At 40.8% G+C, this 68,228-nt stretch overlaps 2 protein-coding genes across 6 annotated transcripts; one reads left to right on the top strand and one right to left on the bottom strand.

Annotated features, from left to right (window-relative positions):
• Positions 1 to 19,805: 19,805 nt before the first annotated feature.
• On the bottom strand, positions 19,806 to 44,167 carry UCHL5 (ubiquitin C-terminal hydrolase L5). Of its 3 annotated transcripts, XM_005533501.3 has the most exons (11): positions 43,669 to 44,167; positions 42,202 to 42,265; positions 40,358 to 40,463; positions 25,128 to 25,253; positions 24,982 to 25,043; positions 24,775 to 24,905; positions 23,350 to 23,413; positions 22,154 to 22,256; positions 21,624 to 21,737; positions 21,239 to 21,337; positions 19,806 to 19,926 (listed from the first exon to the last, which is right to left on the bottom strand). In XM_005533501.3, exons 1-11 carry the CDS (start codon positions 44,054 to 44,056, stop codon positions 19,882 to 19,884), a joined length of 1,302 nt encoding a protein of 433 aa, XP_005533558.2. In that variant the 5' UTR covers positions 44,057 to 44,167; the 3' UTR covers positions 19,806 to 19,881. The 3 variants fall into 3 exon arrangements, with proteins under 3 accessions (XP_005533558.2, XP_087916462.1, XP_087916463.1); XM_088060336.1 differs by lacking the exons at positions 40,358 to 40,463; positions 42,202 to 42,265; positions 43,669 to 44,167 and adding exons at positions 29,120 to 29,203; positions 30,057 to 30,554; XM_088060337.1 differs by lacking the exons at positions 40,358 to 40,463; positions 42,202 to 42,265; positions 43,669 to 44,167 and adding an exon at positions 30,057 to 30,554.
• RO60 (Ro60, Y RNA binding protein) lies at positions 43,278 to 59,295 on the top strand. 3 transcript variants are annotated; one of them, XM_088060335.1, is made up of 9 exons: positions 43,278 to 43,494; positions 51,539 to 52,137; positions 52,817 to 53,037; positions 53,304 to 53,450; positions 54,711 to 54,848; positions 56,527 to 56,643; positions 57,413 to 57,526; positions 57,950 to 58,096; positions 58,985 to 59,295. In XM_088060335.1, exons 2-9 carry the CDS (start codon positions 51,558 to 51,560, stop codon positions 59,135 to 59,137), a joined length of 1,617 nt encoding a protein of 538 aa, XP_087916461.1. In that variant the 5' UTR covers positions 43,278 to 43,494; positions 51,539 to 51,557; the 3' UTR covers positions 59,138 to 59,295. The 3 variants fall into 3 exon arrangements, 2 of the variants coding, with proteins under 2 accessions (XP_087916461.1, XP_005533560.1); XR_015773336.1 differs by lacking the exon at positions 43,278 to 43,494 and adding an exon at positions 44,114 to 44,252 and having other exon boundaries at positions 57,413 to 57,519; positions 58,985 to 59,115; XM_005533503.3 differs by lacking the exon at positions 43,278 to 43,494 and adding an exon at positions 44,114 to 44,252.
• The last annotated feature ends 8,933 nt before the right edge of the window (positions 59,296 to 68,228 follow it).

Genomic DNA, 68,228 nt, shown 5'->3' with positions numbered 1-68,228 from the left:
TGACCCATGAATACACCTCAGAGTGGTGTGAAATGGAAAGAAAGAACTGATGGAAGAGTTTTCTGGGCAGCTGGCATCAGAGAAATAGAAAGCCATGAAGAAATGGTTTTCTTGTGAAAAACTCCATAGATTGACAGAAAACTTCTTTTTCTCTGCAAAGACTGATGAAAAGACCATAGCAAAGTTGGGACTGTTTTAACCACCAACGTTTTTTGTCTCTATGTTGTCATGTGAACAAGGGGAATGGTTGGGTAGTGGGGAAAAAGGGTTTCTGGAAGTTTTATTCTGGTCTTATTCTTGTACTTTTGTTAATAAACTTTCTTTATTCCTTTAAGTTTTAATCCTATTTTGCTCTTCTTCTAATCCATATCTCACAGCAAGAAATTAGTAAGTTTTCTAGTGATTTTTTAGCTAATGCTTTGAAACCACAATACTGATAAAGGATCTTCCAGGTAATGTTATCTACAGAAGATATGCACAGTTGAAAAAATAATTAGCTAGGAAAACTTTACTGGACAGGAAGACAAAGTTAAGTTAACCATATGTTACCCGTTTGCTTGTTTTTTACACAATTTTAATAAGGTAATTTCATTGTCAATCTTTTTGCTATAAAAAACACGTGACAGCATATATACCTATTTGGACTTTGGATTTTAATGAAAAATTGGACTTGATGTTTCTGCAAAGTGAAATGGCAATTTGCCAAACCCTGCATTGTTGTGTTTTTTCTCTAGTAAAATTACTTTAAAAGTCCTAACAAACTTAAGCCAGGCAAATTCCTACTATGAATGAGTATTTTCAGTAACATCTGCAGTTATTATGAGTTATTCTTAAGGTCAAATTACATGAAATCATAATGTATTTGTCACATCTTTATAATCTCTAGAGTAAATCCATGTTATATTATGTTTAAAAGTAATTACAGAATGTGATAAATGTAACCTTGGATAAAAATTCGTGAAAGAATAAATAAGTATATAACTAGATTTATAACAATGTAAAAAGTATATAAAATATAGTGTGGCCGAAGAATTTCCCCAAACCCAGCAGTAACTACCCATTCAGGCGGTAACGACCCTAGGCGACGTTCATCAGCCTGAAAGAAAAAGCAGGACACGAATGATTAAGCTAAACAAAGAAAGGAGCCAGGCCAAGATGGCCGTCGACTCCACACCGCACCTGGGCACCCCTCCCTGCAAACCCCAACTGAAGATGCAAACAGGCCGGACAATAAGTGGAAGCCCAGCCGAGATATCTGTCGACTCCACACCGGACTTGGATACTTCACTCTGAAAGCCCAAACCGAAAATGAAATCAAGGAACACTCAGAACTTCTTTACATATGAGGAGACTCTGACCGGACGTCTATTTGACTCTATTCTCCAACGCCAGGAAATCAATTCATCCAACAATCAAGGACCCTTGGTGAATGGTGCCTGCCTGGAATTTGGCCTCAGGACACAAAATCCCTATAAAAACCCCAGACAGTCTACCCTCCTTCGTGGATTTGGGAACACCTATACCTTTGGGTATAGACCCCTGTCCACCCAGCGCTGCGCTGTTTGTTTTATTGTGGTTTTTCCTCATTGTTTATTATAAAAATTGTTTTATAATAAATTGTTTTTTATTTAACCCAAATTTGCCTTTGCATTTATAACAGATTGGTGCCGTGACTCGGATCGGAGAAACTGCGGGGAATCTCGCTGCCCAGGACGGGTACCCCCGCTGATTTTGGCGGCCTGGTGAGTTGAGAGCCCCCGTAGTTCATTCCGATATCCGAACCAAATTTAGGCTGAGATAAAAACCACAATAAAAAGGAAAAGGATCCGGATCGGAGAGCTCGGGAAGGCACGGAGCCTTCGGGAAGCCGCGGCTTGCTTTGCTCGTAAAACGTCTATTGTGCACAAAGACACCCACGCAGGAAAATAGCTGTAAGTACTGCTGGTTGAGTGGGCGATCGGGCGAGTGTGTGATACGTGATCTGATCACGAGGCGAGTGTGGACTTCAAGGCCGCGTTTCCATCCTCCCGCGAGGGAATTGGCCGGCCGCGAAGGAAGCGATACAGAGTGAAAGTTTTTTTTTCTCTCGACACACACTCGTAAAACCTGAGGCCAAAGGGTGTCTCGGGAACTGATCGCAAGGAACTAAAAGGGGAAGGATACGTCTTGTCGAGCTCGAGAATTGGTAAACCCTTTTAGTTAACGGACCCCAGTAGAGGTCCAGGAGAGGATCAAAAAGTACCGATTACAAGAGACCTCAGCTCAGCTCGCTGAAAGGTGAGTATCGGCAAATTTTGATTCCTAGAGTAAGTACACAACGCAGAAACAGATATCGACTCCCGGAGAAGTCGAAGAAAGGTAAGAATATATATTTGCGAAGTATGGGGCAGAAAAAGAGTAAGCTTCAAAGAAGAAGCACAGGGAAAGATTCCTCCGATCAGGGGGAGGAATCACCAGACATCCCACTGGAAAGTCCCTTGGGGTGGATGCTAAAACACTGGGAAGATTGTCCCCAGAGGAAGGGGAAATCAAAGGAGAAATTAATACATTATTGTATGGAGGTTTGGGGAGGACAGGAGTTGAGAAGTCACCTCACTTGGCCAGTGTTAGGCACATTTGAAAAATGGACGTGTAATAAGTTATTCTCCTATGTGGAGAACAAGGTCCCCTCAGATCCTGAGGAGAGGGAATATGCTAAGCTCTGGGTAAATGTCAGAGTAGGGCTATTTCCAATAAAACAAAAAGAAAAACGTGAGTCGAGAGCTGAGTCCTGGGAACCCCTCGATCACTTACCACCCCCATATCGTGGACCGGCGGGACCTTCCTCTGCAGATCAAGTGGTGCCTTCAGCACCCTTGGGCCCCCGAGACCAACCCACTGAGATATGTGTGTCTCAAGCGGGAGACTCGGGGCCAGCAGCGATGCCGGCAGCCCTTCCCCTTTCCCCGCCTGTAAACACTGTAACCACAGCAACCTCCTCGGAGGTTTTTCCTGCACAAGGCTGGGGATCACCCTATCCGTCCCTGCCGGTCCAGCCGCCACAACCGGGACCCTCCCATACAACGGAGGGGATTCCTCCCTTCAGCCGGGTGGCGGCAGAATTCCCACAATTGATAACAGGGAGGCAACCCACAATCACCAATTCCCCTCCCGCAAGTAGAACCCGTTTGAGAGCGAGAATGACGGATAATGAATGGGGAGAGAGTGAAGAGGGGCACCGGTTGTTCCCTCTTAGGGAAGTACCGACGGCCCCGGGAGTGATCGGTTTTGTGAATGTACCCCTTAACTCTGGAGATGTAAGGGCATTTAAAAAAGAGATGGGGCGGTTGTTGGATGACCCTTTTGGGGTGGCTGAGAGGTTAGATGAATTTTTAGGGAGTAGTATTTATACCTTTGACGATCTTATGGCAATCCTGAGATCATTGTTTAATCAGGAGGAAAGAGAGATGATTAAACAAGCCGGTATCAGAGACTGGGACAGACGCAATCCACAGGGGACACCAGGTAACCAGAAATGGCCTAGCGTAAGCCCGAGCTGGAATGCACAGACGGAGGAAGGCAGATGGAACATGATGGATTTAAGGAGCATGATTGTACAAGGTATAAGAGAAGCGGTCCCTAGGGGCCAGAATATTAGCAAAGTTTTTAGAGAGTGTCAAGGAAAAGAGGAACCACCCACTGAATGGATCGAGAGATTACGGCGAAGTTTACAGATTTACTCTGGGACTGACCCGAACTCTCCTGTGGGGGAGGTTCTGTTAAAAACACAATTTGTTGCTAAATCTTGGGAAGACATTAGGAGAAAATTAGAAAAGATCAAGGGGTGGCAAGATAAAAGCCTCCAGGAGCTCCTAAGGGAAACTCAAAAAGTATACATGAGGAGAGAAGATGAGAAGCAGAAATTGCAAGCTAAAATTTTAGTAACTGCAGTAAAAGAGGTCCAGAAACAAGAACAGATGCAGGGTAAGTTTAAAACACTACCCGGGAAAGGTCGAGGTTCTCACCGGGCAGCCCCGGCCCCAAGGAGAGAGCCCCCTGAATGCTACTACTGTAAACAGGTAGGACACGTTCAGTGGAATTGTAAACAAAAAATAAAAGATGAGAAAATTTTTCAGGAAGATTAGGGGTGTCAGGGGCTCTTTAATTTGGGGACCAGAACATCCAAGGAGCCCTTGATAAAGTTAAAAGTGGGACCCCAACGACAGGAGGTAAGTTTTCTTGTGGATACTGGGGCAGAGAGAAGTACCCTGCAGAAATTGCCATACGGATGTGTGGCTAGCAGAGAAAAAGTTTTTGTAGTCGGTGCAAAGGGAGACCCCTTTGAAGTACCTGTAATAAAAGATGTGGAAATAGAATCTGAAAATAAAATTTGCTTAGGGAATTTACTATTAGTAGAAGAAGCAGATTACAATTTGTTGGGAAGGGACATGATTATCGCTTTAAGAATTAATATCATGATTAAAAACTCTGAATTGGTGGTGAAAATATTTAAGTTGACTCCTAAAGATGAGGAGAAAATAAACCCTGAAGTATGGCATTCAAAAGGAGAGGTAGGAAAGCTAGATATCAAACCTATCAAAATAGAAATCGAGAACTCTGAGGACCCCATAAGGGTTAAACAATATCCCATCCCGATGGAAGGGAGAAGGGGGTTGAAACAAATAATTGATGACCTCCTAAAAGGGGGTACTTTAGAACCTTGCATGTCTCAACACAACACCCCCATCCTGGCTGTAAAAAAGACGGATGGCAGCTTCCGATTGGTCCAGGACCTACGAGCGGTAAACGCTAGGACCCGGACTAGATTCCCGGTGGTGGCCAACCCCTATACTTTACTAAATAGACTCACACCAGAAGATGTGTGGTATAGTGTGATTGATTTGAAAGATGCTTTTTGGACTTGCCCTCTGGATGAAAGGAGTAGAGATTATTTTGCATTTTAGTGGGAGGACCCAGATACAAACCGTAAGCAACAGCTAAGGTGGACGGTCCTCCCCCAGGGGTTTGTGGAGTCTCCGAACCTTTTCGGACAAGCTTTAGAACAAATGTTAACCCAATTTGCTCTTGAGGACAGGACAAAGCTTTTGCAGTATGTAGATGACTTGCTAATAGCTGGACCTACTGAAGAGAGTGTGAGGAAAAGCACGATTGCCTTGTTAAACTTTCTAAGAAAGAAAGGTTTGAAAGTATCAAAATCCAAGCTGCAATTCACAGAGCCTGAAATAAAAAATAAAATACCTCGGACATTGGATATCTCAAGGGAAAAAATTAGAGCTGGAGAGGGTAGCAGGCATCCTTGCATTGCCTGCACCAAAAACAAAAAGGCAAATTAGACAAATTCTAGGGCTCTTGGGATATTGCAGGCAGTGGATTGAGGGTTTCAGTGAAAAAGTGAAGTTTTTGTATGAAAGATTAAACACTGACAGGCTGAAGTGGACTGAACAGGATGAGTCTAATTTCCAGAAATTAAAAACTGTTCTTATGACTACCCCGGTACTAACTCTACCAGATACGAATAAAGAATTCCAGTTGTTTGTGAATGTGAGTAAACAAACAGCACAGGGAGTCCTGACTCAGGAATGGGCAGACAAAAGGAAGCCTATAGGCTTCAAAGATCTTAGATCCAATCAGTCGGGGTTGGCCTACGTGTTTACAAGCAATTGTAGCAGTGGCTCTGTTAGTGGGAGAAGCAAAGAAAATAACTTTTCCTCCCCTGGTAGTTTACACTCCCCACGACGTGAGAAACATATTGCAGCAAAAAGCAGAGAAGTGGCTGACTGATTCCAGGCTTCTAAAATATGAAGCCATCTTAATCAGCTCACCCGGTTTGGAATTGAAAACCACTGCACAAAAATCCTGCTCAGTTTCTATTCAGAAAAATTAGTACATGATTGTTCTAAAATCGTAGAGCTGCAGACCAGATAAGTTACATCAACGCAAACTGTGATTGTTTTCCATTTATACATTTTAAATGTGCTTATTGTAAACAAATTTGAGTAACCCACTGTTGGGGAGAGTACAAACCTAAGGGATTGTGTACCGATTGTCTGACTAAAGAACAGGAGCTGACTAGCCGTTTCTTAATACTTGTCACCCGGGTGGGGTTTTTAGAACTTGACTCTCCTGAGTGGTACCTGCTTTTTCAAAAGGGGATTAGAGGTAAACTAGACTCCAAAGCAGAAACTTTAGAAATTGAGTGCCAAAAGACGGTCAAAGTACCGTGCAGGACAGACACAATTAAGTCGTCTCGGTGGGCTACTTTCAAGAGAAAGTACGCCATTAGGACTACAAGGGCCCCTGAAGAATATCCTTGCTGCCGAGAAGATGGTAATCCCCGCCGTATATTTCTATACGGGCGAAGGGCAAGGCAGAGGGATACACCGGTGGGGAATCCTGACTGTCCTGAGTCTAGCCGTGTGCTTAGCCGAGGGAATGATTCCCGAGGTACCTCCGGGGGAGCGTCTCCTGGGGAAGTGTGAGCAGTGTCAGACTGCCACAGATACCAGACGAATAATTAACTGTCCTCCGGAACGTTGTTTGTCTAACAGCACTCAGTATAATCTTTGTGAATTAAAGGGGGAGGTCTGGTGTTACCACTCAGGGGCAAGTTTTAAGGACGAGCAGTCTAAAACTCCTATGAGAAAAAAAAACTAAAGCTACCCACTTCAGGTATAAGAGAGAATTGGGAATGCTCCCTCCAATTCCAATCTGCAGCCAATGTAACAAAACTGTCTGGATAGGAGGAAAAAGACAATCCACCTTTTTAGCATATTATAAGGTTAACCATTTATGTTACAATAAAGCAAACTTAAAAATGTGTACCATGGGGGGAAAGTGTATTGAGAAGGTAAAAATTTAAAACATGAAGAAAAAGCCTCTTTTAATAATGAACCGATAATTCTTGATTTGTTAAAAAGTGATGATGACCGAGTATGTTTGCAATTCGACCAAGTGTTCTGCTTCTCCAGAGATGAGGAAGGGATGGACCCTGAAAACAAAATAAACATAACCTGTCACAAGAATATTGTGAGAATTCGTTAACGGACTGGGAAGAAAATGAATGTAAGTGAAAATTATAGTCCTTCCCCCATAAAATTGAATAAAATAACACGAATTTTTAATGTGATGGATTATTAGGCGGGGGACTGTGATAAATGTAACCTTGGATAAAAATTCGTGAAAGAATAAATAAGTATATAACTAGATTTATAACAATGTAAAAAGTATATAAAATATAGTGTGGCCGAAGAATTTCCCCAAACCCAGCAGTAACTACCCATTCAGGCGGTAACGACCCTAGGCGACGTTCATCAGCCTGAAAGAAAAAGCAGGACACGAATGATTAAGCTAAACAAAGAAAGGAGCCAGGCCAAGATGGCCGTCGACTCCACACCGCACCTGGGCACCCCTCCCTGCAAACCCCAACTGAAGATGCAAACAGGCCGGACAATAAGTGGAAGCCCAGCCGAGATATCTGTCGACTCCACACCGGACTTGGATACTTCACTCTGAAAGCCCAAACCGAAAATGAAATCAAGGAACACTCAGAACTTCTTTACATATGAGGAGACTCTGACCGGACGTCTATTTGACTCTATTCTCCAACGCCAGGAAATCAATTCATCCAACAATCAAGGACCCTTGGTGAATGGTGCCTGCCTGGAATTTGGCCTCAGGACACAAAATCCCTATAAAAACCCCAGACAGTCTACCCTCCTTCGTGGATTTGGGAACACCTATACCTTTGGGTATAGACCCCTGTCCACCCAGCGCTGCGCTGTTTGTTTTATTGTGGTTTTTCCTCATTGTTTATTATAAAAATTGTTTTATAATAAATTGGTTTTTATTTAACCCAAATTTGCCTTTGCATTTATAACAAGAATAACATCTATAACATGATATACAGAACATTATACACTATATAGAAATCTATAACATATAATGTAACATGTAGTGTATATTTATATTATATTCAAATTTATAGAAACATATTATGTAATAATATGTTTAAAAGGTATATACCAAACTTTCAGTTGCCTTTTTGTAGTGGTTTTAAAGCGGTAACTAAAAAATCACTAGAAAACTTACTTATTTCTTGCTATGAGATATGGATTAGAACAAGAGCAAAACAGGCTTAAAACTTAAAAGGAATAAAAAAAGTTTATTAACAAAAACTATAAGAATAAGAAAACCAGAATAAAACTTCCAGAAAACCCTTTTCTCCCCCACTACCCAACTATTTCCTTGTTCACATGACAACATAGAGACAAAAAAGCTTTGGTGTTGTCTTGGTTCTAGAAGACAGGTGTCTGCTAGGGAGAGCAGGAGCCTCCCTTGGGATGAAAGAATGTAGACCCCCTCCCTCTGAATTATTATAATTTTGAAATCAAGGAGCTTTCAGGCAGAGATCTGGGGATAGGAATAACAGTTCTTTACTAGTATAACCAGGCAAACAAACAACAATAACTACAGCATTAACAAGAAAACAGAACCAGGGGCCCCGTGACAGCTTTCTCGGCTGAGAGGGATGGAGGAGAGGCTTTGTTTTCACAAACCCCCCTCGGGCGGGCAGTCCCGGTGCTCCTGCAGGGCTCTGTGGAACTGTCGGCTGGAACAGCAAGGATGAGCTGAGATCCTGGGCCGGTGGCTGAGGTGTATCAGCAAACTCCACGGCGGTGCCTGGCACTGCCACACGTTCCAGCAGAACAGGGGGGTGTGAGGCCACCAATGAAGAAGGAAGAAGGAGAAGAAGCAGCAGCTCCGTCTGGGTGATGGCGAAAATTCCCTTCTCCCCACCGCAGCAGCTCCACCACCCAGCAAAAACGAAATGTCTTTTTCCCAAAGCCGAAGAAAGCCAGCCAAAAGCTGTCCCCACCCTCCTTTCCTGCCCCCTTCCCCCCCTGGGCCCGACCACTCTTTGTCCTTTATCAATCACCCACTAAATACCCACAGTTAGGTTGTAAAAATGGGTAAAAATTCCACGGGCAGGCCAGAATGACAAAACCAAAAAAAAAAAGGACACCTAACCCTCAACAGCTGTTTAAAACAGTCCTAATTCTTGCTAGAGTCTTTTCATCAGTCTTTGTAGAGACACAGAAGTCTTCTGCTAATCTACGGAGTTTTTCACAAGAAAACTATTTTTCTTCATAGCTTTCTGCTTCTCTGATGCCAGCTGCCCAAAAAATCTGCCACCAGTTCTCTCCTCCCATTTCACATCACTCTGAGGTGTGTGTGGGTCATGAGTCTAGGGATGTCATTTTTAAGGAGGAGTTATTCAAAGGCAGAAGTTGTCTTCATCTGTTTTTGTGAGCCTGTCTGAAAACAGGAGTTTTCTCTTTGCCTCTCAAAGGCCACAAATCTTCAACTATTACTTCTCCCCCCTCTGTTCCAGTATCTCACAACCACTTCGCCATTTTGCTCAAAATCCACACTTTGAAACACTCCATTCCCCCCAATATACCTTGCCATGAATTAAAGGAGTTTTTTTCAGAACACTATTGTCCATCTCCATAGCTTTAACAGAAAAATATTTCAGTTTATTAAGTCATCTCCTTATTCTCTACCTCTTCTGAGGCTTAATTCCTTTCTTCACTGTCTTTGATAGTTTATAGTCTCTTTACATGGTGATTACTCTCTCTTTCTCTCTCTGGAAAAAAGGATTAATCTGCAAGTCTCATCTGGGTAATGAAAGGGTTAAAACCTTGCCCAGGCCTTGTAGCTGGTCTTGTTATCTCTGCCAGAGCGGCAGCTGGAGCTGTCTGCGATGGCCTTTCCTTACTCAGCAGTCTCTGGTGGAACTCAGCAGCGGCAGAAACTGTAGCCGAGCCAGGGAACCGGCCTGACCCAGCCTGGGCCCGCTCGCCTCCCCCCACTCCCCTCTGCGGCCTTGTCCGGCATGGTGGGGGGGGAGGAGGCTGAGCCGGAGCCTGCTACCTCTTCAAGAACTGGAAACCAAAGAGAACAAAAAATTCCTGGCCTTACATCTTAAGGTAGATGTTTGTTAAGAATAATTAGAAGACTGTTACCATGTTACTGTTTGTAAACCCCTTACTTACCTTGTACCCCTGACCCAGGTTTACTTACCTTGTACCCCTGTCCCACCCCGTGTTTCTTGTTCCTTGTTCAGCCAGGCCCTGCCCCCACTGCTCCTAGACTCCCACATGGCAACATTGTACCCCTGCCCCAAGTTGCTGTACCTTGTTCAGTTGGGCCCTGAGGAGGAGGATGACATAAGGACTTTTATGCAAACGAGAGAAACTGGAGACTCATGGGACGCACACAGACTGGAAAAAACCCCGAGACAACGAGCCACACAAAAAGGAAGGAATAAAAGCAGCACCATCGAACAAGGAAGACCCAGAGGAGTCCCCTGACTTCTGTCCAGAGGCCAACATAACCACGAGGGGACTCGACTGGGATGACACCCTAGACTACAAAGCCAAGAAAATGAGTCTTCCTGGGGACTCCCATGGGGAAGGAAGGCCCAGCTCTGTCCTAGATGACAAAGCTGCATGAATCTTTCTGTTCTGTGGTGTCCAGTGAGAGCAGTGGCAGTGTGCATGACCCCTCAGGCCCCCCCCACCCCAGAGCTGTACTGTTTAATAAAGACCTTTTTAAAAAGAGCTGGTCTCCTGGCCCGTTCATCACAATGTTCACAGGTTGATCTCAGCTCTCAATGGTTAAAACCACCGCCGCGAATTCTCAAAAATGACCAATAATTGGTCAGAAGAAAAAACTCCCATCAGCCTCCAGCAGTTTCAACTTCCCTAGCTCCCAAAGCTATCTTAAAGGTAAAGTCACCCCAGGACACTTTTTTTTAATAATAGAGTAAGAATGAGTTATGTTTTCATTTGATACAGATTAAGTGTTGATAGAATTAGGCAAAGTTAAGTTTCACTAGGACTGAGTGTTCTTAAGATAGGTTTTATCACTTTGGTATTCTTTTGACATTAAGCTTTGTTATTTCCTTCTGTCAAAATTAATTTCTACCAGGTTTGAATATTGTTTAATTTAAATTATCTCACGTTTTGTTAAAAGACACTTGTCTAAACTGCAAAGTATAGTTATCTTCCTAGAGAGATGAGGATGACTACAACTGAAACAGCTGTAATGGAACATTGCTAAACACCTGCTTGTGGATAGAAGAAGATACAGTCCGTTGCACCCTTCATTTCATCAAAGGTTTTATTATTTGTTTCAATCTCTACTGGTTTTGTTTTCTATAGGTAAGACAGAAGAGTAGTGACTGTTATTAATACAAAGAAGTTTAAAGGTTTTTACCTTATTCACTCCTTGCCATTGAAACATGAATGTTTTGAAAATATTATCTTAACTTCCTCATTTACTGCAGATAAATTAATTGTATAATGTGAATTATATTATTAAGAACCTTGTTTTGAAAATGAAAATGAGTTAACATGGTCCCAGGGGAGCACGGGGACTAAAATAGCAGCAAAGAACCTGAATGAGGGCAGTTGGTGAAGTCAGCTGTCAGCTTTTACAGACTTATTTTTGCTTTTACAGGCTTACTTACCTAAAGATGTATCAAAGAGGAATACTTAGAGACGTTTCCCCCAGTGTGTTTTCTATAGCACATGCAAGTCATAGAGGTGAACTCTGGCTAATGAGCCTCAGGTATCTGGGACAGCACAATCCTACTGTCCTTATCTCTCAATTTCTCAGCATAGCATGAAAACTGCTCTAAGACAAGCTCTTTCCTATCTGTCAAGCAGGCAAGCAGTTTTTTTCACTAGTGCACAATGTTAAGTAATAATCTCTACCAGTTCCTGTCACAGGGAGTTATGTCTGTCTCATTTCCACATACCAACATTTAATTTTAATGATCTTCTTTGTTTCAATCAAGTGGGTAAGACAAGGAGATAGCTACAGAAAACCAGTACATGCCTCACTTTCCTTTTAACTTTTTACCAGTGTTGGGGATGAGTTTACATAAGGGAAAAACCAAACAGAATCAAAGAGAAAACTGATAAATCATCTTATGCTGGTTACCTTGCAACAGCGGAAATATTCTTTTTGCTGAGAAAACAATGGTCTATCACTGCTCAAAGATACCACCCCACAGCTTGACATTTAAGATGAGCTATATGAACACAAATGCTTTTATTATTCTCAGGGTTTTCATAACAACCTATAATTCCCTCCTCCCTCCATAACCCAGACCATGTTCAGAATTCAAGTCACTGTCTGTTTGAATAGTGAAACCTTTCTGATAAAATCTGATAAAATAAATATCACTCACAGACATATACAGTTCCTAAAAATACATACCTGATGATCAGGTATGTATTCATGACTTCAGACAGTAAATCCCACTCTCATGTGAATAGAGGTATAGAGCTGGAGGACAGGGTGACATTTAAAAGTTGGAACAGGGGAAAAATAAATGAAAGCAGCTCAGGAAGCTTCACCTTACATGTCTTCTTTTTGCCCCCTAAAAACTCACTGCATTTTCAACAGGAAATTAGGAATCTGTAGTAATGTTTAGATCAAATCTTCTTACCGTATTAAGACTTCAGGAAGTTTTGCACTCACTAGTTACTTTGAAGTGCTCCATATATTTCTGAGCAATTGAGAAATGACCAATGCCTTACTGAAAAAACTGGAAAGAGGTGGAATGAGAAGGACATGGGACATGGAAAAGCTCACTATACTCTTTTCCACTCTCAGAAAACATTTTTTCTACTGAGAAACAACACTCATAAGCTGTGATGCTTTGATTTTTTGAGCACACCACACAGGAACCATGGTAAGTTGAGCCAAACATGTCCAGACTGTTCAGAGGGCTACTTTAAATACTGCCAGCAGAATGATATTTTTAAAAGATCTGACTTGTTCTATAGACTCAATTTTTTCTGCATTTGGTGTGAAGAAATGTTAATTCACAGACACACTTGTGTGCACATTTGCACAAAGTGTTTTGAGTGAGAGTATGTTCAAGCCAGAAACCATTTTTATAAGAAATATCTTAAAGTTATGTCCTGGGGTGACTTTATGATGTTTGTATCCCCAACCACCTTGTTTATGTTATACATTAAGTTCTGCACCTTTAAGACTGGCTCTGAGGGCAAAGCAGGGGGGAAAGAAGAAGCACACAGTTTGTGTTCAGAAACAGCACTCCCCTTCACACTGTTCCATACTGTGTTGTCTGCAGCACAGACAGACAGCGGGACAAAGTTCTCCTTTGCTTTTAGTTAGTTTTTAGTTAGCTGAGGCAGAGAAGTTCCATGGACTGTTTTTTTCCTTTTTCTTGGATCTGTTCAAACCTGCTGTGGACTGAAACCCCAGGAAAACATCGGGAACTCACACCTGTGACCCACTGGGGCCTGGGCCTCAGAACATTCCAGTGCTGAGACTGGAACGAGCCGAGCTACAACCCATGAAAAGGACTTTTCTGGATTTGCCATCTCTTTGAACAGTGACGGTTTTATTTTTGAATATTATTCAATTTCTGTTAAATAAACAGTTTTTTTCACTTTTCTCCAAGGAAATATTTTTTCCTGAACCAGTTGGGGGAGGGGCCACTTGGATTTGTTTCCTGGAGGGACCCCATTTGGAGGTTTTCTCCCAAATTTGCCCTAAATGAGGACAAGTTATTTCATATTTTCTTGTTTGAATTGGGATACACAGTACTTATCCAGGTACCAGACTGCCATTGATAACATTAGCAGAAATTAACACAACTATTTGCATAAAGCATGCTTTATTTTTCATTCACTGAACTGTAAATATCAGATACTGGTAATATTGCAATGATTGCTTAGTTATTGTCAGAGATGTAATGTCAGCATTTAGCAAGGTATATACTTAAAAAAATAAGTAAAATATTAATATAATCACCCATTGGTATAACTAAAGCATAAGCAAGCTGTACAAAATATGGAAAATTCTTGCTTATCATGGCAAAATATTTAACAACATTTGCTAAGTGCCTTCAATATAACAAACTCTATTACATATAATTTATAGAGAGAGGTGAGATTATCCAGATCAGACAAAAAGGCTCCATGGCTAAGTTGTTTTTTGCAGCATTTGCAGTCATTACATATATCAGAGAAATTTCATATCAAGTTCACTTAGCCTTATAATTGTATCTCTGTAGGAACTATTCTGCATTATCACCACTTCCACTAATGAGATTTCATGAACACAGAAAAGTGAGAATGCTACCAGAATTCTGAATCCACTGCACTGAGATGACTGATTTAAATATCTCTATATTTTGTTGTTAACAACAACAAAAAAGAGCAGGAACTATAACATACAACTATTTCCTCCATAGCTGAAGGAAACGCATAGGATTATTTTTCAGTTTTGCTCAGGTACCTCAAAGAAAAATCTGTATTTTAAAATCTCACATAATTCCCATTTCAAAAATGCATAAATTTTCAGAGAAAGAAATTTCACTAGCAAGGCACAAAGTAATCAAATCTACATATCCTTAATGATGTAATTTTGACATTTTTTTTTACCTAACATTTTTTTCTCCTCCTCTTCAAAGCCTACTGTCAGTAATGTATTTCCACTATTAATAACAAAATTTATTGCTAAAATGATTCAAACTTTTCTGAACACTCTGTAAGGATTTACACTGGATAGACTCAGAGTAATAAATCGTGATAATGCTTTTGCAATAACACCAGTGTTCTTTCACAAAGGTAAATACAGGCTATAAACTTGACACTTCACTTTCCTAGGATGCTTTTGAGGTTGAAAACAAAATTGATCAAATATTCTTTGTTGAACACATTAATTTTAGTGTTTTAGTGTAGGAATAACAGCACTGTCAGCTTGACGAGGTTTAGTCATCCTACTTAAACCCACAAATTTTGAGGGGACTTCACAGTCAAGACTCAAAACCAGGCTGACAGGACATATTTCAGCATCAAATCTAATTATTCCTTGAAAGCTCCTTGTCTTCAAGCTGAACAAGCTGACTAAGCAAGCACTGTCTGTCATGGAGTAACAGATTGAAGAGTTCCAGCTTTCTCAAAACAAGACTGAAATCTTTTCAGTGGATTAGTCTGACTTCAGTCATTACAAGAGCAGCTTGAGGAATGTGTAAAAATTATTTCATTTCTTTACACGCATGAAGTCTAAGCACAGAAACCACTGAAGTGTTAACATGAAGCTTTGATACACTGATATAACGTTGGGATGAAGGACATAAACAGCTCAGCCCATGCTGTAAGATCACACCTGAAGCCTGACAAACGTGGCATGCATTGTTATTCATCACACCTTAAGTCCTGGATCACTGGCTAAGGAGGCAGGATTTTAGTTTTCAGGCAAATCAGTATAATCTGAAAGAAACAGGAGACTCAGTATTTTGAAATGTAATTCTTTTATTTGGTCAGGGAGCAAGGAAGATATCTCAAATATCACAACCAGTGCTGCTGAGAACTACTGCTTCTCACCCAGTAATTTAGAAATGCAGGTCTGGAGTTTCTCTGGATGCATTACACAAATCATGGCAAATCCTCTTAAAGTTCAGTTCCATACTCTATTATGACTAAAGTGAGCTAACATAATTTGTCAGATATATTTCCCCAACCTCTAACAAATTCTAGGTAACACACTTTTACAACTTCCCTTAATGACAAATGCAACTATGCTTAAAGATTTCGTAACTCACTGCTCATGAAACACTGACTTGAATTTATCATCACATTTCCAGCTGCATAAAATGTCTTACTAATAAGTCATGTTCAAAGTATAAAATGTTCCTCTGCAAATGAAAAAACAGGCCATAGTAAGATTCTGAAATTTTTATGTACTATGCAAGGACTGGCAGCCAGAAATCACACTGACATTTGGGTTTCTCTGTTTCCAAACTCTTAGCAAATGGGAGACGCACTGACCTCTTTTAGGTATCAGGAAACAGAATTGGCAGAAATCTTCACAGAAATGGAACTTACTGTTTATTCTCATTATATCCAAATCTCAGTTCTGACAGCTATGCCACACTGATTTTACACCAGCAGAATGCAGAGTCCTTGAAATAAATCAGAACATAAACCTTTCACCTTTCTACATACAGCAAAATAGAGTTTCCGAAAAGTCTAAAATGGATTAAGCCCCAAATCTCTTTACATTTTGGGGCACCTTTAATTTGCTAATTCCTTGTCATGGTTTAAATGCAGCTGCCAACTCAAGAATTGCTCACTGTCTACCAGTAGGAGAGTAAAAGTGAGGAAACCTGTGGTTTGACACAAAGACAGGTTAATGGGTCAAAAAAGGATAATAGTAGAATTAGAATGCACATGTGCTGCAGAATGCAGGTGCTCAGCACCCACTGACCAATGCCCAGCAGGCTCCTGAGCAGTGGCCCTGGGCCACCTCTGCCCCAATTGAAACACTAGCCATGACATCATATACTGGGAAATATACATTTGGCCACTGGGGTCAGCTGTCCTGGCTGTGTCCCCTCCCAATGCTTGTGTCCCTGCAGCTCCTGACTGGCAGCACATGAGAAACTGCAAACTCCTGGACTCAGAATAAGCATTGCTTAGCCATCACTGAAAACATCTGTGTGTTATCTACATTATTCTCATGCTCCATACAAAACACAGCTCCAGCTACCAAGGAGAAAATTGACTGTATCCCAGCCTAGCCAGGATCAACTTCATGTCCAGCTCTGCATTCATGTGACGCTGTCCTAATATACATATAGCTGCATTTATATCCAAGACACACATTATGAAAAAATGGTTCTACAAATTCGGGAAATACAGTAAAAAAATTGCCATCAGTTTGATCAGGAAAAAACAGTATGAGAAAACAGTAGTTTTGAAATGTTCTACTTCTGCATTAAACAGCCTTTTTAAGAAACAAAATATTTTTCACTTACACATTGGACTAACAAATTTTGTTAAAATTTGATCTTTACATCCTTTTTTTGTCTTTCCACAAATCCAGAAAGATTGCTTGCAATATAAGTTTTCTAATTTCTGAAACAATTGCTACTAAAATTTGTTGATAATTCCAAAAATAATATTCTGCTTCAGCAAAATTCCTTTGCCTTTTGTACATGCCCAAGTATGCCAGTAAATGTAATTTTAAAAGCAGAAATGTCTCTTCCTCTGTAAGAGTCTTTCCGTTTCATTGGGCAATAATGCTGCAGTGAATTACTGAAGTTGAAAATTGTCACAGAGTTTATGTTCTCATTAACCTCATCAGTTTTGTACAAAACACAGATATGGATCTCAGGTTTTTCTGAAACAGATCATACCTTTTCAGCCACAGCAGTGACTCATGGAGATCCTTCCACCAGTGAAGAACACAGTCTATGGTTTACTTGTTCAGTCAAAATTTTATGCTGTTTATATACATATATATGCAATATATACAAAGCACCAACAGATAACAATGTTTCGTATCAGGATTTCAAAAAATTCAGCCTACAAGACCAAAGGAGTTCACAGTCCAATGAAGTACAGGTAAAATAAGAGAAACAAACATATTTTACTATTTACAGTTTCGAATGTCTGAAAAAAAAAAAAAGAAAAAATCAAAGCTCTTTTTCTTTTCTATTTCTTATCTGAGTCTTTTAGGAAGAAACTGGAAGATTTCTTAACAAATACATGTACACTGACAGTGAATAATTGTTGAGGGTTAGGTGTCCTTTTTTGTTTTTGTTTTTTGTTTCCTTTTTTTTTGTTTTTTGTTTCCTTTTTTTTTTTTTTTGTTTTTTGTTTTGCTGTTCTGGCCTGCCCGTGGAATTTTTACCCATTAGCTGCGGAGACAACCTAACTGTGGGTACTTAGTAGGTGCTCGATAAAGGACAGAGTGGCCGGGCCCAGGGGGGGGGAGGGGGCAGGAAAAGAGGGTGGGGACAGCTTTTGGCTGGCTTCGGGGAGACACATTTCGTTTTGCTGGGTCGCGGAGCTGCTGCGGGAAAGAGAAGGGAATTTCGCCATCACCCAGACGGAGCTGCTGCTTCTTCTCTTTCTTCCCTCTTTGTGGGTGGCCTCGCACCCCCTGTCCCACCGGCACGTGCGGCAGTGCCAGGCACCGCTGCGGAGCTGCTGATACACCTCATCCACCAGCCCAGGATCTCAGCTCATCCCTGCTGTTCCAGCCGACTGTTCCTCAGAGCCCTGCAGGAGCACCGGGACTGCCCGCCCGAGGGGGGTTTGTGAAAACAAAGCCTCTCCTCCATCCTTCTCAGCCGAGAAAGCTGTCACGGGGTCCCTGGTTCTGTTTTCTTGTTAATGCTGTAGTTATTGTTGTTTGTTTGCCTGGTTATACTAGTAAAGAACTGTTATTCCTATCCCCAGATCTCTGCCTGAAAGCTCCTTGATTTCAAAATTATAATAATTCAGAGGGAGGGGGGTCTACATGCTTTCATCCCAAGGGAGGCTCCTGCTCTCCCTAGCAGACACCTGTCTTCTAGAACCAAGACAATAATTCAGTGTGTATTGCCGCAATAGTCTGTTACTATCTGTGGAGGGAGCCCAATCCTCTGACAGGTCTCCTCCCTGGAGCTCTGCCCTCTAAGACAAAACCACCTAGTCGTGGTGACTAGGTGAACCCCTTCCTGCTTCAGGACCCCATGTTATCTCCCTGGGAACTATTGGTCATTTTACCCCAGCCTCAGACCATTGGTCCCCTTCCCAATATAAGCCCCGGCTTCTGCCCTGTTCAGGGGTAGATTGTCACTGGCCCACTTCGCTGAAGCCTGCAAAAAAGGACCCTGCGGAACGCCACACGCTGCTGGGGTAACCCATGAACGGAGCTGTCTCGGCTGATCTGAGCTGATCACTGCAAGAGCAGAAATCACTTCTAAAAGAGCTGATCACTTGAAACCACAGGCCATGTTCCTAAGGGTTGTCCCTGGAAACTGCCTGGAACTCCCTGGGACGTCTATCTGGGATTGTTGCTGGCAGAGCTGGGGGGTTGGACAGACCCAGCTGCAACAGCTATCCATACCAAAACAATCTATTCACGGCTCATATTCAGGCAGCATTTACTGTGTCAGGATACCCAATGAACTCTGTTCCCTGGGTATTTCCTTTGGTGCATGGGACACAGCTCAAACATCTTCTACAGCAATAGTCATCAACAATAATCTTTGATACATCTTTTCCCTTATATTATTTCTAAAAGTCAAAGAAAAAGCACTGCTTTCAAGACTTAAATTGAACACACCTCAAAAGAGGAATACCTTTTATCCAAGAATATTAACTCTCCAAAACAATAGTGTGTCTTCTTTCTACCTCAGATTTAGAACGCATATACTCAAGTCACAAGGCTGTTGACCTCTATATCCTAATCATCTTATCCTGTAATAAAATACCACAGAAAAAAGTTTGCCAAAATAAAAATGGGAATATTTATTATCTTTTCTACTAAAGCAATGCAGTTCTTTTGAGATTATACATTGGTCTTTGCAAATGTTTCTACAGCTAAATTCATACTTTTCCATTTTGTAAAAAAATTAGACACATACTTCATAAAAACACAGACACAGGCTATGTCACTGAACAACTGGAAAGGATTGTTAGTAGGGATGAGCAAAGAAAGCTCACGCTTATACTTAAACCTCTGGCATTTGGATCATTATCATGTTCAAGTGGGACAAAATGGGGACATTTTCCTTGCTCATTTCTGGGTCCACTTCCCAAGCTTTCAGCAATCAGACAGACTGTTAAATACTGAATGTGACCAGGAGAATATAAACATTGCTCAGCAGTAATATATGCACAAGATAGGGAAAGGAAGAGTCAGACCCATGCAAACAGTACAAGACAAACCATTACAATTGGCAAACGTGCACTGGACAAAAATTGAAGTTTATGAAAAGTTTTATTTGTTGTCATGAAAATAGTAAGAGAAGCAAGTATGTGTTTTGCAAAGTCATCTTCATTTGGCCTCCTGAGCTTTCTTGGCATTCTGTTTTTCTTTTGCCTAGGAAACAAGGGGAGATAGCATCAAGCTTTGAAAAGATGAAGATCATCTTTGAGCTTTGGAGCTCTGAATTACTACCCATTTTATTTCTGAATATTACAAATATGCTGGAAAAAGAAAAATTTAAATGTAAATTTGGACCCTTCAGAAGCATCCTACTACTATATTATTAGGTTAGTATATAAAGCCTTTTAAGAATAAATACAGGTTTAAATAAATAATGCAAGAGAAGCTGAGATTACATAACTTCAGTAGGAGAAAAGCACTATTTTAAAATCATAATTTAAACTTTCATTTTTCATACCTCCATACCAATTTCATTTAACATAGAAAAAAACTCTTCCTAATGGAAATATTTTATGTCACAAGAAAATACCACATTCAGATATATAGATTATCAAAACTGAACTCTGAAACAAAACAAGATCTTAGTGGTTTAGATCTTTCAAGTAAGTGGAAAAACTCCCCACAAAAGTTCCTGCCGAAATATTTGCAGACAGATTCTCATAACTTGTATCAATCATAAATAGTTCAAATTGATAGGGAACTGGCATTTTCTTCCTTAAGAATTTACTTAAGAAACAGATTGGGCAAGAAGAGGGGACAAACCAAGCAATATAGGCAAACAACTTTCTGTCAAAACATTAGTTCTGAATTAGGCTGCTGCTTGTTATCACATATTATTGTAGAGAATAGCATCAAATTCAGTGATTTAGAATTAAGATTTGTTACCACCAGTTCACTGGTCATTTGCTTGTTGAAAGCAGCTTGGTTGCTTTATTTCTTATAAACTGTGAGCCTGCAAATTTACCTCCCTAAATAAATTCAGCTAAATAATGCACTCATTAAATAATATACAGCTCTTCTTTCATTATACTAATTCAGACATCCTTTTTCAGTGACTACAAAATCAGGGATCCTGCCTCTGGCATTCAAGCTTAAGTGCACACCAGCACAGATCTGAGTACAATTCAAGTACTTGACCAGTTAAATAACCTTGCCAAAGTGGCAGACATACTTAAAGTTTTAATACAAACCTTAGCAGTAAATCAATATTAATGGCTAGATACCTTAGAAAGGGGGAAACCCAAGCCAGTAAATGAGCACGAGAGCAATGAGAAAGAAGGGATTGAATTCCCAGCACTGTGCCACGGCTGCCACTACGCAGTCACCACCTGCTACAGCGGCCACAGGACCGTGGGGAGCCTTCCCTGGCCAAAGATCTTGGAAGAATAAATGACATGGGCTTGTTTATTTAAAAGAGGAGGTATGAAGAATTATAGCAATATACTATCAGCTAGGAAATACTCACTTTTTCTACTAATGGTATTAACTGCTGGTGCTCTGCTAGAGTCTTTAACAATTCCATGATGAAAGGCAGGTAGTTATGTTTTCTTCTAATATTTTCGATCTAAAAATAAGTTAAAAGCATTAACAGAATTATTATATAGCTGAACTATCTTCTAGTCCCCATCCAGTTCCTTCAGATTAATTGCAAAGCTCCCATATATATATATACACACACACATATATACATTATATATACATTATATATATACACACACACATTATATATATTATATATATTATATATATAATATATATAATATATTATATATATATATAAAAATAAATAAAAGCTAGCTTTTTCTTACAACTGTTCCAATAATTTAATCAGAAAAGCAAAGGCTACATACCTTATATCTTTTTAATTTTTGGTTCTCTTCTTCAATTAACATCTGGTATTTTGCAACTTCTGATTGTAAAGAACTTAACATATTACTACTTTGATCTGTATCCATAGGCTCCTCCTTCCACAAAACAAAAATTTAAATGGATGATGTTACTCCATTTTTAATTTTTTTTTTTAAAGCAAGTTTTGTCTCGAGGGTATTTCTATCACAGAAAGATTCAGTTTCATCTACCGTTACAGGAACATTCCAGGAATTTCTGCAGTTAGTTACAAGCAGGTATTGGGAAAGGAACAGTTCCAGCACCACAGCGAATGAGTCAAGGCAGAAAGTCAAAATGACATGGTCAACACTGTGCTGAGTGCTCAGCTCAGAGCTGCAGCACTGAGTGCATCCACACAGTGTGGACAGATCTCCAGCAATCACTCCCTGCTTTTTTAATGCTACACCATTTGGAGCAAGGAAAGGAAATGAATACTGAAGTCAACACACAACTATCAGAGAACTACTTTAGCAATTTCAATTCCATGGCCTACCTCTGCCAGTTGCTGCTGCAGCTCTGCAATCCTTTGCTCATATATCATCTTCCTGTCAGACACAATAGCCATCAAGTTAAACCTTATTTCACCTTCACTGTATCTAAATGAGGAACAGAAAAAAAAAAGCAACAAAGACAAACCACTTTCAAAATTAGTTACCATCATGACAACTGAAAAGCCCTCTCCTTGATTTCATTTTAAGGACTGCAGTTCATGGAAACAAAATTTTAAATGGGTCTATTAAATTAAGTTGTGCTACAGATACAATCTTTTTATAAAATAAAATCAAACCACAAATTAATTCTATCCAATATATAACTCCTGATAACCTTCTTTCCCCAGAATTTACTATTCCTGTCTGTGGTCACAGAACAAATACTGAAACTGTCCAAAAGAAAAAAGAAAATATGACAACAGAACTTACAGAAGATGCTTCACTTACAGAAGATGCTTCACACAATAGTTATTACTTTCTCATAACTATTACTTGTCAGAAAATATTGGAGACTTCTCCACATAGTGTAAGTAGTACATTCAACACTTAGACTAGCAGGCCCTTTGGAGGTTACAGTCTCCAAAAGCAACTTGGTAGTCCTGTTTTGCTTACAAAAAAACAAAGTCCTCAGGGAAAAACTTAGAATTGTTTTCTAAAAATGGCATAAAATCAAGTTTATTTCTAACAAATTTGGGCCTGCAGTTTGGAATGAGAATTAAGAAGAAGGAAAGTTCCATAGTATGCTTTTCTAGCTTAAATTACTAAGAAAAGCCACATTCCTAAGAAAAACTTATCTCTAAATAACAGTTGTATGTACTATCTAGTATTTTTAAGTGCATAGGCAAACGTTATTCATGGTCATAACACTCTTAGCTTTCACTCACAAAGATCCACAGCTGAGTAACAGAGAATAACAATCTTCTTTTCCAGAGCACTCGTAGGATCTCTCTTCACTACACAGACACCTACTTGGATTAATTATGCAGGAGCACAGTGTATCTGAGATTTATCTATCATCACATTTGCCTCATGCTGGGCAACAGGTTCTTGAGTCACACAGTGATATGCATAAAAAAGTGATGCATAAGTGTCATTACTTAGAAATTCGGAGGAAATCCTTTAACTGAAGGAAATTAAGACTACAGAATTTTTAAGCATAGGTCAGGTGCTATATTTTAAAGGCATCACAGCCATTTACTTTTGTATGCGCTTCTCTATGACAGGCCGCACTGCACTAATCCAGTCATCCTGACGGCATGCACCTAGGGAAAAAACAGGAAAAAAATTCATCATCTTTGCAAAATTTAACAAAAAAAAATATTCAATGTAATTGCAAAATCTATTGCAAAGTCAACTCGTGTAATTCAGGCTTACACAGCAACTTCAGAGTATATAAGCAGTTTTTCCCTAGCTAGTGCAGTCTGAAATTACTCAGGTGGTTTATCAAGAGGTGGAAGACATTTTATTAATATTAACAGAATTAAATAGATTAAAAGATAACACAGTGGCCAAAGCAACGGAACAAAGCTAAACTTTAAGAGCATAAGCATCTAACATTTGTTTTGCCAGTAACAAGAAATAAAAGGGTGGGGGAAAGCATGTTATGTAAGATTTTTATGACACAAGGGAAATTAGTTGGTATGACAACACTGAAGTAGAGCAAAGGAAAATGGACAGGTACACTATGGACAGGTACAGCTGTTTAATATTAACTCTTGATTTTATCTATGTAGATGAACTATAATGTTAAAAAGTCAGGCAGAAAGAAAAAACATAAAAGGATATATGATAGAGAACTTGATTTCAAGATATATGACACAATACCTACAGGTGTCTTCCTAAGTTGAAAATGCCTCTTTTGCAATTTCAAGACCTTAAAGTAAATTTAGAGACTCATGATCTTCTGACCATACAAATGATGTTACTGTTAGGAAGGCAGACTGTACAGTATATCTAGACAGACTAAAGACAAGATTAAGCAGCAAGCTGTTGCTCAGCCTAAATGTAAATAAAATTGTCAAGAAATCTGGGAAAACATGCTGGGAATGGAGTGTGGAAAAGGTTGTTGACAATGTATCAGACTCTAAAGTACAGATACATGATAGGCAGTGCAGAGCTTTTTCAAGACTCAACAGGGCACACCTGTCAAGAAAGACTACAAAACAGAAGCCCATCTTACAGAGAATAAAGCTATTTTAAACCATTAGGAAAACACTTGCTATCTTAAGAAGAAAAAGGGCACTGTGCAAACACAAGCCACATAATGGGAAAAAAATACTTGGAGTAAGCTGTATACATTCTCCCTTTATGTAAACTTCTCTCTTGAAACAAAACTATCAAGGTTTTGGAAGGGATTGCAGGACCTGATAATTTGATTACTAAATGAAAACAGAAAGCATCAGCGATACGGAGGAAGCAGGGAGAAAACTGTATTTTTAAACCAACAAAGCTAAAACAATACAAATGACTGCAAGGAAGTACAAGCCTACAGCACATTCAGAAAACTTTCAGGATATTCTTTAGTTTAATAAATCATTTGCTTTGAGTCTATAACATATGACAAATTTGTTGCAAAAAGCCACTGTCAATATAAAGGATGTTCAGCAAAAATGTAAAATGTTACCTAAATCAATTGGTCCTTCCCTTAAGCCATCTAGCTCATATAGCCTCCCATTAACAGGAACATAGCTTACAAAGTGAAAGGCATCTTCTTCCTTTGCTGAAGACTTTGCATCAAACTCAAACATCTGTTGTCTGCAAAGAAAATTTAAAACCCCCTAGATTAAAAAGAATTTGCTCAAATTTTGGCCAGATTTAAAACATATGTTACCTGGCAAAACTGTTGTGAACTTGCCGAATCACTTCTGAGTTGCTCAGTGCCAAACCTTTCATCTGAAAGGAAGTAAAATACCACTTGTAAACCACCACAGCTATAACACCATGACACTCAAAATGCAGAAAACAGTGGTCACTTACTGCAGCATCAAAGCTTTGGGAAAATTCTTTAAACTCTGACAAGGTCTCTCCTAGATGAATGTCTTGATGAGCACAGTTTAACAGCACACTTACTATGGCTTGAGTTGCACAGGCATTATTTATGACCTAGAGAAAAGCATGGAGAATTTGGTCAGCACTGGTGATAAAAGTTCACTCCAAACTGTTTGTTTTTACAAACACACACTTTCTATGTTGATTCACATAAGAGCTGCACCCTAATACAGACTGGATTTGCTGCCTGGGTAGCTACAGAAAAGCCCTTGCTGTCATAAAATCAGCTCTGCATGGTTGTCATATACAATTCACTGATAAAACTTGTATTTCACAGCTATCCTCAGAAACTGTCATTCCACTGCCTCACCATATCTCTAAAGAGATTAATGTAAGGCATAGAAGAAAAGTGGAAATCCTCGGATCGCTGTGGAAAAACACACAATAATATTCAAAGCAAGCTGCCCAAATGGTGTTATTTTATTTACGCCCTTAAAAAAAAGTCAACACTCCACAGAAAAGTCCTTCGAATAATGAGATCTCCTACTAGGAGTAGGAGGTGAAAAAAATGTAATTTGAAGCAACAAAGCAGATTATGGAACCTAAAATTTTTATTAAAATGTTTTATTGGACAAAAATTTTCAAGTATTCTAGGGATAAACTAATAAAACTAGAAGTGTTCAAAGACGTAGAGATTGTTTAAATGATGGTTAGCTGAATAATACACTTGTCCAATATACCTATCCTTTTCTAGTTAATGTTTCCTAGTTTGACAGTGACTAGTTTGTTAAATATTCCATTTTTAAAAAACATAAACAACCCCCTTCATATTAAAGCCACGTCTTTAATATTGTTTACTAATAACCAAACTAAAACACTGTGTTTAAAGAAAGAGGCTACAAGGATTATTAAACATAATTTGAGATTTATCTAAATGCACTGTCATCAAGTAGTATGAGGCCATAATGCAAGATTTTATATTAGCATTTTTTTCCCCAGAGAGCTATAGGTTAGGAAAGAGTAATGTATCATTAGTCTTTGAGACTATTTTGCAATTGAAAATGCGACTTGAAACTTAAAGAGAGGATGTGAATTTTGTATAAAAAAATGAGAATCAGTCCAGGTCCATGAATGTGAAACGACTTCCATCAAGAAAGGAGAAAAAAAAATGAGAAAACACAAACTGTTTTACAATCAAGGCTAGTCCTAACAAAGGAAAACCTAGTTTGTTAATACTAAAAGCCACATCATAAATTTATTTTCTATACTTCAGGCTGTCCTCAGTTCAGATTATATCTGTATGTAGATGATAAATGATAAAACACTTCTTAATTTAAGAAAAATACAATCTAGTTGATCTAAATGGTAATCAAGGGAGTCAACTACACATGCAGATTACAGCAGCCAAAACTCAAACCAACTGCAGGTATTCAAGCTAAGGGCTAGAATATACACAGATGCAAAATAAAGGACATACAAGGAAAATCCATCAAGGGCAGCGAAATAACAAACCAGCAGCAGAAAAACTCAAACCCCCAGACTAGTAGAATAGCATACTTTGAATTATACTGTAATATAGAAAAAAAAAACCTAAGAACTAATGACTCTCTGAGATACAACTAAAATATGTAATCAGAGACAGTTGTAAAGTAGTCGTAGGATAAAAGCAGGGAAATCTCAAGCGGATCAGAGCGGGTGAAGCTGATGCAGTGTAATTAAGCTGATAGAGAAGCAGAAGGTACAGACACCTGTGCTGACACACTGTTAGAATAGAGCTGTTAAAATGAAAGCAGAGTCACTACAGCAAATTTTATTTGTAAATTATAAGTAATAAAGGGCATTATAGGAGGGACAGGACTAAATGTTGACTAATTTTGCTGAAAAATCAAGATGGAACAATCAAGAGTTGCTCTCTTTACAGACAATAATGGCTTGAAAACAAGAAAGGGAAATTTACTGAGATTTTGTGCCTAGAGGCAAGATCAACATGGAAACTACTGAATAGCAGGATACAGAAGTTTGAAACAGAAAATTAAATCAGAGGAAAAGATTAGACTTGCCAAAGAATTAATGGGCTCATCAAATATTGGCCTTTAAGCATATTTTGTATTCCAACTACAGAATGAGACAAGTCTGATAAGTATATAGGGGCCAAGGTAAAGAAAGTCTGACTGCTAGAAAACAATATGCAAAAGATGCACATCTGAAAGCAACAGCCTCCAGCTGTTGAAATGGAAATACATTACAGAAATACCTTCTAGAACTTCAGTCAAGTGAGAGGCAGGAGGTAAGGAAAAGGCAGCAACAACAGTCCTATAGCAGAGGACTAGAAGGAAATGCAGGTGATGTGCATAAAAATCCAGTGTGCTCCTGGATGTAGATGACACAGGAGAACTACCAAGATGGAACAAGGGAATATCTAGCTAGTGGTAGCTCACAGGCAGGGTGAAGAGTGCAGAGGGAGGATGTGATTGCAGGACCAAATGTGGGCAAGTGCCAGATTTGTCACACAGACACAATGCCATCACTGCACACAGCCCATCCAGCACTGCTCCACACACAACCTAGAGAATCCTTCAGGATATGTATCTCTAATTTCCAGTGTATCTCTTAATTAGGGTGCCTCAGCATTAGCAGAAAACATTTTTTGCATTTAGGTAATGTGATAATAAATACAGGTTGTTCCCAAAACATTTTTATTTGGACTTGAAGATTAAGAGGATTTTCTGTATTTGTCCAGAAATAACCAACACTTGCCTAGATATTTCTGTCCAGGATGTCTTGGTGAGGTATTATAATGATCAATACACAAGACTCCAACTTAAAGCAGTCATAGTTAAAAGATTTTGTAGGCAAAAGTCCAAGGTGTATTTAACAATATTTTAAAGAAAATTGTAACATACATACACACAAAGAAATGTATCAAGAGAAGACTGACCTACCCCCAAGTGAAGCTCAGCTTAAAACAAACCAAGGAACCAATTGATTAGGCTACTCTCTAAGTAAGATGCATTACTTCCTAAGCATGCACCTTTCTCTAGGGATCAAATTTGACCTTCTGGATCACCTTTAGGCAGAAGCACTTGAAATTCTTGACTCACATCTTCTACCTAATGGATTATACATTTTGCTTTTCAAAAAAGCTATGGACAAGCCTGTGCTCCAATTGGTAGTAAAACCAGCAAATTCCTGGGCTCCACTTACTAAACATCCCAACAGTACAGAATAGTTGGTTTTACAGAGCTCAACTGAAAAATTCATCATTAGCACAAAGTTCTGCAATTTATTCTTGTTTAGAAAACCGATACACTTTTTTCCATTTTAATTTTGTTGGAGTAAAGATATAATCTTTCTACAGCTATCTTCAGTACTGAAAAATCTCTTTCTGATTTGTTTTGTCTTGAAGTTGTAATTCTTGTAAGTTATCTGTTACACCAAACTCAGCTTTAACACAGATATCTGGTCTATCTTAATGCTACCAAGTCTCAAAGAGTCAAAAATTTTGAGCTTGAAATCAGTTAAGTACTATAAATGTAAAAAAAAATACATATGCTTCCCCTAGTGCCATGAACATAACCAGAGACTGTTTTCTTATCAATTAGTATAATTAATATAGTATAATTTATAAGCTACTCCTTTTGAAGGTATTCACAATTAATGACGTTAATGTTCTGTCATGACAATGCAAAATAAAATAAATACATGGCACCAAAGAAAGGCAGGATACCAACAGTTCCATACTAAAAGCTGAAAAATGTATTAACTCAAAATAAGTAGTTTCAGGTGTGCAACATGTCATTCTTTTTTGTCCAAAGACACTTTTGCAGTGCTCAGCAGAGAATCCAGAGTGTGGCAGGGAGCTGAATACATTGAGCAGATGTAATCATGTATCCACTGTGTGTGAAAACAGCACATCCCATTGAAGCAACACAGAAATCAGGAAATTCAGAGTTAAGGCTAAAATTATATCCTTAACTCACCTCATTGTGCCTAGGTATCCTAGCTCAAAGGGTATGTAAGATCATCCAGAGTTCTGTGGCCTCAACTAGAGGACCAAACCATACCTAGGCATAACAGGGAGGCCAAATTTAACATGAGTGCACATAAAAGTGACCATTAAAAAAACTCCTTTAATATGCATGCATACCAGATAGAACTCAAAATTCAACCCCCCAACATAGTTGTGATTTAACTTAGAACAAGATCTAGTTGCCATTTGGCATTCAACTACATCATCACTATGGAAGTAGAAATGAGGAAAATGTAAGCATGCATAAGCTTCTTGCCAAAATGGTGCTTCCTAATGCAATTTTAAAGATATTTTACTGGACAGTTTCAGTGCTGCAGATTTTTACCTCTAACTAAAGCTCCCTACAATGAAACAATTTTTAAGACTGAACACATTAAAAAATTGAACAGAAACAAAATTTATTTCATCTACTCAACTCTTGTTATATATTAACAGTAACCTTTGACTTGCTCACACAGGATTCAGGAAGACACTTGAAAACATGTCTACAGTAAAACCAATTGTACCAAATGTCTTTAGACTGGAACATTTAAAAGAAAAAAATGTGTGAGAAAAGAAAAAGAGGCAAAAACTTGCTGAGATTTTTCAGGCTCCAGTGTCATGAGAGTTTTGAAGATACAGATCAACAGATCAATAATCTTAAATGTCATAAAAATTGCCCTAACCAATCTATTTGTTCTGGGATTCCAGCCTACAAATGAACATAGTGTAATTTTACTCCATCAGTTTAGTAATGGAGAAAAAGGTCTTCTGGAAAGACCCTCAAAGCCAGCATAAAATTTGGCTTAAAACATACAGAGGAAATGAAAAATAAACATGAATCCAGTTGCACAATGGCTGGGAGGACTTGGTCTTTCATAATACAAATATTCAATACTAATGCTCACCTTGCTTTGTGCTCCTGGGTGACTCAGAAGGATTCATGACAATAAAGGACATGAAATGATTCACATGAACGCTTCTCAGTGTTACAACAGTGATGAGGTCAGATAGGGAACGCCGATCGGAAGATCTTGCGCTGTACGGGAAGATAGGGCCCCTCTTTCTCCAAAGTTCCATAACCCATAATGTCACGGTGATTACGTCATCATATTTCGGTCATATAAATCCTTGCACACCGGAAATAAACGCTCTTCACCGTCCACCACATTGGTGTTAGCGTGTGATTAGCCCGACAGGCCTGTAAGTTTAGCCGTCGTGTCGCCCACGAACCGGGTCGCTACACCTCATTCTGAGGCAGCAAGTGGTGCTGAAACCCGGGACCGCTCCCCCATACACAGGTTCGAGTGGCCGGAGTTCAGGAGTCTTGCCGGACGCTGAGGGACGGCTGGAGCAGCAGGACCGACTTCAGTGGGGAGGACGCTCCCGTACTGCCGAGATGCAGTCGCTCGGGAAGGTAGTTTCGCAACTGCACAAGCAGTGGGGTATAGACTGCAAATCAAAGGATTTTGAATGCGTGGTTGTCAGATTGTTAGAATTATGCGTTATCGATGATCCCATAGATATATTACACCCAGACTGCTGGGTTAGGTGTACCGAGGAGCTCACGAATGACGTGATGTGCTTCAGGTCCAGCAAGTACCTTAAAACCCGGGCGAGAGTTACGCAAGCGCTACGGAAAGCGCTTCAGGAACAAGAAACTTGGAAGGCAGCTCAAAGCTGTTTAAAGGTTACACCACGGGTGGGGGTAGGAGCTGCCACTCAGACCACGTTTATTGACTGCCCCACTGAGTCTAAGTGGCCATCTAATGACGGGCAACCCGAGTCGCCGTCCCGCCTGCCCAACTCTAACGCGGGTTTGGCTGCGGAACACACTTCGCTGCTGGGGCGTACCGATGCCATGGAGCCACGGGGCACGCCCGACACCGCGGGCCCTGGAGATGTCGGAGAAAGGCCTCTGCCATACGCGCCGCGAAATGGCGCATGGGTGAGCAGCAAGGGGCGGAGCGAAGGGTGCCTAACTTGCGCGGACATATGCGATCGGAAGCCTAACGGGAAGGACGGTGCCGAGGGTGAAGGGGAGGAGAGCTCACGGTCCAATCAGGGATCGTGCCCTAGAGTATCTCCTTGTAAGGAGAAGACCCCGCTGGAAGGAAGGCGGAGAAAGGGAGGGGAAAAACCCGTCCCTGGGAAAGGGAGAGGGTAGAGTCCCACCAGAAAGCACCGCAGCCCGGAAGCCCACTACCACTCGGCTTCCTCCACCGATTCGGAAAGGGACTGGGGCCACCGACAGAGCGGCGCGCATTTAGACATGCATCCGGCTGGAGCTCTGACTTGGACTCGGACTTTGATAGCATGCAAATAAATTTCACTAAACCTAGGGGATCTGTGACATCATTCCCACGAGAGTCCATGCCACTCACAGACTGGAAGGAGATCCAAACGGCATGTGCTGAATGGACTTCTCCCACAGTGCTAGCATTTCCAGTGAGAGAAGTGAATGGTCAAAAGACCTATTCCCCTGTTAACCCCAAGGATGTGCAAGCAACTGTTAAAGCCATTTCAGAATGAGGAATAAATTCTGCTATGGTTTCTACTTTAATTGATGGGCTCTTTGGTAACGACGACATGTTGCCTTTTGATATCAAACAGACATGCAGGATGATTTTTGATGGTGCTGGAATGATAGTATTTAAACAAGAGTGGGAAGACAATTGCGCAAAAGAGCTAGCAAAAATAGCAGGGGACAACCATCCGCTACAGGGGTCCAGCTTACAACGGCTGACAGGCAGGGATCCAACAATGGTCACACCTCAAGCTCAAGCCCAGAACTTGAGAGCCCCAGAGGTCGCAGTCACAACTCGTGTGGCCCGAGAAGCCATTCGTACGGTCTGCAGGGTAGTTACCAAACCTGCCCCATGGTCTACAATGAGGCAGAAACAGGGTGAAAGTTTTACTCAATTTGTAGACCGGCTTCAGGCTGCCGTAGATGCTTCCAACCTGCCGGCAGAAGCCAAAGGCCCAGTCGTCGCCGACTGTCTGCGCCAGCAATGCAATCTAGCCACCAAAGAAATTTTGCGCTCACTGCCGCCCGACTTGAGTATTGAGGCGATGATTAAGCATGTAGCAAGGGAAGAACGCCTAGGTTCACTCCACGCCACTGTAGCAGAGGTCATGGCTGTTCAGAGCCAACACAACTGCAACCAGCCAACCTCTGGCCTGTCACCGCAAGGCAAACCCAGAGGACCATGTTGGGTCTGTGGCAAAAAAGGACACGTTGCCAGAGAGTGTAAGTCTAGGAAGCAGGGAAACGGGCAGGGGAGGGGACCAATGGGCCACGCGAGGCCCCCTCCCAGTTGGGACATTCGGCGGCCCACTTATGGGAACCCCAAATGGGGCGAACACCTTCTGAACCCAATGCCTCCACGAGAAGCAACCAACTTTATGGCTCAGCCAGTGCCCATTGCACAAGGATCAACCAGGGCCACGGGACAACAGAGCAATGTGGAAAAGGGAACCCTTGGGTGGCCCTGGCAGTGGAATGCAACAGCCCCCCAGTAGTATGGGGAATCTGCCAACAGCTTACTCGTCGCTCCATGACAGGCTCCTGGAAAAATCCACCGAACCACCTCGCGATCAGCGTCCCTTTCCTGATAGACACAGGTGCCGATGTGACTGTTATCCCACAAACGTATTGGCCTCCAAGCTGGGAAGCAGAAGAAGCCCCAACCGTAGGCGGAGTCGGAGGAGTCTCAGTCGCCAAAAGGAGCATAGAGTTCATAGCAATAACCCTGCATACTGAAGAAGGGCCTGAAAAGACTGTAAGCCTTTGTGTCTATGTCCTGTCAAACATCCCACCTCTGTTAGGACGAGATGCTCTATCACAACTAAGAATTAGGGTGACAAATTTACCCTAAGGGCCACTGCCGCATACCCACCAACCCTGATCAAGTTAACCTGGAAATCATCTGACCCAGTGTGGGTCAAGCAGTGGCCCATCCCTGAGCCTCGAATGTCAATCCTTTTGCAATTGCTCCAGCAAGAGTTAGAAAGAGGACACATCGAACCATCCACCTCTTCATGGAACACACCAGTGTTCGTGATACCTAAACGCAGCGGTGAAGGCTTTTGTTTGCTTCATGACCTACGCGCTGTCAAGAGAAAAATTCAACCTATGGGTCCTGTACAGACACAACTACCTGCTAACTCTTTTGTCCCGACGGACCAACCGTGTGCGGTACTCAATATCAAAGACTGCTTCTTTTCCATTCCCCTGCATGACCAGGAGAAAGAAAAATTTGCCTTTTCTGTCGTGTTCCCTAATGGTCAACAGCCCAATCTGCGCTTCCACTGGACAGTCCTTCCTCAGGGAATGATCAACTCTCCAACCATATGCCAGATCATTGTGAGCCGAGCCCTAGCGCCCATTCGATCCGCGAACCCAGAAGCGACTATCATCCAACATATGGATGACATCCTTGTTGCAGTGCCGACGCTGGACCATGTGGACAATCTTGTGTTAGCTATCTCCGAGGTTCTAAAGACCAACGGCTTTGAAATAGCAGAGGCAAAAATAAAGGAAGGTCCTTCAGTCACATTCTTAGGCGTGAAAATCACCGGCTCCTATGTGACACCCCCAGCAGTCAAGATTCGTCGCAACCCCAAGACGCTGCACGACGTGCAACAGTTAGTGGGATCCTTACAATGGTTGCGAAATGTCATCCTTATCCCACCAGAAGTCATGTCGCCGCTGTACACACTACTTCAAGGCAAGCATCCATGGGAGCCCAAAACCCTCTCAAACGAAGCCACGCGCTCACTCGATTTCATCGAACGGCAGTTGTCCACGACAGTTCTCTATAGATGGAACCCAAATCTATCTTTGGACTTATACGTACATTTTACCAGAGAGGGGGGAGTAGGAGCATTGGCACAAGGACCTCCCGATAAAGCGCAACCGGTACAATGGGTGACTCTCGGAAGAGCCTCACGCACGTTTACCCTGGGTGTGGAATGTCTCGGAAGCCTCATCATGAAGGCTTGCCCTGAACTGCCTAGGTCTCAAGCCTGCAAAAATATACTTGCCTTTCTGGAAGCAGATCTCGACATCGTCGGTAGCAATCTCAGAACATCTTGCTTTGGCGCTTTTCGGATTTGCAGGAGAGCTCTGCTATGCCGCTAAACCTACATGGACTCAGCTGCTAGCGATAGCAGACGCTGACCTCCCACAGAAGGTCATGGACCGGCCACTCCCTGGACCAACCGTTTTCACCGATGCATCCTCAGCCACCTCTACCGCAGCAGTGGTGTGGCGGACACAAGAACTATGGCAATGCGTAAAAATGAGAGACAAGTCACTGTCTGTCCAACTCCTGGAAGCCTCTGCTGTGGTATTGGCATGCGGATTGTTCCCATCAGAGCACCTTAACATCATAACAGACTCCATGTTCGTTGCCAGGCTCTGTCAGGCGATGTCTGGACCAGGCATTTCAGCATCCTCTGCTGCTGCCATGATAGAAGAAGCACTTTTCTCATGCCAAGGCACTGTATCTGTGATACACGTCAACAGCCATAACCCTGTTAAGGGATTTTTTCAAATTGGCAATGACAAGGCTGATGCTGCAGAGAAAGGGCTTTGGACTTTACAAGATGCGCGACAACTACATGAGTAACTCCATGTTGGAGCCAAGGCACTGGTCAAGAAATGCAACATCTCTATAGCAGACGCCAGGCACATAGTGGCTACTTGTCCTCATTGTCAGAAAGCACCCTTGTGGTCTAGTGGGATCAATCCCAGAGGCCTCAAGGCCTCTGAGATCTGGCAAACAGATTTTACCCTCTGCCAAATATTGAAGCCTCAAGCTTGGCTCGTTGTAACAGTAGACACATACAGCAGCATGATCGTTGCAACCCAACATGCAAAGACAAGTTCCAAGGCAACAATTCAGCATTGGCTAACAGCTATGGCATGGCTTGGCATTCCAAAACAAATCAAAACAGACAACGGCACAAACTTTATTGCCAAGTCAACTCAAGAGTTCGCGACTAAGTGGAACATCACCCCAAAACAGGGCATTCCATACAACAGCATGGGTCAAGCCATCATGGAAAGAGCGAACCAAACTTTGAAATAGATGTTGGAATCCTTAGCCAAAGCAGAAGGGTTTACCAATAACATCCCTCCGCCAGAACAGCCACGCTTGCTAGCCACTGCCATGCTAGCATTGAACCAGTTCCCCAGGGGAGATCAAGCACAATCCCCTTCCCAAAAGCATTGGGCCACCAAAGCACTGAAAGAAGGCCCACCAGTTAAAATTAGAAATGAATTGGGAGATTGGGAATCAGGGTGGAAATTGGTCCTGACAGGTCGGGGGTATGCCGCAGTAGAGAAAGATAACATTATTAAGTGGTGTCCATTAAAATCAATAAAGCCTGTGCTGTATAACTTAACTAATGAAACCTCAGAGTTTCTTTTGACAGGTCTACCACTATAATCCTCCATGTCGACCTCGCTTCTCGTCCTTGACATGGACATCGGCAGTTTCACGACAGCGTCTGTGCCTTTGTGTTTTCCTGTTTCTAAGCCTGCCTCGCATTGGACAGGGAGAACTGGATGTACATCCTTACCGGCCGTGCACCTGGACACATTGCAATCCCTTGGACGGTAGAGTAATTGCCCAAACTGTGTCTAATGCCCCTAGCTTCATCGTTCACATTAGTGATATATTTAACACCGATGGAATAGGAATTGACCCTAGTCAGGGAAAACCTTTTTCCTACATTAATTGGGGAACATACTGGTGTCCTAGTGTCAACCCCTGTAAAAGCTATTGCACCTATCCTGGGTACGGGTTTTGTGGGTATTGGGGTTGTGAAACCATCGTCACCAGTAACCAGTGGACACCAGCTAAGAGAGATAGTTTCCTAGACGTGGGTTTTTGGCCCAAAGGCTGCAAGCGGCCCATGTTTGGAAAGAGCGGTATGATCACTGCTAAAGGAAGCTGTTCCCACCTAAATGTAACAGTCCTGCAACCTCAAGACACCAACTGGTCACTAGGACGAAAGTGGTCAGTATTCCTTCCTAGTTGGGATACAGATCCGAACACGATTGTTCAAATTATCAGAGCTTCACCACCACACCATACCGCTCTCGGACCCAACAGAGTTGTAGCCCAACAATACAATCACATAAACAGCAATCCCACGCCTAGCCTCACTAGTGCCACATCAGCACTTCATGGTGCGCTCAAACTGACGTCTCATGCCCTCTTTCATCGCAGGCTAAATGCCGCATTTCTATCGCTAAATGCAACAAAGCCAGACTTTACCCGTTCTTGTTGGCTTTGCTATGATGCCTACCCGCCCTTTTACGAAAGGGTAGCCCTTAATGCCATGTTCAGCTACTCCAGAACGAATGACCCCAAGCGATGCTTGTGGAACACCCCTCGCAAGGGAATCACACTAGAGCAAGTTTCGGGCAAAGGTGTTTGCATAGGCAACAGAAAGGCAATACAATGCCATGAAGAAATTTGTGGCGCTCCTGTGACTCTAGATAAGACTGAGTCCTGGGTAATTCCAGCAACCTCGGGAATTTGGGCCTGTAACTCCACAGGTATCACCCCATGTATTTCCATCAAACACTTTGATGAAACTAACGATTTCTGTGTCCAAGTGGTTATTGTCCCTAGGATCCTTTACTTCCCTGGAGACGAATTACCTTACCACCAGGAGATTTCCCACGCCAAAAACGAGAACTCATTACCACCGTCAGCCTTGCACTACTGTTAGGTCTAGGAGCAACAGGTGCAGCGACAGGTGTCACAGCCCTAGTGACTCAAAACCAAGGTCTAGCCCAACTGCAGACAACGGTCGATGAAGACCTGCACAGAATCCAAGAGTCTATCTCCAACTTGGAGTGATCCCTCAACTCCCTTGCAGAGGTCGTGCTGCAGAACAGATGAGGACTGGACATCTTACTCATGCACTAAGGAGGTCTGTGTGCTGCCTTGGACGAGAAGTGTTGTTTCTATGCCAATTATTCAGGGCAAATCAAGCAGTCCATGGCAGAGCTACAACAAAGGCTTGAACAGCGTAGCCAGCAACGCTCTCAACAAAACTGGTTTAGTTCAATGTTCAACCAATCCCCATGGATTATTACCCTTGTTTCCACGTTAGCAGGACCAGTTATCGTTGTTGTGTTCGTACTTATTTTTGGTCCTTGTCTCCTTAATAAGTTAGCCCAGTTTATAAAAACCCGTTTAGATAAGACTGACATTTTATATTTAGAACAGAGACAGTTAACCTGAGTTTGCATGATAGTTCGTACTAACACACCGCGGTAATGTTCATTACTAACCAGTTCACGGTTTGTTGTTAATTACATAAGTCATTCAGTTGTAAAGTTCTGTTCATGGAGAGGGGGGGAGATGATGAGGTCAGATAGGGAACGCCGATCGGAAGATCTCGCGTTGTACAGGAAGATAGGGCCCCTCTTTCTCCGAAGTTCCATAACCCATAATGTCACGGTGATTACGTCATCATATTTCAGTCATATAAATCCTTGCACACCAGAAATAAACGCTCTTCACCGTCCACCACATTGGTGTTAGCGTGTGATTAGCCCGACAGGCCTGTAAGTTTAGCCGTCGTGTCGCCCACGAACCGGGTCACTACACCTCATTCTGAGGCAGCACAACAGTTACCACCTTCCCAAGCACACTGGTCATGCGAAACATCCATCAAAAGACGTTTCTTAGAAGGAATGTGATAGACAACCTATGTTTATAGAACTTTCATGGGAAAGTAACTAGAACTACGAAAACATCAGAAGGCTTTAGTTTTCAGGGTGACAGATTCAGACAGTGGTTTTGAGAAATGCAGTAACTTCAGCACTGCCATGAAGAACCTCCTGTTCTCTCACTTACCTGTCACCCGTTTTGTCCTGTACAGACTCACTGAACAGACACATCTCATGGTACAGCAGAGACCAGCCCAGATAATAGGCACAGAAAACTGCATGGGGGTGAGCTTCACTGGCTCACAGAAGTTCACTGCACCTGGCTCTCATCAGAAGCAAATCGTAAGATCAGACACTCACTGAAGAAAACACTGTAAGTCCTCAAAACATTGCTCGTCAAGTTGGATCTCTAACTCAGGCTAACCTTCTTCAGTGTGAAAGTCACCAGAGATGAACTGGTATTAAACAAGTTCCTCCAAAATATCCAAAGCAGTTGACTTTTAATAATAATTTCTCTGTACCTATTTCTAGTTGTTCAGTCACAATAGCTCAATCCAAGCAAAACTGAACTGATATGAAACACAAGCATATATATGTCTATAAGGAATGTTTTAATTTTGCAAAGCCACTGCACTGGACTGACAGGTCAAAAAATTAAAAATATACTAATTCTAAACTTTTTGCAAATGACTTTTGAAACCTCTATTCCATGCCATCAGGTGGAATAACCAGGCAGTACTACTGTAAGAGTCAACATTTCTAGAAACTGCTATCTATGCTAAAATTAAGAGACACTCCAGCACACTCTCTTTAAAGGCAGCGGGTGAAGGAAAGGGACAATTAGAAAGGAGGTTTCAGTTTAAGAACACATTAAAATATGAGTATTTCAAAGAAAACTATAAAGAAGACTTTTCACTGTTAGTCTTTAATTTTGTGGGGCTGGTTATCAAATCTAACATTATCCAAATTTTGTGATGCACATTCTGCAATCTCATCTTAAATCTCAAGAAAGCTTCTCTTAGCTATTGCCTTCAAACACAGTGTCAAGCTTCAGAAAAGGGAAAGGGGGGTGGAAAACGCAAAAGTGGAGCAAGCAGACAAATGCTTTGGAACTTTTCACAAGAACAGCAATTCTAGGACAACCTCAGCTACTCACAGGAAACAAGACAAAATCCCTTGAGTGAGGGAAAATTTACCTTCACTTTAATATAAAAAGACAATATCCTCAAAAAAAATCCCTCTCTAGATCCCAATTAGAGTAATTTCCTCCCACCATGCAACTACCTTTTGAAAGTTACGTCAAGGATTTTCTCTGAGTTATTTGCCTCATGGCTGTACTTTAGCTACAGCCCATGGCTACTAACAGGATGTTTGGTTAGGTAGAAATCACAATCTAAACCAGTGTCTATGAGAGTTATCATGTCTATGAGAGTAAACTGCTGCTGATCACTTTATCAATTGTTTGGCAGGACTCAAGAACTGCAGCAGGGGAAGAATGAAGAGAATCTGCATTAAAAAAGGTGAGCCATGACAGCATGAAACAGGGAGGCAATTATAAAAGAAACAAAACAGAAGGGCAGGTACAGAGTGGCCAGGATGGCCATTTGCATTGTTTTCTATATTTCTATACTTTTACCTGGAAGTGTGTGAAGATTTTTTCATACCCTGAAGTTTACTTTCAAAACACTTCTGCATTTTTGGTGGGAAATAAAACAAGAAAAATCCAATAACAAAAAAAAAGTCCCCCAAAACCTCCACCCTAAAAAACTCAACAACTAGACTATATAACAGTTGTCACAGAAAACCTAATAATTTGCCCTTTGATATCAATGTTTTGTAATTAACACCCATATTAAATACTCCTACTTTCATTCTGGTCACATTCTCTTGCTTTTCTTGCTTGTAAACAACACACACAGCAGTCTGTTAACTCTAAGACAAAATTTCAGTCCTACTCTGTATTTAATAAAACACAATGGATTACATCAGCAAAACAAATATTTCCTGTTATTTCTAATTTAAATAACCTTTTGGAATTGAACACTTACCAATTGAATACCAAATTGGTCTGCAAACCCTTAAAGGAAAGCCTTATCCTTCACATACTCCCAGCTTCAAAGCATTTGAGAAAAACAAGAAATGAAAACAGGACCGAAATAAATTTCTTCCAACAAGTTGTTGAAAGTGGTTTCAAAAGAAGTGATTTGGTCATGGTGCTGACAACATTTACCAAGTTGCTATATATCGCACAGAAGACTGAGTTACTTTATGGGTGAGGGCTGACAAATTAATAAGAGCTTTACTCTTCCACAGCTGCTGTTTTTGTCTGAATTGAGAGATCAAACTGATTTGCTTTGTCAACACACAGCTCCTACTCTCAGAATTTGTTGAAGCTTTCTACCTTGCAAAATATTAATTTCTGTGGTCATATTAACAAAAAAATAATTTATTTTTTGGTACTGAAAGCTATGTTTCATGATATATCTTAAACAATTACTGAATTTCTCATACCTGCTTAGCAAAAAATATCGTATCCAGTCTGGAATCCTGGACAACAGAACCCGCTGGCTCCTCTCCAGGCTGCCACTTGAAGAGAAAAATCAGCCCATGTACTGGCCTGAAAAACAAAATTTTTAGGGAAGAGGTCACCAGTACTGATGAAAAATATTAAAATTATCTGTACTGTAGCCTATCTGTATCCTGGTATGGTAATTCTGTTAATTCTTTCTAAATGTCAGGAACTTGCACTGAAATTTTCAGATGTGCTCTTTTAATTAGGCAGAAGACAATTCAGGCTTCTTTCTGTAAGTGCTAAACAATTCCAATCTGAATCAACATTTAGCGAGTAATTTTCTAAAATCAGGACCAGTTATCCTGATCACTGCAACTTTTATAGTTGCAGAACTCTCATTTGAATTGGTTAGTGATAAAGAGCTGTCAAAGCGTTTGTCAGTCATACACAAAAGCAGGAACTAAAGTTTTGGTAATCATTCTAGACACACATGAAATATTCAAAGAGGGGCTCTCCTGAAACTTCATGCTTTATCTCTAACAACAAGTAAGAGAAACTCAGTTTCGTCTTCTAGTAAAAAATGTGTCTTGCCTTTCAGATTGCATGTCTTGAATAGTAAACAGCTTTTATTACATGTTGCACTGTATTTAGTATTCCCAGAACACAAAGAATTATCAGTAAAGGAAATGGGTCTTACAAAATCTACAGATACAGTAAGACAAAAACTTATTCATCAACTTAAATCTAAGGTCATCACCACAAAGAGGCCACAAAAGGTTTCTCTACAAAAGACAAACATATATCTGTACTGCATAAGGGACTTTTCCTAAGCTCTGACCAGAAGTCTGAAATGCATTTTTTCAAATTCTCTCAGTGGACCTGCTGTTAAAAAACAAAGATGCTCCTATATTCTTTCACCCCCAGTGTTTATACATTGTGTTGAATACTGCAGGCGTAAAGGGGAAGGGAGGATGGAAGCTGGCCATCCTTCAGGACTAGAAAGACACACACCTCCCAGGGCACATAAAGCTGTCACTTAACGAATAGGTAAATGTTCTGATGGTGCAGACAGCATATATATGACTCTTAGGTATATACTGGCAACATTTCTGCCATTCAGGTGTTGCTTGTCAAATATCTTCCATCAAAAATTCTAGAAGTACATCCTCTGTACTGATTCCTGCATCTTTTGAAAGATTAATCTTACAAATACGGGGTATTTGCCCAAGATACAAGTGTATGGTTTGGATTAAATGATATTTTCCTCTTAAAATCCTGTACATAAACATGGATAAGACCATAGGACAAAATGTTAACAGAATTAATGTTGCTTAGTGAGGGCAAAATTGTTCCACATGCCACCAGTCATTATCAATTATAAAAACCCCATTTGCCTTCACATACATATGAAGTAGTTTTGCAGGAAAAACGAGTTACAGAGGAATCTAAGTACCTGAAAATAATTTAAGACAACAGAAGAAACATTCATGGGATGTGAGAAAGAAGGGAGATAAAGCAAGGAACAGAAATTCGCCCAAGAATTTGTTAAAAGCTATAAGGCAAGATAATGGCAAAATCATTAGAAAACTACTTCCACATTCCACCTACTATCAGCATCTCTTTCAAAACCTGATTAAGCTAGATTAACTACCAAAGCATTAACAAAAAACAATTTAACTGCCATTAAATCAAAATCCTACTGAACTTCTGTAGAAACTGAATGAAAAAACACAAACACAAAATGCCCCAAACAAAAAAAAAAGTCCATCAAAAATACACCTGAGTTTGGTACACCTTCCTTCAGGGATTTCAGACAAATGTGAATAAAAAGCATGTGCCTTACTTCAATTTTTCGAAGTTCTCTGGCTCCAAACTCCATATTTCTTCAACTTGTGCTCCTCTACAGCCTGAAATAAGGAAAAAATACAGATTTCTTCAACTAACCTGTTTAAAAAGGGATGCAGACAATAAAGACAGACTTATGAAAGAAGACACAAAGACATTATGTAATATTTACAACTAGTATGTCCAGGCTATGGAACAGTCTATCTATAGGCTTTAATAGACCCTGATTAAAAAAAAAACAAACAAGACAGGCAGAGAGAAATTATTTCAAGAACTTTTGAACCTGTGTATGGTGATGTCTTTATAACACAGCTGCCTTTAAAAAAGAAGCAGAAGAGATTAAAATATCTCTGCTCACCTCATGTCCTTTGTTTAACTGAAAACAATACTGTTTATAAATGCATTATCAACAAGTCCAAAGCAGAACTTTAAACATCTACCTCCAGACAAAGATCCTTGGTAGTAGACCAAAAATGCTGTACACTCAAAGTAAGACATTTGCGTAATAAAGAGCCCAAAAGGTTCAAATATTTAGCTAAAAAAAAAAAAACAAAAAAACAAACCAACAAAAAAGTGAGTCTGGATTTAATTTCTGAGAAAAAGACATGACAGAAACAATGATTCAATAAAACATGTTTACTCCATGTTTACGATTTTGGTTCTTTGGCTGAAAGCCTGTTGTAATAACCATATATTCATAGTTTTAAATAGATTTAAACGCAATTCAACACAAAATTTAACATCCCAGAAAGCCAGGCAGCTGCTTGCAAGCTACCCAGCCACTGCCAAACACTACAGCTCAGCCTAGGCACAGCCCTTTCCCTAAACGTCCTCATTCCTGGGGCTCTATAACCCAAACACCTTCCCAGCCTTAAGTTGCGCCAGGGAAGTTTAGGTTGGACATTCGGAGGAATTTTTTCAGAGGTGTGATTAAACATTAGAATGGGCTGCCTACGGAAGTGATGAAGTCACGGCCTCTGGAGGCGTTTAAGGAAAGACTAGATATGGCACTCAGTGCCACGGTCTCGTTGTCAAGGTGGTGTTGGGTCATGAGTTGGACTTAATGATCTGAGAGGCCTCTTCCAGCCTAACAGACGCTGTGACTCTACCCGGCATGTCCCTGCCGAGCTGCTCCGCAGCAGAGCAGCAGATGCCGGGGCGAGGGCTCGGCCGCGCCGCACAGGCCTCACTGGGGCCGGGCCCCCTCGGGCAGGGACACTCCGCTGACCGCAGGCGGCCAGGCAGGGCCAGGCCAACGCCGCGGACGTCACGGAAGCTGCGCTCGCCCTCGGTAAGCGTGTCCCACCGCCCTCCCGGCCCTGCAGCAACCGAGTCCCGCGGGGCGCCCACTGCCTCCCCTCCCCGCCCGCCCGACGCCCCGCGCAGAGACAGCGGGACTCGCAGGCAGTGGTGCGGAAACAGCCCCACAGTCCCCATCACCTGCCCGGCCCCACTCGACCCTCACCGAAGCCCTTGATGAGCTCGGTAAAGACACCCGGGTCGCTCTCCATGAGGCACCACTCGCCGGCGCTGCTGCTCCCGGACATGGCGGCGCCGCCGCTCAGGCTGCGAGGCCGAGCCGCGCCGCTCCCTTCCCGGCAGGACCTGCGGCAGGCACCGCCATGGAGAGGCGGGGCGGCCGCAGGAAGCAGCCCGTGGGACTGGATCCGGGGCACCTGCGGGTGCTGGCGATACCGCTCCGGCCACAGGAGGGCCGCGCCGCACCTCGAGGATGAGCTTCGGGGTGTCTGGGGGTGGACGGCGGCTGCGGGGCCCTCGGGCCGTGCGGCGAGGAGCCGGGTGGGCTCCGAACACGGTTCCATCCGGGCACCGCTTAGGGGGCGCGGCCCCATCCGGGTCCCGGCAATGCTGTCGGGGCGCGGGGGGCGGGGCTGGTGCGGGAGACGCGGATCTCTGGCGGTCGAAGTGGGACGGCCCTGCCCGCCCCCCGTGCCCGGAGCGGCCCGGCTGCCGCTCGGTGTCCCCGGTGGCTCCCCTGCCCATCGCCCCGCGGCCCCTGGCAGCCCCGCCCGGGCCGTGGCCTCGCAGGCAAGTGGCGCTTCCCGGGCTGCAGGAGGAGTGGGGTGCGGGGTCCCTGCACCACCCCCGGGGGGCCGCAGGGATGCTTGGGGAATGCGGAGAGGCCGGAGGAGCAGCTCCGGATAGCACCTGGACCTGAGGGGCCCGCGGGGTGTTCCTGGGTGTGTCTCTGGTGTTACGCGGCTTCCCCGTCACGCGTGTTTATCGTCTTTATGCAGACTGACAGCTGCGATCGCAGCTCTTCTGGTATCCGCTTTAGGCGCTTCTATCTCCTAATTCTGTGCTATGTCAGCTAAGCTGCTTTTGCCCCCCAGTTAGTAAATTTTTTTTAAGCAGACAGGCTCTTGCAAATTCTGCAGTAGAAATGTGTGGGCTGTTATGTGATTCGTATAGTTGGATACCTGCTGTGTTGCTGTCGTGTATCACTCCATTGCTGATTTGGGAAGTGCTCTCTTGGCATCCTAGTTGACATAGAGGTGCTTATTTTCTGGAGTATAAGAACTGTCTTGTCAGAGCTAGTCTGTAGCATAAACCTGTTTTGTTACAGCCATAGCTCAATGTGATGGTTGTGGTTTCTCTGCTCAGTTAACTAGAAGGCATTCCTTATAGTCTTCAGTTTAATGCTTATACAGAATTTAGATAGCAGAGAAGGGAAATACAGTTCCTCGTAGATTGAAGTATATATGGTTTTGAAGTATTTGAAGGCAACTTGAAATGTTGCCTTAAAATGTTAATGCTTTTTTTGTCATAAAAGATCTGACTTTTTCTAAGTTTAATTCCATGGGATTTCACAAAAAAGTTTGATTAGTTGTTAATGTAGCAGTTAAACTTAAGAACTTAAATTAGAATCTAGTTCTGTTAAAGCTTTGTACTTTATTTGTTTTTTTAATCCATCCATGAAACTTGTCAGACATTTTATTTCTTAGGAAAGCTAGGGCAAGTTGGAATAGTCATCAAAATTAATGGATGTCGACTTAAGGAACTGAATCATGCTATAGTACAGCAACATAAAGATATTGACTACTAGTAGACGTGTAACTGGTGTATAGACTGTTCCAGAGTAACCAAAGTAATATTTTACGTATAAATTTATATCGCAGTTGAAATATAGTGAGTTTTCTCTTTCATTAATAATGATGAACAGCTATGGGGTTTAGTTTAGTAATTTTTTGTTATAAAACTCATAGTCTGGGACTTTTAAGTCTGGGAATTGCTGTTTGCATTCCTGTAGCTCAGAAATTGAAAATGCTTATGGAGCCAGAATATTGTTGATAAATCCTCCACAGGTGTTTTAAATTCAAGTTCCCTGCTGCAGCTCAGCAGGTGAAGAGTACACTTATAGTAGAGCATACGTTAAATGAGCATTTGTGTTTATCCACGTATTAGGGTGAAAGTTGTCTCTGTACAAGTGTTAAATGAAAAAATAAACTTGAGGTCTGGGCAGAGGAGAGGGATGGGTCCAAGGGAGTGAACAGCTTTAGGAACTTGTGAGGCTGAGATGTAATACAGGGTTAAAACGGTGCTCAACTGTAAATAAGTGCTTTTCCAATAGCTGTTGGTGAAGTGTAAATCTGATACTTTTGCTGTGACTGTTTGGTAGTGAGATTTGCATTTTGCATCAGCTATTGTGTATTTTAAAGGTAATTTTTAAAATACAGATCTATTTTCAAGAATTTACAATTTGTGTTAGACAGTTGTTGGAAATTGTAACAGAATCTGGGATTGTAGCTTATAGCACATTCCTAAGGAAAACAAATTAAGGAGCTAAGCATCAGAAAAACTATTTGCAACTATCTTTTCTATTTTGGATTTGTGTCAGAAGCATATGGATGCTGGCATATACCTCCTTCCAGTGTTGCAAGTCCATGAATAGCCTGGTCTATACAAAAGTAAAATAAAAGTTATCCATTGTTAATGGATAAGAGTTTTCCCATTTGTTTCATTCCAGTGTAGTAATATTTATTATAGTAGGGGTATGAAAGTTACAGCAAGAAGTAATTCTCAGTATTTTATATACACGGAGAACTTGTTGTCCATGGGTGATCCTTTATGCTTCCCATCTTATTTTCCCTCCAGGATAGTGGTGTTTCTCAGTATCTTTCATGTACTCTTCTTTTCCTGATAAATAAATGGATGCTTACTGTTATTTCACGATTTTTTGTTTAGATTTTCTGTGTTTAATATGAAACTTTACTGATGGTTTAATGAAATGAGCTAATGGAACTGTATTGAAGTAAAATGTATTTAGACATGAAAAAGTCCTGATATGGTATTCATGCATGGGGAATACCACTCTTGTTATTTTCAGTGTATTTGCATGCTTCAGATGTCAGGGGAAAAGTCAGTTCAACCATGATCTGTATTTAAATAGGTTTGGCAGAAAACATGGTTAGAATATATAATTTTAGCTGAGCACTGATATTCTAAATAATACAATGAAAGTTATTTCTTAGTTAATTTTCAGTAAAACCTGCTTTCTTAAACCAGATGTCAGCATAAGGCTTTTATTTTTTATGATTTTATCAGTTTGTAGAATGTGATGGGAGCACTGATGATTGTTGTTTAATTCTGGGCACAGATTAGTGCAGATATGCAAAAACAGGGGAAAGGTGCATTTCTAGTTGCTTGCAGGAAAAGGGAAATTCTGTCAAAGAAGTAGTGTAGTAGGTTGGCATTTAAGAAAAAAGTGAGAAATATCCATGGAAGTGACTCCTCTGAGACAGGCTGCTGGGAGTTTCTTCTCTGCTTGAGATCAGGCCAATAGCTAGCCAGTTTTGAGACTGAGAGCATTTTGGACCACTGAAAAGCAAGATCACCTTTGTGAATACCACCTTTTAAACCCAAACCTGGGAACTGCTTGTCTCTTTGCTTCCAACGTTGAAAAGTATCAGAGCTGTAGTGTGACTGGCTTATTCCACCACCTACCTGGCCTTTGCGGCCTGGGTGGGGGGAGGAGGCGAGGCTAGACTCCAACAGCTCCTGGGCAGGGGATGGAGACTGAAGGGATTTCCCTGACCCTGGGCTGGGCACTGCCATGGACCCCGGCTCTGGGGTGGGGCAGGCCACAGCTGCTGACATCTCGCCCCCATGACTCGAACAGAGGGCTCCAGACCAAAAAAGCAGCAGGAAAATAATCTGCTGCCTTCCAGCACTGCCAAGCTGAAATCCAACACCATGAATCCCTGGCCTCAGTTTAGGCCAGATTTTAACCCTTTCACTACCTAATGAGACCTGCAGACTTAATCCCCTCTCCAGAGAGAAGAAAGCAGGAGCGATCAACATGTAAAGAGACAACATCAAGTATCAAAGTCAATAAGAAAAGAGTCAAGCCTCAGATAGAAAGAGAATGAGGAGATGCTTTAATAAGCTGAAATATTATTTTAGTAGAGCCATAGGGATGGACAATAATGTTCGGAAAAACTCTTTTAACTCATAAAAACATTGGGGAAAATGAACTATTCAAACTGTAAATCAGAGCAAAAGTATCCCTTGAATGAAGCTAAGCAGATGGTGAAGTAGCTGTGATCCCATGAGATGCTTGAACACAGAGAGAATTGAGAGTTGATGAAGACCCTTTGCCCCAGGGAGAAAAGGAGAAAACCTCTGTTCCCAAAGATGATCATAGAAGAAAATGAAAAGAACCTTTGCCTTTGAATAACTCGTCCTTAAAAGAATGTCCCTTGAGTTCATGGCCCATGAGCACAACTCAAGAGTGGTGTGAAAATGGGAAGAAAGCATGTTGGCAGAATTTTTCCAGGTGGCTGCCAGGCATGTGTAGTGGTTTAGATTTGCCAATTTTGTTTCCCGACCAACGCACCAAATAAATGTCGTGGTTTTAAAGCAGTAACTAAAAAATCACTAGAAAACTTACTTATTTCTTGCTGTGAGATATGGATTAGAACAAAAGCAAAACAGGCTTAAAACTTAAAAGGAATAAAGGAAGTTTATTAACAAAACCTATAAGAATAAGAAAACCAGAATAAAACTTCCAGAACACCCTTTTCTCCCCCACTACCCAACCATTCTCTTGTTCACATGACAACAGAGACAAAAAACTTTGGTGTTTAAAACAGTCCTAATTCTTGCTAGAGTCTTTTCATCAGTCTTTGTAGAGAAACAGAAGTCTTTTTTCTGCTAATCTATGGAGTTTTTCACAAGAAAACTATTTTTCTTCATAGCTTTCTACTTCTCTGATGCCAGCTGCCCAAAAATCTGTCATCAGTTCTCTCCTCCCATTTCACATCACTCTGAGGTGTGTTATGGGCCATGAGTCTAGGGATATCATTTTTAAGGATGAGTTATTCAAAGGCAAAAGTTCTCTTCATTTGTCTCTGTGAGCCTCTCTGGAAACAGAAGTTTTCTCTTTGCCTCTACAATGGCCCTAAATCTTCAACTGTTACTTCTCCCCCCTCTGTTCCAGCACCTCACTGTATCACAATTACTCCACTTTTTGCTCAAAATGCGGACTTTGAATGCTCCATTCCTCCCAATATACTCTGTCATGAATTAAAGGAATTTTTTTCCAGAACACTATTGTCCATCTCCATAGCTTTAACAGAAAAATATTTCAGCTTATTAAAGCATCTCCTTATTCTCTTTTCCCCATCTAAAACTTAATTCTTTTCTTCACTGTTTTTGATGGTTTTATGATGTCTTCTTTATGTTGATTATCCCTCTCTCTCTCTCTTCCCCTCTCTCTGGGAAAAAGGAGTTATCTGTAAGTCTCATCCAAGTAGTAAAAGAGTTAAAGTCTTGGAAAGCTGCAGGTGTTCATGGTGTCAGGTTTCAGTTCAGCAGCAGAAACTGCAAACCGAGTCAGGCTGGCTGGCTCCCTTTCTCCCCCCTTCCCCCGCCCTTTGCGGCCTTGTCCGGCCTGGAGGTGGGGGGGAAGAGGCTGAGATGGAGTTCTTTTACCTCGTCAGAAGCCGGAAACCAAAGAGAACAAGAGAGCCCTGGCTTTACATCTTAAGGTGGTGTTCACAAGTTGATCTCACTTCTCAGTGGTTAAAACCGCCGCGAATTCTCAAAAATGACCAATAATTGGTCAGAAGAAAAAACTCCCATCAGCCTCCAGCAGCTTCAACTTCCCTAGCTCCCAAAGCTATCTTAAAGGTAAAGTCACCCCAGGACAGCATGGAAACGAAAAGCCACAAGGAAACTGTTTTTCTTGTAGAAAACTCTCCATGGAATGACAAGAGAAAACTCCTCTCTACAAAGACTGCTGAACAGGCTATTGTATAGTTAGTACTGCTTTAACATCCCAGTCTCTACAGTGTCAGCTGGGAAAAGAAAAAAAGTTAGGTGGAGGTAGGAAAAGTTTCTGGAAGTTTTATTCTTCTTTCTTATTCTTGTAGTTTTACTAATAAACTTTCTTTATTCCTTTTAAGTTTTAAGCCTGTTTTGCCCTTCTCCTAATCCATATCTCACAGCAAAAGATAAATAAGTACCGTGGTGATTCTAGCTAGAGCTAAAACCCACCCCATTATTTGGTACATTGGCTGGGAAACACAAATTGGCAAATCTAAACTACTACAAGTAGGGAAGTTGTTTGTAAGTCAGAGTGTTACTTACTGAAACTAAGGGAAAAAATATCTGTCTATATTAGTGACATTTGTGCTAGCTTATCCTGTTAAGTGGAGCAAAATGGCTTTTATTTGTCTTCACTATCTGAACAGGCAAAAAAAGTCAAAAGTAGATACCTGCAATCCTTGAAAATTTTTAATGGATTTCTTGGAAATGTCATTTGTGTTCTCAGACTTTAGTCTCTGTATTTTAAGATTTATATGCAGTTTGATGGAGTAGATTATTGGTTTTTGCCTTTTTGGTTTTCAGTAGGAGCTCTTGGTGCTATTTAGTCTCATTTTATTGTTTGGTGAGAACTGAGTAAACTAAATTTATTGTTGTGATACTAATGTTTTGGAGGTAGTGGTGATGAGGAATTTTCATACCCTTACCCTGCTAATTTATTTTCACCTGCCCAATTTTGCTTAACTTCAAATGTAAAGCAGTACAGAATCTGTTATGTCTCTGTTTTCTTGGATCTCACTTGGAACAGCAGATGATTTGAGCCTGTAGCAAAGATGATTTGTTCTTTAGCTACTCAGTTGTTAAAAAGCTGTTGTCTAAGCCTCACTGAAACCTACTATATATAAACTCTCACAAAGTCTTCCAAGTAAACAGTTTTTCTGTATCTTAGTTCTTCATTTATCCTCGTTTTTCTTCAGTTGGTCAGTATTAGCAATCCTTAAGCAAAATAGGAGTGCAATATCTGGATTTTGAGCCATTTAGTATGCAATATAAAAATCTACCTAAGTGTCTTGGTTTGAAAAGACAGGTGTCTGCTAAGGAAGGTAGAAATGTCCCTTGAAATGGAAATAATGTGAACTACCCCCCTCACACTCACAAATTATTATAATCTTGAAATCAAGAGGCTCTCAGGCAAAGATAAGGGAATAGGAATAACAGTTCTTTACTAGGAAAATTAAAATAAAACTGCAGTAGTACAAAAAAGAAAACCAACAAAAAAACAACCCATTCAGAGAGTCAGAATACAACCTGACACCCTTTTAGCCAGGGTGTTGGTAGCAGTCCAGTTAAATGATGGCTGCAGTTGTCCTGTAGTGACAGATGTGGCTCTGTTGAAGTAATGATCCCCTAGAAGGGCATAGTTTTCCTCTGAAGGTCCAGTGGTGATGTAGATGGGTCCCGTCTCCCGCCTCTGAGAATTCAGTGGAGAAAGGCTGCCATGGTGTTCTGAGTCTCCAGAGATAAACATGTTTAGATGCTTGGCTCCTCCCCCTCAGTGGAGCATCTCACAATGGGATGATGTAATTTCATCAGTCATGTAATGAGACTCAATGGCCCATTAACAGAAGATATCCCTCTGGGGGGAGGATGGGTTGTGGAAGAGATAAAGAAAACTGCCCCACCTGGTTTCAATTGATAGTAATAGAATACATACTTTTGGTTACATCTTGCATTGCAACCCAAGACACTAAAAGTGATGTAATATGTTAGTGGCAAAAGGCAATAACACCTGATGGTTTTTGTCTGACACTTATTGGGATTAAGTAGTTTCTGAGTTGGTTTTAAAGAAATAAGTTAGTTGCTGTTATAAGTCAGATTTTTTGTGTCTTTTCCCCTAAGTGAGATGTGTTATTGCACACTTGGAGTACCCTATGATTAAATTTGTGAAAGAAAACTTAAGATTACTAGTTTTATAGAGAATATGTATTTACTTTGCTAAAAGAGTAGTCAACTGTAATTCTTAATAAAATGTATTATTCTTCCAGCAGACCCCTGGAAGTCTAAAGGATGGAGGTAGAGGAGAGCCAAGCGCAGTCCCTGAATGAGATGCCAGAGCCCAGCTGTGCTAGCGGTGCCAGCTGGCACCTCACCGACACCACCCGGCTGCAGCACTTCCTGTGCTTTGGGTCCGAGGGCAGCACTTATCATGTCAAGGAGCAGAAGCTGGGCTTTGAAAATGCAGAAGCTTTGCTAAGGCTGATTGAAGAGGGCAGAGGCTGCGAAGTTGTTGAAGAAATAAAAGCATTTAGTCAAGAAGGCAGAGCAGCAAAACAGGAGCCCCTGCTCTTTGCCCTTGCAGTTTGCTCACAGTGTTCTGATGCTAAAACAAAGCAAGCAGCATTTAAAGCTGTCCCTGAGGTGTGTTGCATACCAGCCCATCTCTTTACTTTCATCCAGTTTAAAAAAGATCTGAAGGAGGGCATGAAATGTGGCATGTGGGGCCGTGCTTTGAGGAAAGCTGTTGCAGATTGGTACAATGGAAAAAATGGCATGGCTCTTGCTTTAGCAGTTACAAAAAATAAGCAAAGAAGTGGTTGGTCTCATAAAGATCTTCTGAGATTGTCCCACCTAAAACCTGCCAGTGAAGGTAATAAATTTTTATTTACCTGAAAATACTGTGTATTAACACCTTTATGATTACTATGAAAATATTTTGGAAACACAAGTGCCACTGTAGATGAATTCTTAGTGAGGATATCCTGTAAATTGCATCTTAAAAATGTGGATGTTCATATCAAAACCACACATGTTTATCTTCAAGGTAAGCAGGGTTTGTTCCTTCTTCCATATGCCAACAGAAGATAAAATAACAGAACTCTCTAATTTTCTTCCTGCTTGCTTACAAACGTTGAAATAACACTTTTTTGTTATGTGGGAAGATCTGTTGATTTAAAATCTTAGAATAATAGAATGGTTTGGGTTGGGAGGGACCATGATGATCCAGTGCCAACCCCTCTGCCATGGGCAGGGACACCTTCCACTAGCCCAGGCTGCTCAGAGCTCCATCCAGCCTGGCCTTGAACGTGTCCAGGGATGGGGCATCCACAGCATCTCTGGGCAATGTAGCAAATACATAAAGCTCCTTACTTATAAGGAGATTAATACAGTAATTAAAAGTGCCGCTCTAAATTGTGTGTGGCTGACCTTTCCAATAGGTGTGTGGCACATCTAAGAATAAAACCTGCTAATTCATTTGCATGATAGAATGATAAATGCCAGTATACAGATGGTAATCCTGCTTGAGAAATGGTTTTCTTTTTCATCAGGAATTGCAATAGTCACTAAGTATATTACCAAGGGGTGGAAAGATGTCGAAGAAGCTTATAAACAGAAAGTAGTTTCTGCTGAGACTGAAAAACTCTTGAAGTATCTGGAGGCTGTGGAGAAAGTAAAACACACAAAAGATGAATTGGAAATTATTCATTTGATAGAGGAATATGGTCTAGTTAGAGAGCATCTCCTAACAAACCATCTGAAATCTAAAGAGGTAGGTAAACTTCCTTAGTTGAATTCTCCATAGAAGTATGAATTCTCCATAGAGTAATGCTGTTCAGACTCTTAAGTCTAGATTTCTTTAAAAAATAGCCCTTACACTGTTTTTCAAATTGTTTACCCAAATAGTTAATTTAAAATGATTAAGATCTCAATATAATTTGTATATTTATTTTAAAGTACACTTATTTAATGTACAGATGCCAGTTCTTGTACTTTGGAAATCTCATCTTTCTGCGTTTCCCTTCTCTTTCATCATAGGTCTGGAAGGCATTACTCAAGGAGATGCCTGTATCTGTATTATTGAGAAATTTAGGAAAGCTGGCAGCAAATTCAGTGCTTGAACCACAAGGTTCAGAAGTGGCAATAGTGTGTGAAAAACTGAGAAATGAGAAGCTGCTAAAAAAGGTAAGAACTTTATAATCAATGCCAGCCTTGGTAGATTTTAATTTTTATGTTTAGTTTATTCTGTTTTAAAACTGCAGTTTAATGCCTACAACTTTATTTTAAAACTTGTGTTTATAATTTCACATTTGATGCCTCACCTGCATTCTGAAACATTCTGATAAAATAGGTGTATTGGCAGGTATTGGATCTTTCCTTAAATGAGGGCTGTGTCAAACTTTGTGAATTGAGTTCATCAATTTCTTCTGAGTCTTTTAATTTTTAAGTGAGTTAAGAAGATAGCATAGCAGCTGAGGGAAAAAACAAGGTGGTCAAGGAGACTTTCCTCTTTTTTGATTGTTTTATTGTCCGTCAAGATGGTAGGAAAGTAAGAAGGAAAAGAGGGTTCCCCAAAGAGAGAATAAAATTTTGAGGGATTTAGTCATAGGTAGACAGGACAAGTGTCTTGAGCAGCAGTTTTGTGAGCTGGGAAGATTGAAATCAGGCCACTTAAATTCTTCAGCACCAGAGCTGAACTGAGCACAACAACAAAAGTCCTTTTTCCCCCGTCCTACTGCAATTGCTTTTCTCTGGTTTCTTCCTTAATCATACACAGGTACTGGAGAGGGGAGAGCAAAGATCATGGTGCAATACCTTGATGAAAGATAGACAATGGACAGGCATTCAGATTTACTGAGTTTTGATGCTGGCAGTGATTAAGGACTGAAACACCTTTTTCAGATAAAGATAACAAAATGTTGATAAGGTTGTATAAATTAAGTTTATATATGGAAAGCAAAAAAAAAAAATTGTTTGAAGTGTTCTATAGCATGAGAAAAATGAATGCTCTGTTCCAAAAATAATTTCTTGTCCAGTCTTACTGTATCTTGTATAAAGCTAGTTTCAAGTTGGTTCTTTTCCTTGCTCAGCTCCTTTCTCTTCAGCTGGGCAGGGACTTTCTCTTACTGTAAGCCTGTGATGGAAAATAGCAGTAGACAATCATAGAGCTGCAAAATTTTACCAGTATTCTGGTGACGGCATCCCATTTGGTGTTAGAGGATTCTTGAGAGGGAGTGAGGTCTCCATTAGCAGTAACCCACAAGTATCTGTTCATCCAACACCTCTATAAAAACTTAATGAACTCTTTAGATTTAACAAATTTAAAGCAACCATATACAAAACCTGAGATTTTTTTGTAGTAGGAACTTATTTTCACATTTAGTTTGTTACTTTTTTTTAAGGAGATTAAATTTGCATACCCTTATTTTTGATTTCTGTCTGTAGGGTAGAATACATCCCTTCCATATTTTGGTTGCATTAGAAACCTATAAAGCTGGACATGGACACAGAGGGAAGCTTTGGTGGCGTCCTGATGAAGACATTTTAGAAGCCTTAGATGCCTCATTTTACGAAGCTTTCAAGGTAATAATATGTAGTGGTTTAGGTTCACCAATTTGAGTTTTCTGGGCAATGCACCAAAAAATGTGGTGGGTTTTAGTGCTGGCTAAAATCACCAGGGCACTTACTCATCTCTTGCTGTGAGATATGGATTAGGAGAAGGGAAAAACAGGCTTAAAATTTAAAAGGAATAATGAAACTTTATTAACAGGACTACAAGAATAAGAAATATCAGAATACAACCTGCAGAATACATTTCCTCCCCCTAACCTTTCCTCTTTCCTTTCCCAGCTCACCACATAGAGACAAAACCTGGGATAGTAAAGCAGTACCAACTATACTTTAGTATATACTTTAGTATAGTCTTTCATCAGTTCTTGTAAGGAGAAGAGTTTTCTCTGGTCATGCCATGGAGACTTCTCCACAAGAAACAGTTTTCTCGTGGCTTTTCATTTCCATGAATAGCAGCCACCCGGGCAAAAATTCTGCATCATGACACAGTCCTCCTAGAGGTGTGTCCATGGGCCATGAACTCATGGGGTAATACTTTAAGGATGAGTTACTCAAAGGCAAAGGTTCTCTTCATCTGTCTCTGTGATCATCTCTGGGAACAGAGGTTTTCTTCTTCTCTCCCTGGGGGCAAAGGGTCTTCATCAGCTCTCATCTCTCTCTGTTCAAGTGTCTCATAGGGTCACAGCTACTCCAACATCTGCTTGGCTTCATCAGTGGATGCCTCTGCTCAGATCTGTAGCTTGAATACTTTTATCCCCCCATACTCTCATGAATTAAAGGGGATATTTCTGTATATCATTGTCCATATACATGGCCATACCAAAAGAAAAATTTAACTCCATTCGGCACCATTCGGCACCTCCTCATCCCTCTTCCATCTGAGGCTTGACTTCTTCTTTTACTGACCTTGATGTTTCATGTTGTCTTTCTACATGTCATTATTCCCTTTCCTCTCCCTGGAGAGGGGATTGAGGTTTGCAGGTCTCAGCTGTGTAGTGAAAGGGTTAAATCTCGCCCAGTGCCACAACAGTCATGGTGTTGGATTTCAGGCTGCACTGGGCGCCTCCCTCGGCCTGGCAGCCACTGCAGGGTGTGGAGAGGAGGGGAGGCCGTGGCCTGGAGTCGTTGGTGCAGGCTGGACCGGGGGGGGGGGGGGGGGGAGGCCGGTTTGTGTGAGTGAAATGTCAGCAGCCTCTGTCCCTCTGCCTGGGAGCTGCTGGGGTCCAGTCTGGCCCTTGCACAGGCCGTGGGGGAGCAGGGCTGGCCTCAGCGCAGCTCCACCCCCTTCTGGGTCTGGAAGCAAAGAGGGCCAGCTCCCAGGCTTGTGATTTTTAAAATTTTGATCATCACAAAGGCGGATCTAATTTCTAAATGGTGCAAAATGTTGTCAGTTCTAAGAGCTAACCAGCTACTGGCTTGTCTCAGGTACAGAGGAAGCTCCCAGCAGCTTCTCTCAAAGAAATCACTTCCGTGGGTGGTTCTTACTTCTTTCCCTAAATGTCAATTAATGTCAAACTACCACATGATAGTTCTCCAATTTGTTAAGCTTTTTAAGAGTTCCGTGTTTTGTGAAATCTTATCAAGAACTAGTCCTGGGGTAGGTAACAATTCTGAAACTTTGGCAACAGAAGAAGAAATTTAATATATAAATTATGTGTACCTGTTATATTTTTGTCTTTTATTCTTTCAGACATTGGAACCAACAGGAAAACGCTTTGTAATTGCAGTTGATGTCAGTGCATCAATGACACAAAAGGTCTTGGGCAGTGTGCTCAATGCCAGCACAGTTGCAGCAGTAATGTGTATGGTGAGGCTTTCAGTGTATTTTATTTATAACTGTTTTCAGCTTGCATTGCTTTTTTGATGCAAAGGTGCTCTAAAGCCTGGTTAGAAATCAAGAGGAATCTTACATATAATATTTTTTGGGTACAGAAAGTGTGACCTTGTGCCTCATTGCTGAAAGCTACTAGCAACCATATTCAGAAACATCAGTTTGAAGAAGTTGGTTTCTGTTGTAAATCAAAGTCATCAGGTCAGCATTTTCACTTATCTTAGCCATAATAAAATGACTTACTATAAGAAAAAAAATACAGCTTTATCTTACACATTTTGATTTTTTCAGAAGCATTCATAGAAAAGTACAGATTAGATTAAGAAATATTGGGATGATTCTTAGATGTCTATTTAGTTATCAATGTGGACTTTTTTTGCAATCACTTTCCCCTCAGTTTAATATTTTAAAGCTTCTTGTGCTGTATTCTTTTATTGCAGAGGAGTTGAACTTTTGTTGGCCCTTAAAAATGGTCAAGGTTTTATGTCAGAAGGGAGACAAGAAAAATGGAAGTATCTTTAGTTACAGTAATTAGAGCAGTTGTTCAGCTTTTTTTGCGGTGTTTATTTGCAGTAATATTACAGAATATTTGAAGTGTAGAGTGAACCATTACTGTTTATGAGGAACCATGGTGACTTAAGTACAAAAGCATATATCATGCTGTGTGTTAGTAGGGAATGGCTCAGTTGAGACATGAAACTTCAGAGTAGTGTAACTGAATTATTTTTGTCTCCCTCTTTCACAGGTTGTAGCACGGACTGAGAAGGATTCCCAAATTGTTGCCTTTTCACACGAAATTGTCCCTTGTCCAGTGACAGCTGACATGACCTTGCCTCAAGTTTTAGTGAAAATGTATGAAGTATGTAAAAAAAAAAAAAAAAAAAAAAAAAAAAAGTCTCAGCAGTTACACTGTATCTTCATTGTAATAAACTGTTTTTCTTTGTTTAATCTGTATCTCTCTAGTGCAAGATTGGATTTTTTTGTTGCATTTTATTTAGAGAAGGCCCAGCAAATGTTGTTATTTTATTTGCTGGATATTAGACACTGCAATTTAGAATGGTAGTGCTAGGTCACAATGAGTTGGCTTGAAAAGAATATTAAAAAAAAATTCAAACAAAAAACCCCTGGGCAAACTTTGATAAAATGACCAAGTTTAACAAAAAAGCCTTTTTGCGTAGTAACACATGATAAAACATGAAGCTTGCATCACAAGTAATTTTTCCATGGTTTGTTAATTTCTGTATTAATGTGTTCCCTGTATATTTATTTTTTTCTCTATAAGATTCCTGTGGGTACCACTGATTGTTCCCTTCCAATGATATGGGCTCAAAAAACTCAGACACCTGCTGATGTCTTCATTGTATTTACTGATAATGAGACCTTTGCTGGGAGTACTCCTCCTGCAATGGCCCTTACAGAGTACAGAGAGGTAAATATGCTTCTGACTGTTTATGGTTAATAAATACTGTACAAAGTACCAGCTCTTTTGGAGGTTGGACTGGTTGTGGCTTTCTTCACTAAATCCTTACATATTGTTAAAAACTTATAAATACTGCAGTTAGGCAGAATTGGTGCACATATTTGCACTGATTCTACATATTTAAAACCACAGAATTGCTAAAAGAAATTTTAATTGCCTGCCCTGCACCGTGTGCTGCAATGTCCCTGAAATTTTGTTAGTCAGGGACTGTATGAATTTCTACATCCTGTATATAATTGATTGAATAAGTTTTTATAGTTGTTACAGAATGGACTCTCAGAGCTAAATTCAACTTCGATGTCTGCAGTAGATGTCAAAAAGTTTCAATGAAGTAATGAAGACAAGTGTCAAGAGGATGAGGTGGCAGTATCTTGTGAAGAAAGCCCATTGTGTTTTAAAGGGACTGCTCTAAGTTGTATAGCTTCATAATTTTACAGTAGATCAAAGAAAAATACCTTCTCCAAACACATTGCTATTGGAAACCCTTATTTATTCAGCAAACAATCCTTTACGCTTTAAAGAAACTATTTTTAAACTACCAAAAATAAGTTTGTCAGGCATGAGTGTATGAACTTTATTATCATTACATAGTTTCCACCCAGTTGAAATGAGTACCAAAAATCTTTAATTTGGTTTCCTTTGTTGAGGTTAGCTGCCATTCCAGTATTGACAGGCATCCTGCAGTTCCCATTCTGGCATTCCTCGTTTCTGTCAGCACAGCTCTTAAGACAGTGGCTTACACAAGCGAGATTTGGCCCTCTGACATATTTAAGTTACTGCATATATGAACCTGTTTTACTCTATATGTGTTTTCTGATATTTTTTCTCTCCTTCTAGAAAATGGGTATTCCTGCTAAGCTGGTTGTTTGTGGAATGACCTCCCGTGGTTTTACGATTGCGGGCACGGATGACAGAGGCATGTTGGATATCTGTGGCTTCGATACAGGAGCTTTGGATGTCATTCGAAACTTCACTTTGGATTTGATTTAAGTTTTTCAGGCATCTGCTCTTCCCAGTGGGTCCATTGCTGGCAACAGACTTCACTCTGGGAACTCCCAGCCAAATATACTTTATTAGCTTATGGCATATTGTATACATATCAGAATGTTACAGGAGGTGGTGGCACTTCAAGTATTTCTGACTAGAGCTTCTCACTAAGGTATTTGTAAGGTTGAACAGAACTTCAGTCTCATGCAAATCTAACAGATTCAGAGAAACTCAGCACTTGTATGTCTGGTCTCAAACTGTCAGTAGTAGCCAGTGATCCCCTGCCACTGGAGGTGGCAGCCACATGTCACCACTGTCATCCTGGGACTTGGCGCCATACAGCAACACAGTGCACATTTGGATACTCATGGTAATGGCTGGCAGTGCAGTCACATCACCCTTCAGAATCCTGCAGCACAGCTCGCAGCCCTGCTCCATGCCCCTTCAGAACAGCATCTCCACTCCTCAGCCACCTTCCTTGTATCCAGCACACTCATTTTCCCAAGGCAGCTGGTTTCTTCCTATACACACACTCAAAACTCCAATTGGACTTAATTCCCTGACCAGCCTGTGCTCTACGTGAGGTGGAATGCCAAAGAGTGTCATCTCTTGTGTGATATCCACAGTAACTGTGCTCTGAGTCTATGGGCCAGCAACAGCCAGTCTGGATCCGTCCCAGGGGGTAAACAGGACCCTCTTTTATGAAGGGATGATGGCAGGACCACAGTGTACTTAACAAACTCTTGGTCCCTGAGCTTCACCAAAGTCTTCCTGGCTAGGAACACATGAATTATCCCATTCCTGTTGTCCTCAAGCTCCACAGCACCCACTGCCTTGAGAAGGGTGGCTTTGCCTGGGCCCAAGGAAGACACCATCACAGCAAACACTTTGTGTCAGCATGCTGGACCCTGCTCTTGCTCTTCACCAGTGCTGGAATTAGCCCAGACCCCAGCTTGGCCACATCCAGTTCCTCAGCAGGGTAAGTGAATAGGGCCACATTATTGTCCAGCTCCTCACAGACTGGAGTTCTTGTGCTACAGGTACCCCTGCTGCAGCAGCAGGCCCAGCACCTGCTGAGGACATGCTGCCTTCATTAGCCACAGGAGCAGGGGGTTGTACTACAGGATGTCCAGCTCCTTGTCCCCCAGGACTTCAGCAGCAGCAGTGATCAGCAGTGCCAGAAAGTAGGTGGGTCACCTCCAGGGCTCTGAGCACCACCTTGGAGTCAAAGAGGGTGTAGGGCAAGCTGAGGAGCCCCAGAGGCCAGACTTTGGCCTTTTAGGATTCATTCAAGCCTGAATGAAAAGGGGTCCAGGAAGGCTGGACATTCTTGAAGGATCTTAAAGATGCAGGAGCAGGCTGTCCCCATGTGCTGGAAGATGAGTCAGTGGGGAAGAAGACTGGCCTGGTTGAGCAGGGAGTCACTAGAACTCGGGAAAGAAAGACCTTTAGGAAAAAAGGCGCGGTGTTCTTGAGGACTAGAAGTATGTTAGATTATGCAGAAAGGTTAGAAAAGTGAAACCCGAGCTAGAAAGTAATTTGGCCACTGCCGTAATAGATAACAAAAAGTGTTTTTACAAATACATCAGCTGCAAAAGGCGGGCCAAGGGGAGAATCTCCATCCTTTAAAGCACATGAGGGAAAGCATTGCCACAAAGGATGAGAAAAATGCTAATGTACAAAGGCATTCTTTGCCTCAGTCTTTAATAGTCAGACCAGTTGTCCTTGGGAAGACAGAGACAAGGAACAAAATGAAGTCCATGTAATTCAGGAGGGAACAGTGACTTACTGCTCCACTTAAATGTTCAAAAGTCTGTGAGGTTGGATGGAATCCACCCAAGCCACTCTCCACAATTTATCATCAATCCTGGCTAACCAGGGAGGTCTCAAGATGACTGGAGGTTGGCCACTGTGGCACCCATTGAGCAGAAGGGCCAGAATCGGGATCCAGAAAACCACGGGCCTGTCAGCCTGAACTTGATGCCAGGGAAGCTTATGGAACAGATCATCTTGATCACACAAGCATATGCAGGACAGCGAGGGATCAGACCCAGCCAGCATGGCTTTATGAAAGGCAGGTTCTGCCTGATCAACCTGATCTTCTATGAATGGTGACCTCCCTAGTGGATGAGGTAAAGGCTGTGGATGTCGTCTGCCTGGACTTCAGTAAGGCCTTGGACACTGTTTCTCACAGCATTCTCCTGGAGAAGCTAGGAGCCTATGGCTTGGACAGGTGCACTGTTTGCTGGGTGAAAAACTGGCTGGATGGCTGATTCCAGAGAGTGGTGGTGACTGAGTAACATCCTGCTGCTGGCTGGTCACCAGTGGTGGTCTCCGGGGCTACTGTTGGGGCCAGTCCTGCTGAGTACCTTTATGGCTGATCTGGACAACGGGATCAAGGGCACCCTCAGTCAGTTAGCAGATGACACCAGGTTGAGCCAAAGAGTTGATCTGCTGGATGGCAAGAAGGCTCTGCAGAGGGATCTGGACAGACTGGATCCAGGGGGCCAATTGTGTGGGGTTCAACAAAGCCAAGTGCTGGGTCCTGCCTTTGGGTCACAACAAACCCATGTAATGCTTCAGGCTGGGGCAGACTGGCTGGAAAGGTGCCCAGTGGAAAAGGACCTGGGGATGCTGGTCAGAGTGGGTGAATAAGAGCTAGCTATGCCCAGGTGGGCAAGAAGGCCAAAGGGCATCCTGGCTTGGATCAGAAAGAGTGTCAACAGGACTAGGGAAGAGATTGTTCCTCTGTACTTGGCACTGCTGAGCCTCACCCTCAAATCCTGTTTGCAGCCAAGCATTGGAACAGGCTGCCCAGGGAAGTGGCAGAATCATCATCACTGGAAGTGCTCCAAAACCATGTGGATCTCGTGGGACATGGCTCAGTGGTGGACCTGGCATTGTTGGGTTGATGATTGGACTTGATCTTAAGAGCTGTTTTCCAACCCTCATGATTTTGTGATTCATTACCTTTTTGTAAAGGGAAAACAAGAAAAGCAGATGAGGAATCTCTTGTACTTTTTCTGTTGCACACAATTTAAAATAACAGTGAGAAGTTTGCTAAAAGTGGTTACAGGGTTATATAGTATATAACTTAATTTCATTTATAGTAGGTCATAAATATGGAGATATTTTTAATTTCCCCCATTGCTGTGGAATGCTTATTTGCAAGAATAAATTCATTAATTGCTTTTAGTATGGGGCTGGAAACAAATGGGCTTAGAATTTTTAATAATGCCAATTTAAGAGCAACTTCATTGAGAGGGACTTTTCTTTGGGCTTTTTTAAATCTTTGTATTTTATTTGTTACTAATGTTCAATGGTTTCCATGATTACAGTTAAAATCTACAAATGAAGTTTTTTCTGGTATGTATTGAGACCATGTGACTGTGATACAGTGTAAAAGTCACCCAGGGACATTTTATACTGATATAACTGAAAGTGCAAGACTTTATGCTAACCTTTTTCTCTCTGGATTATCATCTGGGTTTTCAGGAGGAAATAGCTCTAGATAAATTGAGGGGCAGTTTCTGCACAGTACCATTTCAGAAGCACTAGTTTAGAATTAAAACACTTTCCAGGAAACTCTAAAAACTGTTTTTAGTAGAAAAGGACCTTGGAAATGACTAGGATGTCACATTCAGTCCTTGTCACGACTTCAAGAAGCATTAGCACACCTTCAGTGAGCAAGATCAACAAGTGCATGTTTGTCTTGGCCTGCTCACCAAAGCTGAGTGGGAATACCAGAAACAAAAAGTTACATTTTTTTTCCAAAAGTATGTATACAATGACGCAGAAACAAATCTTCCTAACAGGAGAGTATTTAATTTTTTTAAATCTTTTCTTAGATTAGTGTTATTTCTGTTTTCATAAATTAATTCAATCTAACATATTTCAAAACTACCTCCAGTTTATAGTGACCAATTCTTAAAAACTTTAATGAACTGTACAGTTGCCTCCTTCATATTCACAAAATCTCATTTAGGAAGTGATTGAAACTGGATTCTTTATTTTTAATTTTTTATTTTTAGTCTGATAGTAAGAGTCTGACAAGAAGACAGTGAATATTCTACCACTTTGGAACAGAAATTGATAGCAATTTGTGTGTATATGTATTTAATTGTGTGTTTTCTATATGTGTGTATGGGGGGGAAGTTAAAAGATCTCTTTAGTAGATCAGTCTTAAAAGATTTAAAAGGTTTTTAATGATGCTTTTAGGACTTCCTCTAAAACATATGTATTTCAGCCTCTTTTATGCTGACTGTTTTAAACAGTGAATTTGATGGTAATTCGAAAATAATTATGATTTATAAAAATATCATGTTTACCCATAGTGGTAAATTACATGTAAGACCATATTTTTCTGCATAAAACCCAAGCTTTTAAATGTAAAATTGAAGTTCCTACTATACTTTTGGTACGTGTAACACTTTTCATTATGCCTCATTCCTATTGATTATAAATTCAAAGCTTGCATTCTGTAGCCAGGATATCTCTTTTGGTGCTAAAATAGGATGTTACATGTTACTGAAGGTATTCTGCTACTTACGCTCTCCCTTAATGCATAATCAATCTAGTGAGGGAAGCCTTTCCTGATATAAAACAGGGCTTAAAGAACTGCTGGGTAGAGTGTTGCCTTTCAGCCAACATGAATGTAAGTCACTACTGAATTATCACTACTCTCACAAAACAGCTGTGACAGAATGCTTGGAGGACACAGGACTGCTACCAGCTCCTCAGGTGAATTCTAGAACAACCCAAGTGCTCCTGCAAAAGCACTTAGACATAGCACTTTTGGGTTTGTAAAAAGAAAATCAGCCATTTCTCATGAAAAATCGTGTATAATTTGTAGCATCTAAACAAAACACCATGAATATGGGGAGTAAACTCATTTGCTCAATACGTGTTAATAATTATTTCAAGTAAATGCACTCATGTTTTGGGGTTGGGTTTGGTAGTAATGCATTTTAAATGACACAGTAGTCAAACATCTGATTAGGTGTTCTAAGCTAATGTCAAAAATAACTGATTGATGAGTATCTTTTGCAAGTACTTTTTCTTATTTGGGGTAGTATTTGTGAAGTAATAGGAAATATTTTGGACTAAATATAAAATGAAAACTTAAAACCGGTGTTTCAGGTAACTTTCAAGTAAATTTATTGCATATAAAAATAAAAAATAGTTACTAACAGATTGAGTGTATGGTTATAGTGGTGTTGCATCTTTGGAAGCACTCTAGAATGCAATTCCTTTAAATTGAGTGTGGAAGTAAGGATGAACTCTTCAGTAGGACTGATAGAAATTGTAGATCCCTGTATCTGTTGGCACTGGGATAGCTGTGACCAATGCTAAGAGTTAGTCATCCCTGCTGGGGTACAGAATATGCTCCTAAACATTTATGGCATTTCTGGACTAAAAACCTTGTCAGTGGTTTATGTGATGTAAAACCAGCACTTACAAGGCCACGTTGCCATCTGCTCCTCTTACACAGAGAGGGGAAACTGAAGTCGATGCTGACAGCTGTAATGTTAAAATATGTGGACCTTTGTCTCTAGGGGTCTGTTTTTGGTTTTGTTATTCTCTTTTAGTAGGGGGCATTGAAAATGATGCTGCATATTCCTTGTCCATAGACTGGATCTTTTTTATCCGCCCATACACTGAATTTTAGGAGACAGCATGACTCATTTGCCATAACATGCATTTGTCCTCTTTCTAGTCCTTAGTTACTAAACTGGTAATTTCCAAAACCACATCTAGACTTGTAAAGAGGCAATAATAACTGTAATGCTTCAAAAATAATTTTAAAATTGAGCTAAGACAAAATTGCTAAGCTTAAGCTTTACCCCTTGACAGTTCTGGAGCATTAGACTATGGTGTTGAAGACTGTAATGTTCAGGCACTTTGTCTTTAAAGAAGAAAAAAAGCATGTTGTGGCTGGAAGCACAGCAGAAATGAAACATTCTTCTGTAAGGAATGAACATCAGAGATCAGGTTTTTTCATGGAAGGGACACAGTCAACGATGTGGAGAGGGCAGGAAACTCAAGTTTTTTAAAATAATGCAGTGAGCACATCATCACTGTGTAATAAATTCAATAATGACATTAATAATTTTGCCAAGAAATAGAATTTCATGTCTGGAATTTTAGACCTGGATCAAGGAGTAGGAGAATTTAGGAGTTTGTAGTGTTAGATTGCAGTCCTCTGTGATTCAAAAAAGAAGTCTAAAGGTAGGTGTAGTTCTGAGGTCAGCAGGGCCAGTCTAAATGCCCACTGTGTGAGGGCTGCTAATAACTGGAACTAAAATACCTTCCTGCTTTAACACCACTCTTAAACCTGTTCATTCAACATAAGTCTTAAGGGGGTTTATGTTGGTCTTTTACATTGCTGTTGTTAACTGGTGCCCATAAATGGGTATGGCTTTAAAAGGCTATTCAACAGTTCTTGGCTTAAAAACACACCAGCAGATTGGGAAATGTGTTTTAATAATGTTGCTGTCTGTAAAAACACTATGAAAATATTTGTCTGCATTTCAAATACTGCTTAACCCTGTCCCAATCTCACAGGCACCACAACAGAAGCTTTAGTTTTGGTTCCATTTGTTTCTTCTTCTTTTGCTGTACCCTTTTCTCTGTTAGTGTTGGGGTTTTTTCTCCTTTTCCATCTTGTCACCTCAGGCCTATACTTGAATCTTTTTTCACAAGCTCTCATCCATTCCTTTTTTATTTTTTGCCTCTAAAAATAAATTTGCCTCTGTTCTTATGTCTTCTTGCTATCTTGCTTGTCTTGCTGTCACTGAGTGTAGTTCCCTGCACCAGAACTGGTGGCATAGTATTTAACATTTTTAGTGATGAATATTTTTTTTTCTGTTCTTTAATTATATAAATCTCTTACAAAACATCTAATTTGCTGTATCTGGCAGATTTTTGGTAAAACTCTGTATAAAAATCAGTGACAAAAGTATACTTTATTACAAAAAATCCAACATCTGCCTGTGAATAGCTTTATATGAAAAAAGTAGCCTCTTAAAATTCGCTTTTCAAATTCGCTTTCCATATGTAAAGCTTTTTTTCTAGAATTAGTTGAGTGATTTCAAAATTTTCATTCTTTTAAACAGTATCAAGCTGCTGTCATGCAGAATTAGGAAAACATTTAAATTAATATTCTGGACAAACAGGCAGCTTCTCTGCAGTATTGACAAGATAAAGTCTTCAAAGAATAGACTATAGAAGTAAACCTAAGTAAAGAATCATTTGTCTTCTGGTTTTAATCCTTTTCTTCAGTTTCTGTGAAATCCCACCATTTTCTAGGTTTATTTTGCTGTCTGCAGTGGTTTGGAGTGCTCAGATACACTGTAAGCAGCTGTTCTAATGACTTTCTTGCTGGAATGGTAGAGATTTCATCTTACCGTGACACAACGGAGTGTACAAATGGCTGAGCTAGAGTTCTGGGGAAAAGATAAAACACTGACCAGGACACTGTTTTATGGATATGCTGCTCTGAGGGAAATCATAAAAGATTAGCTAATTTCAGCAGAAGGTATAGTGTCTTTAAATATCTGTGCTTGCATATCTGGATTTATGATTTTGATACTGTAAATCATGGCTTCTTTAGGTATTTCTATATTCTGAATTTAAGTTTAAATATATATATATATATATATGGTATGTTGAGAACTTTCACAAATGCTTCATTAATAGTGAATATGAATTGTTGTTTACCTAATGTTACCAACTTGAGACTTAAGCACAACTAGTTACAAATAAAATGTCTTTTCATTTCCCTGTAAAAGTGTAGTTCTACTTTTAAAAATCATTCTGTATTTAAAAAGCAACACATGGGCACATTCACAGCTCTGTGTGCTTCATTAAATAACTCAGTGTTTCTTTTCAGCTTCTGCTTCTTAGAAGTGTGGGATTTAAGATGGATGAGCAGGTACCCAGATTTTCTAGTGGATATATTTTAATATTTAGATCCCAGGACAAGCATATTTTAAGATAAACAGCTTTGTCCTGGAGACAATGCTGGGGGGAAGAAAAAAGGAAATTTTTAATTACTATTCTTGAGGTTCTTCATTTTGGTTTTTTTTTTTTCCCCCTAGAGTAGAACCACACTTTATCTGCCATATTATGTTTAATTAACTTAAGCATAACATGGCTTTGTACCATCCAGTAACAAAGGCACTGTCTTGCTGCTACTTTCTGTGAAATTGTACACAATGAAAAAACTGTTAGGATGGGGAGCCTTAATGTGGTTAAAAAGAAATAAAATTAACCCTTTGAGTGCCTTAAGCTAGACACTATTTAATGATGGGGCACTCGCATCTGCAGGCACACAGCTTGTTTCAACAGCTGCAAGAGAATTTGCCTTAAGTGACAATGCCCTGGGATTTCCAGAACTTGGAACTCAGAGGGTTATTTTAGACTACCGGCTAAATAAACAAGCCTCTAAACAGGGAACAAAATAAAAAGGTGTTTGAAAAATTCCTTTGCATACTATTGTTATTATTTTTACATGATGGGTTTATCAGCTTTGGGGGCAAAATTTTTGTTAAGCTTCTGGTAAAAACATCACTGGCTGAAGAATTCTACAAAGAGAAAAAGGATACTTGGTATTCTTATATGACTGTATGTGCAAAATAAATTGCTTTATTAAGTGTAAATTCAGAGAGAGATGCACATTTGTGTGTTTACCTTGATGACTGTGTCCTAGCACCATACAGTAAACTGCAATACTTAAAATGAAACAAGGTCAGTGTGTTGAATTAGCTGATTACATATTAAAGATGTACCATGCAGACAACTGTATACTAAAGACTTTCTACAAATGATGCAGTTTACATTTATTTCAAACCTGCATCACAAAAACAAAGCTGTCGAGTTTAAATTATACTCTTTTCATCCTAGTTAGCTGGAATTAAAGATTGATGGTTTTTTCCCTTGAGGGGGAAAAAGTAGTTTAGGTACATGGAATACTGAAAGCAATGGAAATAACAGGAGTCTTAATTCACAAAAAGTGAGTAAAAAATTGACTAATGTTTTTATTCCAATATGTGAACCTTTATTTGTGTAATGGTCCCTTTAACTGAAGAATGGA

Source organism: Pseudopodoces humilis, chromosome 10, assembly GCF_049639895.1.
Source record: "Pseudopodoces humilis isolate 2021_Gansu_Grassland_sample_001 chromosome 10, ASM4963989v1, whole genome shotgun sequence".
Taxonomy (NCBI): domain Eukaryota; kingdom Metazoa; phylum Chordata; class Aves; order Passeriformes; family Paridae; genus Pseudopodoces; species Pseudopodoces humilis.
Note: the sequence above shows the minus strand (reverse complement) of the source record. Positions and strands in the feature narration are given on the sequence as shown.

What these genes read in the sequence shown, in the direction of transcription:
- UCHL5 (XM_005533501.3), bottom strand. Translation starts at nt 44,056, where the DNA reads ATGGGGCCGCGCCCCCTAAGCGGTGCCCGGATGGAACCGTGTTCGGAG. An exon ending in GAGAACTTCGAAAAATTGAA is followed by an intron (nt 40,464 to 42,201) that starts GTAAGGCACATG and finishes TTTGTTTTTCAG; the next exon opens with GCCAGTACATGGGCTGATTT. An exon ending in GTTCACAACAGTTTTGCCAG is followed by an intron (nt 24,906 to 24,981) that starts GTAACATATGTT and finishes TTTTCTTTGCAG; the next exon opens with ACAACAGATGTTTGAGTTTG.
- RO60 (XM_088060335.1), top strand. Translation starts at nt 51,558, where the DNA reads ATGGAGGTAGAGGAGAGCCAAGCGCAGTCCCTGAATGAGATGCCAGAG. An exon ending in ATGAGAAGCTGCTAAAAAAG is followed by an intron (nt 53,451 to 54,710) that starts GTAAGAACTTTA and finishes TTCTGTCTGTAG; the next exon opens with GGTAGAATACATCCCTTCCA. An exon ending in CATTTTACGAAGCTTTCAAG is followed by an intron (nt 54,849 to 56,526) that starts GTAATAATATGT and finishes TTATTCTTTCAG; the next exon opens with ACATTGGAACCAACAGGAAA.